This window comes from Petaurus breviceps, unplaced genomic scaffold (assembly GCF_028583685.1).
Source record: "Petaurus breviceps papuanus isolate PSGF00001 unplaced genomic scaffold, PetGlider_PUasm1.0 207, whole genome shotgun sequence".
In the NCBI taxonomy this organism is placed as follows: Eukaryota; Metazoa; Chordata; class Mammalia; order Diprotodontia; family Petauridae; genus Petaurus; species Petaurus breviceps.
Window position 1 is genome coordinate 9906240 of NW_027185850.1, and position 58479 is coordinate 9964718.

General features: G+C 40.7%; 1 protein-coding gene and 2 pseudogenes across 1 annotated transcript in view; 1 reads left to right on the forward strand and 2 right to left on the reverse strand.

Moving 5' to 3' along the window:
• Nucleotides 1-11958: 11958 nt before the first annotated feature.
• Nucleotides 11959-13078, reverse strand: LOC138164740 (adenosine 5'-monophosphoramidase HINT3 pseudogene; annotated as a pseudogene).
• A 4853-nt stretch (nt 13079-17931) lies between these two features.
• Nucleotides 17932-18431, forward strand: LOC138164784 (small ribosomal subunit protein uS17-like; annotated as a pseudogene).
• Nucleotides 18432-51177: 32746 nt separating this feature from the next.
• LOC138164741 (leptin receptor-like) overlaps nt 51178-58479 on the reverse strand; it is a 47672-nt gene continuing 40370 nt past the window's right edge. The window contains exon 13 of the mRNA XM_069092709.1: nt 51178-52574. Within this exon, the coding sequence (XP_068948810.1) occupies nt 51747-52574 (828 nt within the window). The 3' untranslated portion in view covers nt 51178-51746. The remainder of the gene's footprint in view (nt 52575-58479) is intronic.

Sequence of the window (58479 nt, forward strand, 5' to 3'; positions counted from 1 at the left end):
TATATATATATATATATATATATATATATATATATATATATAACCTAGTAAAGAACTGGAAACAAAGGAGGTGTCCATCAATTGAGCAATGGGTAAATATGTTATGGTGCATAAATAAAGTAGGATGCTATTATGCCATAAGAAATGATGAAAGGGACAGTTTTGAAGAAACATGGGGAGACGTATAAGCTGCTGGAGAGTTGAAGGGAGCAGAATCAGGAGAGCGATTGAACCATTTTGAAGGCAAAGCACAAATGACTTTAGAACTGTGATCAAGGCAATTGACCAAACATCATTTCCAGAAGAACAATGATGAAGCATTCTGCCCCCACCTGACAGAGAAGTAATGAGCTGAACGTGGAAAATGAGGCGTTTTTTTGGATGTGGCCAGTTTAGGGACTGTTTTCTTTAACTGTGCTTTTTTTCTTACTAGAGTTTTGCTTTGTTTTTAATTCTCCATTGGGGTTCGGGGGAGATGAGAGAAGAAACAAATATTTGCCAATTGAAAAAATATATATTTTAAAAATAATTGTGCTAGAGAAGAAACGTAAAAGTCTTTAAGAAGATATGAATGGAAAAGAAGGTGGGCCAGTCATGTAGCCAAAGTAAGGGATAAATGATAGAAGCCCCTTATGTTCCATTACAATCCACACAATGTTAATAAATCTAGAAGATTCCAGAATGTTGGGTGGAGTCTATGGAACACTTACAGGCAGACATGGACAAGTTACATTGGGCAAGAAGGAAGAATGAATCATGATTTTGTCATATAGGTAGCTCACTCAGATGAGAACACGGATTCATCAGCACCTTGTAGTCTAAGCAATATTAGTTTTTGCTTTGTTTTGGAGTAGGCTGATGCCTTTCTTGGTGGAAGAGATTCTTTACCAAGGGAGGTCATCCCCAATTCTGCACATTCAAGTCTTACAGAGCAGCCAAGGGTGGGATATTAGAAACCTAGAATTTTGCACACTCTCACTAGTTTTATCTTATCACCCCTTGTCAAGCTGGCATCACCTCCCATATCTATGGAGATTTATTGTTAATCAATTAGGATTCTATAGGTGGACAAGAAGATACTAATTCAATTCCATTTAATTTGATTCAATAAAGATTTAATAAAGATGTACCCTAGGTAGGCACTGTAGAAGATGCCAGGAGTAAAAAGACAAACATGAAACAACCTCCATTCTATTAAGAACCTATATATAGGTCAACAAACATAAGCTATAAAGACACCAAATAGAAAGGCATTGGGATGTAGGAGGGGAGAGGAAGGAAAAGCTGTTTGTGGGAGGTGACGCCGGATCTGAACTTGGAGAGGAAACTGGAATCTCATGAGGGGGTGAAAAGGAAGAGGAACGCTGCAGATAGCAGATGGGGGAGCAGAACAAACAAAGCTGTGGAGGGGCCACTGTGGGCAAAGTGAGGGAATCAAGAGTTCTGAACACCTGGATTCAAATCCTGCCTCGAGTGCTTTACTAGTTTTATGTCACTTGGCAAATAACTTGCCTGCTTCAGTTTCCTCATCTGTGAAATGGGAATAACAATAGCGCCTACCCCCCATGGTTGTTGTAAGGGTTGAATGAGCTGGTGTTCATAAAGTGCTTTGCAAACTTCAAAGCCCTACACAATGTCTGTTGTTATTAACATTATTATTACTTGGAACCATAAGTTGGCCAGTTTAAGTAATAATGTGGCTCCTGCTTATTTCTAATACTTCTATAGCACCTATTATGTGCTTGGCTCTAGTCTAAGCATTTCATAATAATTTCCTTATTTGATCCTCATGATAACGCTGGATGTAGGTGCTATTATTCTCTCCATTTGTCAAGTGACCTGCCTAGGGTCACACAGCTAGTAAGTATCTGAGTCTTGAGTTCAAATATGAACTCAGGTCTTCATAATTCCATACCAACACTATCCACTGTTCCATCTATGCTGCTGGAGGGCTGCAGTATACACCTCACCTTCTATAACCAGAATAATCTAAATAATAGGATGACTCCATTTGCATAAGCTTCTGTCTTGAGGAACAGGAGTTGGTTGGGCACCGTCATCCTTACCCCCATCCTGAGTTTTCACAGCATTACTAGACAGCCAGGTATATGTCATAGATGTTGATCTGGAAGGGAACTTGGAGGCTTTCCAATCTGACCTTTTCATTTTACAGATGAGGAAAATGAGACCCAAAGGGACTGGGGGAAGCTTGTGGTTTGTTAGCAAGATGGAAGAAGTTGGTTAAAAACTTGGGTTTTGAAAAATTCAATTATAACTTGTTAGAAACACCAGCTAGATGTTTGACCCCAGGCTTGTTAGTTGCAATCCTGTCAAGCTACTTCCTGGTTCCTCTAATATTTCTACGAAGGCAAAGACAAATTCCTTAATTGGTGGAGAGACAGCAGACTCGGCAGGCTTAGTGGAGAAAACCCCTTCCATGAACGGCTTTGCAATGGAGTTCTTTGGGGGCAGAAAACGTCTGTTTTACTCGCTAATTAATTGGCAGCACGAGTATTTGGATAAGAGGTATAAAGCCCTGAATACACGTTTTAATGCCTCAAATCCCATACTAAACACTGAATATTTTATGTGATAAATGCTTATTGCCATGGAGATGGCTATGATATCATTATCTATGGAGATGGATTACACTGACTATGAATCCATTTACAGAGAGAGAGAGAGAGAGAGAGAGAGAGAGAGAGCCCCTGCCAGCAGGATGGAATTAAGGGTCAAGGATGTCTAGATGTGGAAGGGGTGCTGGAAACCATCTAATCTAATGCCCTTCTTTTACAGATGAGGAGACTAAGGCCCAGAGAGGGGGAAATTACTTTACGAAGGTCCCACAGGTAGAAAGTGGAGTTTGAACTCGGGTTCTGTGACTCCAAATTTGACAGCTCATACTGTTCAGTGATATTCTGACATCAATAGGCCATTCATAGATGATTTCAAATCAAACTGAATATTTGGGAGTTGTCTTAACCACGATTCAAAAGAAAGTTACTTTTAGAATGCAGAAAAGGTGAATTAAAAAATATAGCCTCCATCAATTTAGTGGAACAGGTAGACAACACCTTCCAGGGAACTCTTTCTGGGGTTTATAGATTACCAATGATTAGAAAAATATTTTCTCTCAGGCCCTTAACCCAGTAAATGTCAGAGAAAATTTACTCCAACCCTGCTCACCACATCCCTCCCCTCCAAACTGGCCTCTTTGGCACAGACTGTAGCAGACTTAGGAAGGCTGAACACACTCATAGTTTAATAGCAGAAAACAGCTGAGGGGAAGGTCATAACATCAGTCATAACTATACCACAAGTAAGGATTGCTAGGTACTTTCCCAACCAGGTAGGGGGTGCTTGTATTGATGGTTGGGGTTTTGGAGGGCAATGAATGTAGGGAAGATGGGAGGAAGATGAATCTGTGATTTTATCACACTGGGGAATTTCCATTGAGGGAACATTCCCTACCCGTGAAGATCGATGCCAGTTCTTCAACTCAGGGACTCAGAGGATGATCAGTATCATTGTACTCACGTAACAGATGAGGACAGTGACAGTGAAGGGCAGTGTCATGTAGGGAATAGATGAGGGGATTTAGGGTGAGGGCGCCTTAGTTCTCATCCTGCCTATGCCTACCTTTGGGATTTTAGGAAAATTTCTCTCTATGCCTCAGTTTCTTCCTATGTACCTCTGTGACTACAAGTTTCAGAATATGCATTGATATATACATTGGTAGAAGGGATTATTTCATTTAGAATACCAATAAAATTACAGGTCTAGCACACCCATGGTATCTCTCCCACTACTGCTGCCCCAAAATCCACAAGACTCACTCAAAACAGGAATAAAGTTGAGGAGCTGACCTCTAAGTACCCTTATAGATCTTAAGCCCATGGTCCTATGTGACTTCTCATCGAAGCCAATCAGCATTCATTAAGTATTTGCTATGTACCATTCATTCACTGGGGTATGAACTGTACTTGTAAAGGCAAAGTGTAAAAATTAGTTAGCCCATGCCCAGAAAGTCCTCTGTCTTCATCTCTTCTAACTCTTAGAATTTCTAGTTGGCTTCATAGTTCAGCTCAATGCTACCTACATGAAAGCTTCTTCTGATCTCTCCAGCTGCTAATTAATGCTTCCCCCTTTCCCGCTACCTTATATGGGGTGTCCTAAAAGTCGTAGGGAAAGTCAACGATTCATGTTTAAACTTGCACTATGGTTTTGGGGACACCCTGTATTTAATTTGCATTTGCTTATATGTGGACATTTTGTTTCTTCCGATAGATTTCAACATTTTGAAGGTCCAGGACTGTTTTGATTTTTGTTCTTATACCCTCAGCTTACAGCACAGCCTGAGCAATCAGCAATTTATAACTAACAAGAACAGTTACAACCAGCTGGAGGTTGTCATAAACATCACAACATGAGGTAGTTTGTCGAATACATATTCCATATTTTACCTCGTCCCTGTCCAAACAACTCCAAGTGCCCATTTTCTGCCAATAGTCTTTTTTTTTTAAGAAACTCAACCTGCTCTCAATCACCTCCACCAATGGACCAGATGGACCTCTGAATGTCTTGAATTCACAAGGTCACCTCCAAGTCTGAAAATGTCCATTGTCAGACTAGTGCTCACTCACCTATGAAGGAAAGGAAATACAGCAAACAGGGCAGCTAAGATCCGAGATACAAGCCCAAATAGTTAAGTGAATGGTCCCTGTGGGAGCATCCATAGAAGGGAAAGAAAGAACATAGTGGATCCCCCAACCCCTCCAGAGAAGTCTAGTGGCAGAACAACAAAGGAAGAGCAATTAGGGTACAGTCACCCTCATTTAACAGGCCACTGAACCATTCATTGGTTTTTACTGCTCTGTAACTATGAGGGGTTAGAATGCTGCATTATTCCAAAACTCACAGAAGTGCTCATTCCCTCATGACTGAAAGGAAGTAGCCAGGGAGTTCCTCAGACCATGCAAATGCTGAGCTAGTCTACCTGATCCACTGGGATTAGGGAAGGTAACTTTATGAATGCCTTTTTCAAACCCCATTTCTGCTATACTTCTGAATGTGGGATTGGGGGGCAACACAAATATTAAGTTAGATCTCTGAAGGGAATATAAACTAATAATAATCTGAATTGAACCTTAGGAGATGTGTCTATATTCCAAACAAGTTACAGATATGAATGATTCAGACAATTGGCAAATAAGACTGTCACCTCTTAGCTCTTTTTGTCAATAAAGAGTTAGCAGGAAAGGTCTTGGCTCTCTTGTGATCCAGAGAAAAGGTTGAGTATATAAGTGATGAGAAATTCTTGAGTTAAATATCCCTAGTTCCTGTAGAAGATGTCTCTAATCAATCTAGAATGTGTTGGGGTAGGGGTATGCATTGACTGGAGAATAAATAATGGACATTAACAAAGTTATTCAGATTTGGCACATGCTCTGGTTACTGCTGACTGTCCCTTTCAGATATCTAATGACCTTTTATCAATGGTAAAAGAAATAGAAGAGATCATGAGAAGGGAAGATGTAAGGTGAGGTGGGCAAGAACCATGACCACTTTATTCCAAGATGTCAATTTGTCGTTGTATTATCTTTCCTCTGACCCTTTAGCAAAAGAGCTCTAATGATTTTCCATTTATTCCCACAAACATTTTTTCTCATTCATGGCTTATGGCATAAAAATAAAGGGAATATGTTGCTAGTTTGAGAAGCATAACAGATTTGGGCCATCTCTCTCATCACTGGCCTCCAACCTGAATAGAGAGTCAACCTCTCCATCATCCAGAATTGAGATGACCTCCTTATTAACGTGCAGATAATGGTCTCCTTTGGATGTGAGAGACAGTGCATCCTCTAAAATTGGTTGTCTCTTCATCAACTGAAACAACATATTTGTACCCTAGATAAAGAGGTTGAAATGTGGGTCATTTAAAAAATGTAATTGAACCCAAATTAATTGGAGCTACTGCAAACCTTGCCTTAATTTGATGGTGCTTTGTCCTTCCTTCTGGTCAGGGAAGGATGTGATTTTGTCTAGTAGGAAAAATATACACCCAGAGAGAACAAATGTTCCCAAGCTAAGAAACAAAAGAATAAAGCCAAGCTATAGTATTTAGTGGGAATGATCAGATGTGCAGAAGGACCAGTCTAACTGAAAAGAACACATCTTTCACTGGTTCAACCAAAGGTCTCCTTCAGGATTAGCTTCCTTTCGGGTCCCTACAAGTAGCTCCATACGCGTTTTTGAAGAAATGAAGGACTAGATGAGCAAGCTAATTAGCTGATTGTTCTATTAATTTAATCCAGTAAGCATTTCTTAAACACAATGAACAAGGCACCCTACTTAATAGAGAGGGTAGACAAATATATCTTTGATTTCATGTATTTTTCTAACAATGAAGATTGTAATCCATTCATGTTTTCTCGTTCTGTCAACTATAGATATAGATGTATATGTTTTGTATATATTACGTATGCATGTGGTGTAAATATAGATCAAGGATTGCCTATGCATATATATATATATACGTTATATATGTATGTCTTCATCTAATGTAATATACATCAGTATAACATACACAGCAAGTGGTCATGTAGTCTCTTCTTAAAGGTCTCCAGAAGAAGAGAAACATTCCCGCCTCTCAAGGCAGCCCAGTCTACTCGACCAACAAAGGGATCCTACTTAGGCACGGGTCTGGCCTATGTCACCACTCCACCCCACCCCCTCTCAGCTCCCTATTACCTCCAGGAACAATTATAGAATTCTCTACTTGGCTTTTAAAGTCTTTCGTCAACCTGTCCCTTTCTCACCTTTTCCAGGCTGCTGAAACCTTCCCACATATACTCTGTGATTCAGTCATACTGGTCTCTTGCTATTCCTAGTACCCTCCATCTCCTGACTCCAGGTATTTTCCCTGACTGTGCCCCATGCCTGAAATTCTCTTCCTCCTCATCTATTCCTCCTGGCTTCCTTAAAGTCTCAGCTAAACTGCCATCTTCTGCACCAAGCACTGCTAGTTCTAGACCTCTTTAATGCTAGAACCTTCCCTCTGGGATTCTCTCCATTTATCCTTCCTAGATCTCCACTGCACATCATCTCCCCCTTAAACTATTAGTTCCTTGATAGCAGGGCCTGGCCAGCCTTTCTTTGAATGCCCACTGCTCAGCAAGTTGTCTGGCTCACAGTAGGCATTCTATAAATGCTTGTTGATTAATCAACTCCCATTGGGGTAGCTCTAACTTTCAGGAGGTTTTGTGGGGGTTTTCCCCTTGATGACAAGTTTGAATTGGCCTGTTTGCATTATTCACATGCTATCTGGAACTAATCACATAAAGTCTGATTCCTCCTCCATATGACAGCCCTTCAGATACTTGAAAAATGCTTTTCTGTCTGCCAAGTAACCTCTTCCCCAGCTAAATATGCCCAGTTCTTTCAACCATCTTCATGTAAACAGACTCAAGGCCCTTCCCTACCATGGCTGACTCCCTCTGGACACTGTAGTTGATCAATGTTCTTCCTAAATGATGAGACCCAGAACTACCCAGAAGAGGTCCAAAAAGAGCTCAGCAAAGGGGAGCTATCCCTTCAGACCTGAAGGGCCTTAGTCATCCCTTAATCCAATACTCAAATATTACATATAAGGAAATTGAGGCAGTTAGGTGGTGCAGTGAACAGAGCACCAGTCCTAGAGTGAGGACCTGAGATCAAATCCGGCCTCAGATACTTAACACTTACAAGCTGTGTGACCTTGGGCAAGTCACTTAACCCCAAATTGGCCTGCCTTCCCTCCTCCAAAAAGACAAAAAAAAAGAGGTAAAATGATTTGTGAAAGTTTACCCAGGGTCCCAATTCAAAGACAGATTCTCTGACTTCATATGTGATACTCTTTCCCAATCTTCTCGCTTGTACCAGGGAGACTCAAAACCTGTATAAGTGAGCAAAAGAGGGACTCAGTTATTTCCACCATGATGGCCCCCATTCTATTTTCTGGACATTTTTCACTTTCTGACTTTCCCTACAACCTTGAAGATCTTTACTTTAGTAGCCATACATTAAGTTCCCAAGTTCCCCATTCTCATTGGGAGTTATAGTAGACAGCACCAGCAAGACTATGTTGACTGTAAATCTAAAACAGTGCCCCTTTGTGTCCAGAGACTGCAGATACAATTCACCACTCTTCTAATTCAATCCCTCGCAAGGCAGGGTTTTGTTTTTGTTTTGTTTTTCCTTCTTCTCCAGGGGGATGCCTAATATCATCCTGGTATTGAAGAGTAGAGTTTGAATAGAAATTTCCACCAGAAGCAACCTTTCTCCCTTCACATGATAACTACATATTGAATCTCCTTTCTTCCTTGGGCTAAGTATCAAAAGGACTTAGGAAATGAGCATGTTCTGTCCCTGCAGATAACAGCTTGGTTTTCCTACAGTTTCTCTCATAGTCTGTCTTATTTTGAGGGAAATCACAGTTTGTTTGTTTGTTTTTTCATGTGGATTTTGAGATGGGGGAGAGGGGCAAGCTGTGGGGGAGAAGATGAGGAAAAAGAGGTGGAGCTCTATCACTTCTGGCCAGCGATGCCCTGTCTGTCCTTGTCTCGTTACAGTTCATACATGGCTATAATAACTACATTAATTTTTTTCTAGTATAGCAACAAAGGCTAGAGTCTAAAGAAAACAAAATCATAAAGCTTTATTTGAAAATATAAACAGCATTCTTATCTCCCAGGCCATACAAAACCAGGTGACAAGCTGGATTTGCCCCAAGGTCACTTTGTCACCCCCTCTCTAGGCTGAGTCTCCCAATACACACATGCACCCACACAATCAGGTCAGGGTCTCAAAGGACAGCTAGTTATACCTCCTCTCTGGGTTCTAGGAATAGTCCTTGAGGGGCAATAGGGTTCTTCTAATACTATTGACTACAGCCTCTGGCTTTAGCATCCCCCACCCATATCATTGTCCATGCCAGTAATATGTCCTCAGTATCAACCGATTAATGTCAAATTAGCTTTGACAAAGATTCCTGTGGAGTAGATAGAGCACTGGGCCTGGAGCCAGGGAGACCCATCTTCATGAGTTCAAATCTGGCCTCAGACACTTACCAGCTGTGTGACCCTGGGCACATCATTTAAGTCTATTTGCCCTATTTTTTCTCATCTGTAAAATCAGCTGGCCAAGGAAATAGCAAACCCTTCCAGTATCTTTGCAAATAAAACCCCAAATGGGGTCACAAAGAGTGAGACAATTGAGAAAACTGAAGAAAGCTTTGAGAAAGGAATATATTTGCTAAAAGCATAGAGCAAAAATCAAAATCCAAAGGCATGGCCCTGAACTAGGGCACGCTCTCCCATCTACCACCTCCATTCGAAAGGAGAATTACCTCAAACCAAACACGGCATCTGTGAATGTTTATCCACCAGCTTCATTGCAGGGATGGCTTCATTGCTGGACAAGTCACTCACTTGTTGAAAGACAAGGGATCTCACCCATCCAGTCTTTACTCCTGGTGTGACAAGGGAACTGCATTCTGCATTCCTCATGGGCCTTGGCTGCCGTCAGACTCTGGTACAGACTCACTCCTGGCACACACAAACTTAGAGCATAGCTTCTCTCTTTTTGCCGCCAGGAAAAAAACGAGCTTGATTTGCCAATGAGTGCCATTTGTATGCCCTAGCTCAGCAGCCAATCAAAAGCCTTTCTTCCCATCCAGGAGGCAGACAGGCAATAATCACAGAATCTGTGACTTCTGCATGAACACAGCCATGCGGCTCTTCTTTTTGGACACAAAGTATTTTTAATTTTTACTTAGTTTTGCTCTTTTTAGGTGGCTCCTTACTAAAAACCTAGAATATCTCACAGTTCAGTCGTTACTAAGTACCACAGTATTCATAAGTAAATCTTCAATACTACCATAGCACTTTTGCAAAATCTTATAATTTATTATTAGTATTATTTTGCTTGCCAAATCTCAGAGATAGCTAGTGAGCTCCCTTCAATCTATTTGATTGAAAAGGCCATGTGAAAAGTGTAGTAAACTGAAAAGGATTAGCTTCTGGCAGCAAACATGATGGGCTTCCAATTAAAATGGTTTCCTCATTTTCCTTGGGGTTTTCAATTGGGAGAGGGAGAAAAAAATTATCTGATAGTTTATTATACCTACACACACACACACACACATATACACACGCACACACATTCACACACGCACATACACACACACACACACACACACACACACACACCAATAGACCATTTAGGAGATCTTATACTACCTGGAAAAAAAATCTATGAAACTGCGTAACAGCACCTGACCACTGTCAGTTAAATCTGTATATCTAGCTAAGACCATGGAAGTCCATTAAATCACTTTAATTTAAAGAACCTGGCAAAGTGTCAAAAAAGGGGGTGGGGAGTGAGAACAAAGCTCCTTTCCTGTCAAGTGGCTTGTAAAGACAAAGACACTGACCGTGCTTTCACTAGCAACGCAGGTTTACTATGAGCTCTCTCCAGAAAGCCGGGCCAAAACATACGTCCTATTGAACCCCGTTTGCTGTTTTGAGCTCCAGGCCTCCCAACTCAGCAAGAGGAGACCTTGGATGACACAGTTTCTAGTTCTTCTGCCATTATACATCTTGCTGTGTGACCTTGAGCAGGTCAATTAACTGACCTGGGCCTGAGTTTCCATAGAAAGAGGGGGGTGAATCAGATGATATCTAAAATCTCTTCAAACTCAAACATTCTTTAAGTTTATGGTGTACAATCCTTGAGGCTACTCCCAAGTCTCCAAAATCTGGCAATTAATATTAAATCTTGAAGCTCATTTTACTCTTGAAGTAATAATAATGGAAAATAGAACTCAAATGGATGAAATCCTTCACTAAGTTTTCTTCATTAAATGTCAGGTTTGTTTGGTAGGAATATTCTGTTAATGTTTCTTCAGTAACAAGTCGACAAGCATCAATAGCTAAGACTGAACACCATTCCATTCCAATGTAGAAGCCCTAGTACTTACACAGGCATTCAGATTCATCATATAACACTATAATCCTTTTATAATATAAAAACGACATACTACTATTCACTCTTATTCACCTTTCTTAGTGTAAACTAGAAAGAGATATACTAAAATGGAATTGCACCAAGACAATAGCCCTTCATTCTTTTCAGCAATGTATCCAAAGAAATGAATTATCATTTATATGAACTGCATTTATTTCTGACCAGTCCTACGATTTCGTCAGTGGAGAGATCTGCTGGGGCAGAAACTCTGTCAATGTGATCACAAACACATCTCTAAATTTCATCTTAGAAAGTTGTACTAGGAACTCTCAGGGGATCATGAGAGTTTAAGTGACTTGTCCATGGTCACACAGCTGGCGTACATTAATAGGCAGGTCTGCATATTTCTGAGACCAGTCCACCATCTATTATGCCACTTTTCATCCCATTAATTTTGTAGGAATCAAACAAGATCCCCTGTTCTGCTTTACTATTTTTATAAATTCTAAGCATATTTTGGGGGAGAGGGTGGTAAGGGAGTTGGAAGAATTAGGATAGGAAAAACAAATTTATTCATTTTCGATTCAACTTCCTTCAGGTTGAAGAAAAAAAAATGTTTCATTAAAGAGTTCTTGCCACATTTTATACATTCATATCACCGATTTCTGTATTATAAAGATTTCTTCCCCAACCCATGCCCATACAGGCAAAATCTCATCCATTATAATAACTCTACTATCTAATTAAAAAATAAATAAATAAGTACATTGGTCACAGCCTTTAAGGATCTGAAGGTGAAGTATCTGGAGAAAAGCTGAATTTTAAAAAGTGGAAAGTGCTCCTATCCAGTAGGAAGGTAAAGGGTGTCAAACAGAAGCAACCCTTTCTAGTTCAAGTTACTGGAATCCTTAGGTAGCATTTCTGTCGATATACATGTACGTAAGATCATACTTAGGTGGGATGAGGTCAGAGGGGATGAGAAATAGTTACTGCTGAATTAGAAAACAGGTCTGGGAATAAATAACTTGGTTCAAATCTCCTTTCCTTTCCTCTCCTGTCATACACCAGCACATAACCAGGTGCTACTATCCCAGAAAGTAACCATTGCAAATATTTAATAAATAAGAAAAATGGATTTAAAAAGGACTTGACCAGAATTTCTCAGTAGCATGACCTTGTTTAGAAACATTCAAAAAGCAATGTTAGTTAGAAGCCATCCACTCAGATGTGAAATAACCTATTGCGTCCATGCCCATGCATCTATGCATAGAGAACCCTGCTTTCTAAGTCCCAGTGTGACTTTCACCTGCAGTCACTAAGTACGTACTTCTATGAGTTATCATCACCTGACGCGTTAAGATTCACACATGGGTCTCCATCCCTTTTCAGAGCAGGAGACACTACACAGTTTTCTCCGTCCCATCACCAAACACACCAAGCTGTGCAACGGCAGAGATTCCGAAGCACCTGAGTTTTTAATTGACCGTAAACCAAGATCAAGACGCATCTTCAACTCTAGCTGTTCCAGCCTGCAGTCATTCAATCATCTGGTCAGCCGTGGTGATCCAGTATGAAGGGAGTCTAGAAAGCAGGTTAGATCAGAAGCCCAGCTGACCGGCTGGGGCCAAGACATGAAGGTGCAAGTGGGCTGTGGAGCAGAATGGAGGCCCACAGAAAGCCGCTGTTACATCACTCAAGTCAGCAACATTTTTCTGCTGAAGAACAGTTTTTCCAACAGTAACCATTTTCTCCACTAAGGCTAAATCTTTCTTTGGGGTTCTGCAGTTTTCAATGTGCTTCTTTGCCATCACGAGATAATGGTATGGAGATGTCTTAGAAGCAAATGAGGTCTTCAGGCTTGCAGGGTAGCAGTTGACTGCCAGGGTCCTCCCTCCAAGTGATTCATCAGAACATGCACTTGGGGTCCCAGCCCTCACTGGCCAAACAGGCAGCCGCCCATTCCTCCATGCCAGGACCGCCTGCGGGTGGGTGGAGAAGGTGGCAGACAACTCTTAATAAAATAAAGCTTCACTCTAAAACTGGCCAGCACACAGCACTTTACACATATCCTCATGTACTTCTAGAAGGAGGCTCAGGAAAATCTCCAGAAGTAGGCACACCCTCCCCATGGACTGGCAAAGACTAGTGCACGCCCCAAGGACTGGGTCCTCAATAGTCAGGTTTTCCCCTCCCCCGACCCCCACCCCCTGCCCACTTTACTAGTGACAGCAAGCTTGGAAAGAGAATACTGTTACTGCAAGGAAATATTTTCCAATTGGAAGGGAATGGGATCGGGAAGTTATAGAATGAAGTTAGTACAACTTCAAAGTTTTCTTCCTGATTCAGTCTCTACTAGTCCAGTGCCCCTAAATTATTGGGGAAATAACCTTATGACTTCATTTTTAGCATTCTGTATGGAGCAGGAAAAAAGACAAATTATAACAGAATTTTATATTTTCATGCATAATCTTTTTTATATTTTTGCATATTGAAATATTAATGGTTTTATGATTATTAAGTTCCCAATAAAATTTATGCATAAAGTAAATGGATAATGTATTTTTTTTATTTACTAATACATTTAAACAGATATAAAATAAAGGCAGCTACTGGTGCCATAGCACATAGAGTACTGGGCCTAGAGTCAAGAAGTCTCTTCCTGAGTTCAAATCTGGCCTCAGACACTTAGTAGCTATGTGACCCTGGACAAGTCACTTAACTCATCTGTAAAATGAGCTAGAGAAGTAAATGCCAAACCACTCCAGTATCTTTTTTTTAAGCAATCGGGATTAGGTAACTTGCTCAAGGTTACACAGCCAGGTGTTTCTGGGTGGGTGCTAAGTGTCTGAGCCCGGGATTCGATCTCCAGGTCTTCTCAACACTGGAGCCGGTGCTCTTACTCGCTGTGCTACCTGGCTGCCCCCCACTCCAGTATCTTTGCCAAGAAAACCCCAAGAGGGGTCACAGAGAATTGGACACAACTGAAAACGACCAAACACCAAAATACATTTAAAATTTTGTTTTTTTTTTTTACCATTACCTTCATTTCCCAGTGTATCTCTTCCCTACTCCCATTCCCAGCAAGTCATCCCATGTAACAAATCTCTCTCTCTACTTTTGACACTAGTCCTAGCCAAGCTCCAAGAAAGGCCTCAATCCTTTCTGCCTCAGCTAGGTAGGGTAGAAGGAGCCCTGGTTCTGGAGGCCAGTGACATTGGCTTGAATCCTGCCTCTCCTCACTTCCTGTGTGATCTCAAACAAGGACCTTTGCTTTCCTAGATGGACATTTCCTCATCTTTCAACTGAGGCGGCTGGAGCAGAGAGCACCTGACATCTCTCTGACCCTTCTTTTTATATCTATCAATGGACCTCAGCCAGACGCAGAACCTTTCAAAAAGAATTGGCTAGCCTCTAAGGAAAAGAAGCTCAAATAAAATCTTAGAAAAAGGAGCTAAATTCAAAGAATGAGAAGAAGGAATTGATGAATGAAAGAATATAGGTTCCAACCCTAAAATACTCTTTATCCAGTAAAGAGTAAGTGGTCCCAGGGTCTCAAGTCAGCCACATCAAGTGGCCAACTACCATGAAGACTTGGGGGAGCCCTCCCAGCCTGAGTGCCTACATCTGCAACCCCACAGTGGGTTGTCTACAATGTTAACTTGGAGTCCCTTCTGATTCCTCCCTTCTACTAGGAGTATGCCTGATTTCTAGTAGGGGCTTAACAAATGCCTGTTGACTGTGATTGATTGATCCAAGCTTCAGGACTTAAAGGAGTCATTACTGTTCTGCCTATCCAAGACTGTGGATTCTTGATCTGGAAAGGAGAGCACTTATTTGGGGGGACTGATCTTTCTTCACGTATTTGAAGGGCCAACACACACAAGACGGACTAGACTTTTTCTTTGTCCCCAGAGGCTAGAAGTAGCAGCAGTAAGTGGAAATTGCAGATACAGGTTATGGGCTGATGTAAGGGACAAACTTCCTGCCAACGAATCCTTTCTAACAGTAAAGTGGATTGACTTGGGACATAGTGGGTTCTCTCTCACTGGACGTCAAGTTGGATGACCGTTTATAGAGGAAATGTTTGGTTAGCAATGAGTTGGACTAGATGCAATTCAATTCAACAAGTACATGAACAACCTACTGTGTGTAAGACATTACTCTTTGTATTGGAGACACCAAAAAAAAAAAACCAACCATTCTTTCCTTAAATAGTTTACCCCCCACTGAAGAGGGCATAGTATATATGTGAAGCATGGTGCAATGAAAGGATCTTTGGATGTACAGTCAGAGGGAGTACCTGGGTTCTAATCCTCTCTCTGCTGCTCAATAACTGTGACTGTGAGTCACTCACTTAACCTTTCCTGACTTCATTTTCTCATTTTTCACAGTAAAGTGAGGGGATTGGACTAGCTGTCCTCCAAGGCATTGTCCAGCTCTAGACCTATGACCAGAATTATAATCCCAGCTCCACATCTATGTTCCTATGATCCTAACCACCCTTGATAAGTAATTAAAGGTCAGTGGGTCAAGGGATTGTTTTCTATTGGGAACATACAGAAGGCTGGCCTGACTGACCCAGCCTTCCCCAGAATCAGGAGAATGTTCTTCCAAAGCCATTTGCAACATTCCAGGATCACCCATCTATTCCAGAATACTGAGAACACTGTGTGACCCAGAGCAAGTTTGCTTACCTCTCAGTTTTTGAGGCAACTCTAAGGCTATGTCAGTCAGTGAGTCATAAACATGTAACAGGAGCTTACTGCGTGCTAGGCTAGATGCTATGTGCAATTCAAGCATTAGTGGCCAATAAGGTGCTGACCCACAATGGTAGAGGAAATTTGCAAATGTGAGAGCTCCCTGTACTCACAAAATTAAAGATGAGTCGGAAAAAAAAGAACAAGAAACTTTGACCAACAGTAAGTGAAGAAATATTTGATCTTAGGACGCTCATATAGAAGCATAGACATACAAATACCATCACACACACCACACACACATAAACACACACACACATACACACACAGACACACACTCACACACATACACACACACACAGACACACACTCACACACATACACACACTCCACACACACTCACACACACACTCAAACCTTTATACTATTTTTTGTACCCTGTGAGAAACCTTACCCATAAAACTAATTGAAAGAGACGCTTTTCCTTCGAGTCCCTAATGAGGTCTTCCTCGCCACCAAGGCCCCTTTCAGGAGCAAGTGCCATGGTTTTCAGTGCCCCCAGCTGGCTTTTGGTTTCCCAGGATGCAATGAAGCTGGTATTAGGGTTTGGGGAGATGAAACATAGGCAAGGGGCTTCATCTCAACCCCTGATGGGGAACCCTCTCCAGCAGCAGCTGAAGCCTCTAGTCTGGCAGCTTGCCTTGCCCTCCCTCTGCTGCTGAGGTGAAACAGATGGCTTTAATGAGAAAAAGACAGAGAGGAAGCCTGTTCCTCATCCTTCCTGAGGCAGCCACTCACCGCTGCTTCCTGTCCTTGGTTCTTTCTATATCTGTCTCTTTGGATTTTTTTTTCTCTCTGAGCTGTTCCAGGATTAGATCTTTGACATGATAAGACTTGTGTCTGAGGCATCTTTCAATGCTACCCATATGTAAAATGGTTGGAGAGGGAGAAACAGAGACCAACAGGAAAAAAAAAGAGAGAGGGGGACAGAGAGATACAGAGAGGGTCTCAGAGAGACAGAAACGAGGACAGAGACCGATACAGACATGATAGAGGCAGAGAGATGAAGTGAGAGGCAACAAGGCAAAAAGGTACAGAGAGAATTGGGGTCTTGGATTCAGGAAAGACAGGCTAAAGCTCCTCTCCTCTACTTCCCAACTGTGTGACCATAAACAACTCCATCCTTTAGCCTTCCTGGGTCTCAGTTTCCTCATCTATAAAATGTGGGTTATAATGTTTATGCTGCTTCCCACTCAGGGTTGTTTAGGGGACGGATGAGACAACACAAGGAAACATATAACACAACATGGAAAGCACTCTACCAATATAGGCTATAATGTATCATCATAAGATTTGGAGTTGGAAGGGTTCTTAGAAATCATCTAGCTCAATCTCCTAATTACAGCTGAGGAAATTAAGAGTTGTTAAGATGTGCTTACAGCTTTTATTCTCACTTTCCTTATGGTCACTATCAACAACCCTAAGAGTGCCTGCAACACAAAAAACACTGTACTAGGTACTGGTTACATGAGCGTTTGATAGAGCTTTTATCGTCAAAGGCCTTACGATTGAGTTAGAGGTAGGGCATTTACAGAAAAGAATGAGAACTGCAGAATTATCAGTTGGAAAGACCTACAAGACCATCCAGTTCAATAATTCAAGGTAGAGTTGTGTGGTTGTTTGTCGTGCTTGCTGTTGTGTCATTTTTCTGTTGTGTCTGATTCCTCATGACCACATATAGGGTTTTCTTGGCAAAGAAACTAGAGTGGTTTGTCATTTCCTTCTCCATGTCATCCCATAAATGAGGCAAATAGTGTTACATGACTTGCCCAGGGTCACGTGGCTAGTATGTGTCCGAGGCTAGATTTTAACTTAGGCCTTCCTGCCTTCAGGACCAGCACTCTATGAACTATGCCACCCGGCTGCCTTAAATTATTATTTGTTAATAATTCATACTGCTATCTTAATAAATAATTATATTTTATAAAATATTGACTGCATTATATGCTAATGTTCCTAGACTGAATTACACCAAGTCAGTTGACCCCTGTTGCTGCTGCTTGAGACACCACTGTTTATCTGGGGGCCACTATCTAATGCTGATGCAAAACCTATGGGCTATTATACAACCTCTGGGGGGCTAGTCTTTCCAATCTGAAATTTCAAAATTATTATTCTTTCCATCCATTCGTCCAAGAGAAGAGGAGCCAGAGGCGAGTGAAAGGGCGACATGGTGGACATTCAGATGGAGCACACCTACCAGAAGCAGCTGACCATCTTCTAGAACAAGAAGCAGGTGCTGCTGGAGGACACGTCCAAGGAGAAGCTGCCCCGATACTACAAGAACATTGGGCTGGGCTTCAAGACCCCCAAGGAGCCCATCGAGGGAACCTACATGGACAAGAAGTGCCCCTTCATGGGCACAGTCTCCATCAGAGGCAGGATCATGTCTAGTGTGGTGACCAAGAGGACCATCGTCATCTGTCATAACTACCTGTATTACATCCGCAAATACAACTGCTTTGAGAAGCGCCACAAGAACACCCCTGTGCACCTGTCGACCTGCTTCCGAGACGTCCCGATTGGAGACACTGTGACAGTGGGTGAGTGCAGGCTCCTCAGCAAGACTGTGAGCTTCAATGTGCTGAAGGTCACCAAGGCAGCCAACACCAAGAAGTAGTTCCAAAAGTTCTGAGCCCCCCTCCATGCCAGTGGGGGGAGGGTATGGGTGCTGGCGCTGGCATTTCTGACAAGGCCAGGCCAGGTCGCTATGCTAATAAAGGCATCCTTCCCCCCCCAAAAAAAATAAAATAAAATTCTAAATCATTGTACGACAGCATATATCACTTTATCAAATTGTACCACCAGGAGGCCGTGTTTGTTCCCTGCTCAGATCACAGGTGATGATGAGGATTCTGTCTGTTGTGGGGCTAGTTCTAGGGTCCATCCCCCTGTCTCCTCAGTGGCCACACCAAACCACGGAAGTGTATTACCGCAAAGATCATTAAAGAAAGTTTCACTGAACTGCACTAGCGTCCCACTATAGAGCAGCATGTAAGCTACCTCAGAGTAACAGTTAAGTTTTATAATTCTCTTTAATTCCTGAGAAATCAGACTAAACCATGACCTCCTGCACCTATAAGATGTAGCTCTAAAGAGCTCTTCTTTGTTTTTTTTTTGCTGTCTACAGCACAGTAAAAATTTTATTCAATAAAGAGTTTTGAAGAAAGAACTAAAACTAGTTGGAGACTAAATAGTTTAACCAAAAGAAATTGGTGGGTCAAAGAAAAAATATCATAGAAATAAGAAATAATCTCATCAAAGAAAATGACAACAATAAGACAAAATACCAAAACTCTTCAGATACAAATAAAGAATTCCTTAGGTAGTGGCTAGGTTGTGCAGTGAATAGAGCACTGGCCCTGGACTCAGGAGGACCTGAGTTCAAATCCAACCTCAGACACTTGACACAAAAACTAGCCATGTGACCTTGGGCAAGTCACTTAACCACAATTGCCCTCCAAAAAGCAAAAAAAAAAAAAGAATTCCTTAGAGGACAACTTATATTGCTGGATACTTTCATCAGGTTGTATTTGTCCTTTGTTCTCAAAGAGGACCATGACATCAGGGAAATGATGACCTTACTTGCAGTTGACGTGGATTTGACTGAGGCAAGGCTGTGCAAGGTCACCAGTCTCACTTTCTCCTCCAGAATCATATGGTTCCAGAGGCCAGATATTTATCAAGATGACTGGAGATGACCCAGGATGCATTGGGAGAGGTGAGGTGACCTCCCTTCTCATGCTTCTCTTGCTTCTTGTATCTGAATGTCAAATTTTCTATTCAACTCTGGTTTTTTTTTTTTTTCATCAAGAATGCTTGAAAGTTCTCTATTTCATTGAACGACCATATTTTCCCCTGAAACATGATAGTCAGTTTTGCTGGGTAGGTGATTCTTGCTTTTAATCCCAGCTCCTTTGACCTCTGGAATATCATATTCCAGGCCCTTTGATCCCTCCATGCAGAAGCTGCCGAATCCTGTGTTCTCCTGAATGTGTTTACACAATATTCAAATTGTTTCTCCCTGGCTGCTTGTAACATTTTCTCCTTGATCTGGGAACTCTGGAACCTGGCTATAATATTCCTAGGAGATTTCTTTTTGAGATCTTTTTCAGGAGGTGATAGGTGGATTCTTTCAACATCTATTTTGCCCTCTGATTCTAAAACATCAGGGCAATTTTCCTTGAGAATTTCTTGAAGGATAATGTCTAGGTTGTTTGTTTGATCATGGCTTTCAGGTAGTCCAATAATTTTAAAATTATCTCTCCTGGATCTATTTTCCAGGTCTGTGGTTTTTCCAATGAGATATTTCACATTACCTTCTATTTTTTTTCATTTGTTTGGATCTGTTTAATAGTATCTTGATTTCTCATAAAGTCACTAGCTTCCATTTCCTCCAATCTAATTCTGAAGGAATGATTCTTTTCAGTGAGCTTTTGAGATTATTTTTCCATCTGGCAAATTTGGCTTTTTAAGGCATTCTTCTCCTCATTGGATTTTTGAGCCTCTTTTGCCATTTGAGTTAGTCTAGTTTTTAAGGTGTTATTCTCTTCAGTCAGGTTGTTGACTCCTTTTTCATGATTTTCTTGCATCATTATCATTTCTCTTCCCAATTTTTCCTTCACTTATCTTATTTGGTTTTCAAAATCTTTCTTAAGCTCCTCTATGGCCTATAACCAGTTCATATTTTTCTTGGAAACTTTTGCTGCAGAAGTTCTGACTTCATTGTTTTCCTCCTGTTCTATGCTTTGATCCTTTCTGTCCCCCAAAAAGGAATATACAATCGGTTGCTGTACTTGCTTTGCTTCCTTTGCTTGCTCATGCTGCAACTCAATTACTTGACTTTTGAGCTTTTTGACACAATAGAACTCTGTTTCCATGGAGGAGAGCTTTGTCCCAAATTGCTGGGTTTTCTCAGCTGCCAGACCTATTAATTGGCTGCCCTCTCTGAAACTTCCACATGCTCTGGTACCTGGTCACACACCCCAGGACCACCACCCAAGACAGCAATCCAGATCCAAGAAGATAAAACAAGAGCCATTATCCCTCAGGATGGTCACTTGGTCCCCCTACAATGTGCAGGCCAGGAGCTCTGAAATAACCGAACAGTGGCCACCATGGCACCTCAGCTGCTTCTCCCTCCAGAGTTAGATGCTGGACTGCATTCCTGGACCCCCTGTTCCCACAAAGTCCACACTAACCTCTCACCTTGTCTTTGGCATTTATGGGTCTCTAATTCTGGAAACCACCACAGCTGCTGGTGATCTACTTTCCCGAAGTCCCTCCAGCAGGGGCTGGTTGGGGAGCCCTGGGGCTAAAACCATGGGGTCACATGGGGCTGGATGATTCTCCCAGTGTGCTGTGATGGACCCTTCCTGCTATCCTTCCAAGCTACCTTCAGAGGGAGATTTTTTCCTCTCTGTAACTTTATGTGTTCTGTAGCCCTAAACTTTGTTTAGAGTCATTTTTATAGGTGTTTGAGGTGTTTATGGGGGGAGCACAGGGAGTTTTCCTGCTTCTTTGCTGCCATCTTGGCTCCACCCAAAGAGCTCTTCTTTTAGAAGGGGCATTTTCCCATCCTTACTTCATGATCCTTCAGTAGTTGCAGAAAATAAGCAGAAGAAACTTTTCAGAGATTTTGCTGTTGATATGATAGACTTGGAAAATCGCAAAGACACCCAAAACATTAGTTGAAACAATTTTAGCAAAGCAGGAAGATATAAAGTAAATCCTCACACATCATCACCATACCTATATATCTCTAACAAAATCCTATAAGAAGAGAAAGTAAAAGCTATCCCACGTAAAATAACTCTAAATTGCATAAAATACCTGGGAGTACACCTGTCAAAACAAATCCAGGAACTATATAAACAAAATTATAAAGAAGTTTTCATACAAGTAAAATCAAATTTAAGTCATTGGAGAAGTATTAATTGTCCATGGATATGTAGGGTTAATATACTAAAAATGACAATTTTGCCTAAACCAATTTATATACTCAATGTCATTCCAATTAAATTACCAAAAATTATTTTACTAAATTAGAAAAAAAAAATTAGCCAAGTTCATTTGGGAGAACAAAACGCCAAGAATATCAAAGAAAATGGTAAAAATGTAAAGCAAGGCAGTTAGGTGGTACCAGGTCTTAAACCATATTATAAGGTTATACTTATCAAAATTATCTGGTACTGGCTAAAAACAGAAAGGTAGACATACGTGGTGGGCCAAGGCATGGAACCATGCCTTCTATGGCAGAGTTGAGAGAATGTGGGGAGCCCTGCCGTCCTACAGCTGGGCTGAGAATTGGGAGTTCTGCTATCCCCTAGCAGGACTGAGAGTGCTGTGTACCCAGAAACTGGGAGTTAAAAGAGAGACAGGGCTCCAAGAGTGGTGGAAAATAGAATCTTCTTTATTGTTCTAAGTGCAAGTCTTTTATAGGATGCTTCCTAATGGCTTTCCCCTGTGGACATTGAGCACTACGGTGTTCTTAGGCCAAGGGCAAAAGTGCAACGCTAATCTGGAGGATCCAACCCTCACACCTGCATGCTTGAACTCTTTTTGGGGGGATTGGGAACTGATCCAGGCCTGGCAGCAAGCCCTTTACCTGAGGGGGCTTATTCAGCCATCAGGGTTAGAGTCTCACTGGCCCATGGTACTCAGCAGACATATAATTTATAGCAGCAAATACATACACATACACCTTGTATTTGACAAGTGTAAAGATACTAAATTTTGGGATAAGAATTCACTATTTGGTAAAACTGAAAATCAGTCTGGCAGAAATTGGGCATAGACTATTATTTAATCTCACACCTGTATCCAGGATTTTTAGAACTCCTTGAGGATGCTCAGGTTGCTTGGTTTGAAAGGAAATGTCCAGAGGCTAAAAACACACATGACAGATCCCAGAGATAATCTGGATGTTTGGGAGCACATGTTTATGTGATTGCCACTCACTACCTTAGAGATCTGGGGTTGGATCTCCTCTGCTGAGACACAGCAGCAGAAGAAGCAGCTCTGATCTCTAAGATGTCCTTTCTGGGACATATCTAACTGACTCAACCACATTACAAAGGCAGAGGAACTCTATAAAGTCAGTATTTTTAGCATTATATTATGCATGCTGCTATTTTAATAAAGAATTATATTTTTAAAGGAAAAAATATAAACTTTACTTTTACATGAATTTTGGTTAGCCATGACAGGGAAAGCCTAGTGTCTAGTCACTTCTCCTATGTCACCATAACTCAAATATTTCCTCTGTCCTTCTGTCTGACAGAGGAGGAGAAGGAAGGAGGAGATTCAAGGAGAATCTTTGCATCCTTTTGCCTCCTGAAATACCTTCTCATTCAATGCAATAAACATTTGTGTGCATTTTGGTTGTTAGGTTGTTTCTGATTCTTTGTGACCCCATTTGAGATTTTCTTGGCAGAGATATTGAAGTGATTCACCATTTCCTTTTCCCATTTTACAGAGGAGGAAACTGAGGCACACAGTGTTAAATGAATTGCCCAGGGTCACACAGCTAGAAAGTGTCTGAGACTCAGATCTTCCTGACTCCAAATCTGGTGTTCTCATGCCAGGCACAGTGCTAAGCACTAAGAATATAATTAATAAAATTAATAAAAAGATCATCCCTGTCCTTAAGGAGCTTACAATCTAATAGGAGTGGCCAGGAATAGGGCGGGGGAGTGGGGATGAGGGAGAACATCACACAAAAGGATGTAGGAGAGCAGGTTGGGAAGAGATCAAAAGGTCCCTGGTCCAGAAGCATCTTGTTCCATGGAGCTGTAACCAGGCAGAGGAGCAGGTACAGAGAAGAGTGAGCTAAAGTCCAGTTTTGGCCTCTAGAAAAGAAGGCATTGGGAGCAGTGTGGAGCTCTGCCTTCTAGCTCTCCATTCAGAGACTAGAGGTTGAAGGAGATGGTCTCAATCAAAGCTTGAGTCACCAGCTTGGTGAGAGTAGCAGTGATGAGCTTAACTGGAGAGGGGTTATCTTCTGCTAAGTTGAAACAAGCACATGGCGGCATTTAAAGATGTTCATTGACTTAGAAGTGAAGAAGGCGTGGCCTGAAGAAGAACGGAACAATGATTACAACAACGAAAATAAAATGATGCCAAAATACAAAAACCTCTGCACAGCAAGGCACAACATTGATGCCAAGTGTTTAAAGTTTAAATTCATTTTCCTCTTCATTGTTACCAATATATAAATACAAAAATGGGAAATGACCATGAACTACAAATGCTGCAGTCTCTGTTAGATGATTTTGTTTGACTATTTTTAGAGAGTACTTTTGTGGGTAGAGGTGGTGCTTATTGGGAAAGGTCTATTGTGTGTAAATAATGTGTATCTTTGGAAAATATATTTTTGAATGTTTGTTGAATTTTGTTGAAGGCATAAAAGTAAAAATAATATATTAAAAAAAAAACCTTTCTACCTCCAAGGAAAGGGTTTTTTGTTTGTTTGTTTGTTTTATATCTATGGCAGGGAAGAATTGAATAGTCAGTTTACTAATTAGGATTCTGTATTTATTTCTATCAAGATTCAGTATTGATTGTTTTAACTAATTTATTCATCTTACTTAAACTTAATAGTACACATTAGTGGGAGATTGGGAGTTACCTTAGAGAGCTGGATTTGGATCCAGCTGTTCCTAATATTTGATAGCCTAGTGACATTGGGCAAGTAGCTTGATTTCTCTCAGCTTCCTCATGTGGAAAATGAAGACAATAATAGTTCACTGGTAGTTGTGAGGAAAGCATATCATAGGTCTAGAGTTGAAAGGGTTCTCTGAGGCTATCTAGTCCAATACTGCCATTTGATGTTTAAAGAAACTGAGGTTTCTGCCTTCTATAGGTTAAGTTGCAGTGACTTACCTAAAGACATACAATTATTAAGAATGAAGGTTTGAATCCAAATCCCAATTCTAAATTCAGTACTCACTCTACTATACCTCCCTTAAATATCTGCTATTATTATTGTAGTTGATAACATATTCCATCCCCCAATTAGTTTCTACTTGAAAATGGGTGAAAGGTTGTTAATTTGCCTATGAATGTGTGATCTGGATGGTTGTTCTTCCTACTCAGTTGGCTCCAAATATAGCAAAAAGTAGACACAGGGACAGTGTTGAACAAGATTTATTCATGCTTCTATTGCTTCAGATGATGACCAAGGGGCAGAAGCATATGCCAAGGAAGGCAGAAGGTGCTAGAATTTTGACTGTTTCTATGGAGATCACTGACCCTAGGGATATCATGGCACTGTCGTCCATTCATATGTGTGTAGTGTACCTCCTGCCTCTCTCTTACCTTCACCAAGTCATTGAGGACTAAGGACAAGAAAGAGGAATGTCCCTCATTACTGAGCCTCTCATAGAATACAAAGTTCAATCCTACCCAGCCTCTCGACTCTCTTCTCCTACTAATATTTCACCCCATCTCTCAATCACATCCTTTGCACCAATGGGACATGAAGCAAAACAGGTCACTGTTTTACCCCCATTAGCAAATGGGCAAATGTTTTTTGTTTGTTTCAAGGAAAGAATTTCACCTTATAAATGACAATATATTTTGATTTCTTTATGTCTTATATTTCATAGCAGGGACCTAGAATCAGTCAATATCCATGGACTGGGTGGAACCTAAAATGAATCCAATTATGTCCCTAGCACCTACCTTGGGCTTACTTCTGGGTCTTGAGAATAAAAAAAAAATTGACATGGCAAGGTATTAAGTTATATTAACATACTTTACAGTAGATAATGAAGGCAACCTGGGGTGAAAAGACTGTGGTATGCTAGATAAAACACCAGATTTAGAGTCTAAGAAAAGGAAATCTCTTCTCTATTTTGCTACTCATAATAAAAACTAAATTTTATTTATTATTTTGTCCTTGCACCTTCAGCCCCTAGGAAAATATCTGGGGTGTACAAAATTAATAGATATTTTTTGAATAAATAAGTCATTTTATGTCTCTCATCTTCGAAATGTGAGGGCTGGGGCAGCCAGGTGGTGCAGTGGATAAAGTGCCAGACCTGAATTCAAATCCGGACTTAGATACTTAATAGCTGTGTGATACTCAGCAAGACACTTAACCATGTTTTGACTTGGTTTTCTCATCTGCAAAATGAGGATAATACGGCATCTACCTCTTATGGTTGTCGTAAGGATCAAATGAGATAATATCCATAAAGCATTTAGGACAGTGCCTGGCATACAGCTAGCTCTTATTAGAGGTGACTCTCAGGTCTTTCTCCTCCTTGAAGTTATCATCTGAACAGGCTACCAGATAAGGAAATTTCTAACTTGTCCTAATGCCAGATCCTTGACCACAACAGATGCAATGTAAAACTGAGTGGCTTTCAAAGGGGAGAAATAGGAATTCTAAGACAAGATGGGGCAAAAGAGAGAAAAGCCATTGGCTCCTTTGTGATCGAGCCAGCAAACCTTGGATCAGATTCAGAAGAGGTGTTTGATCTTCCTCCGAAAACTAGGAGAACAAAGTCCCAGCTAACTTCGTGAGTCTTCACTCTGCCTTATCAGTTTCCTGGTGACAACTCCCCTCAGGAGACATTATTCCTGTTACACAATAAATTAATTTATGTCTCACACCAGTTAGTCCCTGTTGGTGCCTTGTATGGCATCCGCTAACTCTAGTTCATTTTCCTCTCCCTGGTTGATGATGCAACAGCTGAGTATGTGTGTTACAGTGACTTGTTGCCTTCACCACTGGACACAATTTGGCATGAAATGAGTCTGGCTTATTCTTCCATTAGTGACAGAGCATGAATACTTTAGAGACTGACTGTAGGAGAGATATAGAATGATATCTCTGAATTCATGGATTCTTATAGCTAGCAGTGAGAAATAGCTGTGAAAAAAACTATCATTCTTATCACCTGTTTCTGAAATTATCCAAGTTCATATCAATAACCCATTGTCTTGCTTACTCAAATTATCCCCAATAAAATCATGCAAACACTGAAATTTAACTCCTCTGGGAAATATAGACCAAAATAATAATAATAGTAATAATCAACTTAGATAATCCTTAAAGCTCCTCTCTCCTATTTACATTTTAAAAAAAATCAATTTTCTAATTCTGTAGCCAAAGCATTTGTGATGTTTGGTTTAATGCAAATACAGTTTGCATACCAGTCTAACCCAGCATGTACTACCCAAGAATAAATCATGCCTAACAGACCTCATTTCCTTTATTTTTCGACAAGTTATTAGACTGATTATTGATGAAACTGAATTTTTTTTAAATAAAAATGAAATTGACTAAATGTCTTAACAGGCATTTAAAAAATGACTGGTTGTTGAGATTTGAAATCAGCTATCTGTATGCAGTCAAGTTATTTACTTTTCTAGCAAAGATCAAAATTAACCCCAAATTAGAAGGAAGACTAATGATAAGAAGAATATGCATTATACAATTAGAAAAGCTCAAAGTTGACCTATTTAGGCAATTTACCAATACTTAAAAAATGAGAAGGGACAAAGGAAACAACCTCAACAAAGGAAACCACCAGTTTCTACAGAACTTAAACTGGCAAATATTTGCCACAATGAAGAGGTCAAAAGAGCCCAGAAACTACCTTAACCCAAAAATGTTTAATCTGCTTGCAAAGTGTAGAATCACAGCAGCCAAGCAAAGCAGTACATGGAGGCTACATTCAATTGCAAAACCTTGGAAAGGAAAGTGATAGAAGATAATGTACAGTTTTTCCTCATAGATCAGTAGAAAGAAGGAAAGGGAAACACAAGTGTAAGTAAGGTGGATTTTGGTGTATGTGAGAGGTGGATTTTTGTTATTCTTTCTTAGAGTTTAGTTTCCCAGGATCCATGGCCATAACAATCTCTATTTCCCAGGTTCATGACTTGTAAACATCTCTACCATGCTTGAGCAGCATTACATAATGCTAAGTAATATAAACATCTGTGCTAAAGTTGTAAATATCCACTGCATCTCCACAGTGGATATACCAGTAAGGTAATATAAACTTGTGAGGCTATTGCTGGCAATATGCCTTCTTTGTTGCCCTATAAAACAAGTGGGCACGGTCAGTGAGTGGGGTTGAATGAACAAGCTGGAATGCTGTGTGTGCCTTGATCAACCCCCAACACGGCTTGGGGGGAATCTGTATTTGATTCTACTGGCCATCATTGAGGCCTGAGGGGATTTAGGGGAATTCACAAGCTGTGCCTTTCTTGACTGACCCCATCGAGACATAGGATTAGTTTTCCCCACTTCTTGCCAGCTCCTGCAAGAGAGCTGATTAGGGAATTCTGTAGGAGTTGGTTCTCCCATTACCAGCAAACCCTCTTGTGAGAAGACTAAACTAGAATAAAGTAAGATTATTAACCCCTCCAAAGTTGTCTTCCTCTCTGATCAAGAGTGAACCTGTACTAGAAGTCCTCCCATGGCTATTGTTACCTGTCTTACAATAAATTAGTAAAAAGCTCTTTTTCATGGAGAGAACACTAAATGGTCTAAGAACCAATTAAACCATATCAAAAAGTAAAAAGACAGAAAATGGGAGATTTGTAAGCATTTTTATTGGAAACCATTTTCTTCATCAATGATATAGTGAAACCAGCACATTTGGATTTTAAAGTTCAATCCCCAATGCAATACATGCCAACGTACCTAAAAAGTGTCCACTAGTTTTGGTTTGAAGGTATCCACTGAGGCACAACCTGCCAGTCCTCACAGCAACCTGCTTTTGGACAGCTCTAAGTGCTACAAAAGGTTTTCCTTACATCATGTCTGAATGTATGTCTTTGACACCTGCACCCTTTGCCTTTACTTCTGCCTACTGAAGGCAGGCAGACCAATAACACTTGCATTGCCTGCTTCATGGGACTGTCATAAAGACCACATCAGCAAATCCAAAGCCTTATATATTCATAAACTGGTATCACTATGCTTGCCATAAACTCTTATGTCAGCCAACTCTAGTCATGTTCTTAATCAAATGTTGTGGTCAATCCTAGACTACACAATTTAGAAGGAGGAGCAAACAGAATTGAGAAAGTCACCAAATGAATTATTAAGCTGGAAAATGTGGTTTATAAGAAAGGATTGAGGAAGCTGGGAGCTGAGGCCAAGGAGAATCCATAACCTTTACGCACATGAAAGGTTATTTCACAGAGGGCAATGACCAGCTGATTTCATCTCTACTAAGCAATGAATAAACAAAAATCAGAAAATATGCATCAGCCTAAGAGATTTAGTTTAACACTATCATCATGGCTATTAATATTACTAATACCATATCCATTATTATTATAACAAATAATAACATTTACCTTAACACTTGAAAGATTTGTAATGTCATTAATAGGGGCAATCTTTCCATTGAAGCAGATTATAAGTACTCCATGCCTTAAAAAATGAAAAAAAAATCACAGACTTAGAGATAAAAGGAAACTAAAATCATTTAGCCCAGCTCCATCATTTTTCAAGGAAAGAAACTGATGGTAAGATTTTAGGGAAATGACTTGTCCAAGATCACACAGCAGGTGTTGGAAATGAGATTTAAATTCTTTGCTTCCTAAATGTGAAGCCAACACTCTCTCCGCTATCTCACATTGCCTCTCTAATTCAACCCTCTGGGATGAAGCAGAGTAAGTCTATGCTGTCTTCTCTATGGAAAACTCCCAGTGCTGAAGCCATTTCCATGTCTTCATTGAGACTTCTCTCCAGCAGGTTAAATAAACATTCTCAATTCAATCCACCTGTAATGGGAATGTAAATTTTTAAGATCTTCCCTTCTCCTAGGGTGAAGTACTCCTGGAGCCTGTGGTGGGAGGTTTGTTTTTCAGGAGATACTTTGTGATTGGGCAGTGGGTCAAGGAGGTTGTTACATTCTCTGAGCCAGGAGAAGGCTATATAAGCCCTGAGGGAAGGCTTTGCTTTGGGGCTCACTTTGAGAAGTGTTTTGTGATTTGACCAGATGAGATTCTGGGCAGCCATTGAGAGTCCCCTGGCTTTGAAAAACCCAGATGTTGATGCTTCCCTCTCTGGTAACTGTGATTTGGTATGGATGTAATTGTTAGACAGTTTGGAAGCCTGTTTGCTTGATATGTTTTTCTGTTTTCTTGTAACTCCTGTCTGTATACTCTGAAGTAGGGGTGATGACTTTCCCCTGAACTAGGTAAATGATATATGTTTGATTGAAATAAGCTTGTTAACCCATTTTGAGTTGCTTTCCTTTAGCAAAGCAGATCTAAGAACCTGTGTTGGCAGCCACCCTGGGGATGCTGGGGTGCTTGCTGCTACACTACCTTGGTTGTTCCTAACGACCCTGCTTCAGGTCTTCAGTGCCTCTTGACTAAACTACTACAGTAACCTCCTAATCGACCTCCATTCCTCTAGTGTCCTCCTTCTCTTCAATCCACACTCCATAAACTGACAAATTGATATTCCTAAAGCATAAGACCAACCATGTCACTCTCTTGATCAATACGTCTTAGTGACCCCCTTTTGCTTCAAAGGTCAAATGCAAACTCCTTTTTTGGTATTTAAAGATCCTCACAATCTGAGTCCAAGTTGTTTTTCCATCTAACTCTGGTAGGATATGACATATTCTAAACTGATTTATGTACTATTCCCCACACACAACATTCCCTCTCTGGTTTCCATCCTTCATACAGGCTGCCCTCCATTAATAGAATGCATTCGTTCCCAATTTTTACCCTGTAAAATTCTTCAATTTACTTCAAATAAATTCAAGTACCACCACTTAACAGATACCTAACCTCATCTCCCTATGTATTATTATCTTTACCTCAACCAAATTATTCTTTCATACTTTGTACATAATTTATATATACTCCTTTGTGTGTATATGGTTTTCTCCTAGAAATATATGTTGTTGTTGTTGTTTTTTGCCTTTGTGTAGAATCCGCTCTTCGTTCTTCCCCTAACTTGCATACACACACACCTTCAAGTCAAATCCCAGGGGAATGGGAGTGATGCTGACTAAAGACTCCTTGTGGTTCTACAATCATAACTTGTTTTTCATAAGCCCCCAATGCGTGTGTTCATCATTAACTCAGTAGGCAATATTTAGCTCTCAGCAAAACATTTGCTAATATGGCATAGTAAAAACAGTAGGTATAAAATATCCCCCCCATAAACCTGAGGCATACTCTCACAAATGCACATTCATCATGAGAAGCGGGCTCAAACTTACAGGGCAATGTTGAGGCCCATACACTGGCCACACCTGGGACAAAAGTAACTCAGCTTTGGGTTCTGCCGAGCTTAGAAGTCCTTTCTTTCTATAGAATCTAACTGCTGCTCTCCTTGGGAGCAGTAATGATGTGGGGTGGAACTTTTTAGCCAGGTTACCAGGTTTGTTCCTTTCCCTAGTTCAGCTCCTTCTCTGCTGTCAAGGTCTGAAATCCTTAAAGCTGCTTCCTTTCTCAGGTGACTGACTAGCTCTCTATATCCATGTGTCTCTGCTTCTTGATGGAAGTAGTGTTTCCTATGGATGTATATCAATCTCTTTAGAAAATATTTCCTTCATTTTTATTCTTATGAGGATTGCTTCTCACTGTTTCTTCAGAATTCTATACGCAAAAGTTTTTTATTCCCCTTAACCCAACTTCCTCTCTAGAATTTTAGGTTACAGGATCTCATCTCTCCTTTTTCTGAATCTTTCAAAATGTATTCTCCCAAAACTGGAGGTGTATCTCAGATTTTGTCTGGTTGTTCTATCCTTCACTGTATCAAATTCTAAGGTGGAATTGTTATTCCCCTTCACAGTTCCCATCACATCCAATCCTAACACCCTTTTATTTGTGAGAATAAGATCTAATATAGACATTCCTCTGATTGGTTCCTCTTCTTTTTGACAGATACAAGCATAATTGATTATTACCCACTCTAGTTGAGGGTAAGTGAAAGCTCTGGTAGAAATTCAGATAATTAAATTCAATGATAAGTTAATATGCCTCTGGGTAAGACTTTTGGTGCTTCCTGAACTTACCAAATTCCTCCTTCTGTCCAGGTGGTCAACAGAATATTTAGTCAGTCAGTCAACAAACATTTATTTAACACCTACAATGTGCCAGGCACTGTTCCAAGCACTGGTGGGAGACACAAATACAAACAAAAAGAAAGTTCCTGCCCCTAAGGAGCTCACAACTCACAATGGAATGGGGACAACGTGCAAACAGCTATGAAAAAGCAGAACATATTCCAAAGATAATGGCAGTTTGTTTCTGCCTCCACTGATCTTTACCCAAATGTTCTCCACAACATTTCTCTCCTTTGGTTTTCTTGAATTTCCTAATAATATCATATTAATCACATAGAGCTACTCTTCCCCACCTACACTGACTTATCCTGCTCCTTTTGAATAAAGCCTACCCTTCTTAATCTCTATTCTTATCATTGGTTTTATTCCACCAAGTGTTAGTAAGACTATTTTATGGAGAACTCACACAAGGCAAACTTTCACATGGTGGTCAGAAGAAGCAATACAAAGACACTCTCAAGGTCTCTCTTAAGAACTTTGTAATTGATTGTGCCAGGAGAGACGATGGCACAGGACCAGCCAGTATGTTGTGTCCTCATCAGAGAAGGTGCTGTGCTATATGAGATAAGCAGAATTGAAGTAGCTCAAAAGAAACACAAACTGTGCAAATTTAGAGAATCCACTACACATATTCACATGGAATATTTGTGCCTGACCCATGGTAAACTCTTCCAACTGTGTATTGGTCTGATCAACCACAGTCGGATGCACTGTAACTGGACTCTACTATAGTGATATCATTTTGGTCCTCTTTGAGAACAAAGGACAACAATCACCATTTATTTTGGTGTTAGAAACCCTCTGTGGTTCAGTGGATACAGCACTCAGCCTCTAGATAGGAAGACTTGAGTTCAAATTCCACCTCAGACTTTGTGTGACCTTGGGCACATCACTAAAAAAAAAATCTATTTGCCTCAGTTTCTTAAAATGTTAAATGGGGAAGATAATAGAGTCATATCTGTTACCTTTTACTTCACAAATCCACCAGTGTTATTGTGAGGATCAAGTAAAATGTTTGTAAAACACTTCACATAGTGACATAGTGGATAGTATACAAATGCTTGCTAATTATGGTGATGATGATGTCCAGTACGCCTTGCCTGGTATCTCTATTTCATGGTAAACTGTGTACATGTTTTAAGGTGTCAATGGGACATCCAGGCATATATAACAGGTGAGAAGTTGGAGGCATAGGAGTGTAGTTCAGGGAGAGATTCAGACTGGCTATATGTAGACTTATGGGGCCACTAGGTGGCGCCATAGTGCACAAAGTGCCAGGCCCAGAGTCAGGAAGACTCATCTTCCTAAGCTGATTCTGGCCTCAGATAGTTACTAACCATGGGACCCTGGGCAAGTCATTTCACCCTGTTTGTCTCTGTTTTCTTATCTCTAAAACGAGCTGGGGAAAGCAAACCACTCCAGAATCTGCCAAGAAAACCCCAAAATGGGGTCATGAAGAGTCAAATGCAACTGAAATGACTGAACAATAATATCGACTGAGAATTTCCCTGAATAGAGCCAATAACTGAGCCTATGGCAATGATGGAAACCGCCAAAAGAGATGATGTATATGGCGGAAAAAATAAATCCCATGATGGCAGGTTCTGAAACAAACCACGCATAGAAGAGAGAGGACACAGGAAGGTCCAGGAAAAGAAAATGAGAAGGAAAAACCAAGCAGAGAAAAGGAAAAGCAAATGAGAACAGAATAGGGAAACAGAGAGGAGAAAGTGGTAAGTAGGGAAGAAAAGTCAGCGTTAGCAATAACTGGAGAGAGGCTTAGGGTCACAAGGACTGAGAAAAGATCCAGTTGATTTAAAAGTCAGATAGTTTGTGTAAAGGCTATTTTGAGTGATGAAGACGATATAAAACAAAATCTATCAATGAAATGTAAATTTAAGATATCTCATTGGCAAGTTTTAGAAGAGCAATTGAAGTTGAGTTTTAGGACAGAGAGTCAGATTTCTTTTTTAATTATTTACTTATAACATTCACTCTTTAAATTTTTGAGTCCCAAATTCCTCTCTTTGGCCCCTTCCTCACCCACTGAGAGTCAAGCAATAGTATATCAGTTATACTTGTAAAGTTCTACAAAATACATCTCCATATTAGATGTCTCTCAAAAAAAGAAATAAAATAATATTTAAAAACATGCTGCCTTCACAGTTCGTCAGTTCGACCTCTGAAGGTGCGTAGTGTGTTTCATCCTGAGTTCTTTGACATTGTCTTGGATCGCTGTGTTGATTAGTGTAGCAAGGCCTTTCAGAAGTGACCGCTGTTACAATAGTGCAGTTACTGTCTATAGTGTTGTCCTGGTTCTGCTCCCTTCACTTTCCATCAGTTCATATAAACCTTTTCATGTCTTTCTAAAACTATTTCTTATACACCAATAGTATTCCATCCCAATCATATTCCACAACTTGTTCAGCTGTTTCCCCATTGATGGGAATGCCTTCAATTTCCAATTCTCTGCCACCACAAAAAGAGCCGCCATAAATACTTTTGTACATATAGGTCCCTTTTGCTTTCTTTGATCTCTTTCGGATACATACCTGGTAGTGACATTGCTGAGTCAAGGATATACAGGATTTTATAGTCCTTTGGGCATAGTTCTAAATTGTTCTCCAGAATTATTGGACTATTTTCAACTCTACCAATAGGGTATTAGAGTGCCTATTTTTTTTTGCATCCTCTGCAAGATTTATCATTTTCCTCTTCTGAGATGTTAGTCTGTCTGATAGGTGAGGAGGTGAGGTTGATTCAATTTGCAGTTCTCTAATCAATATTTAGAGAGCCAAATTTCAATGGTTTGAAGAATGAATAAGTGTTGATAATGGTAGAGACAGTGAGAGTTGACTGTTGTTTCTAGGATCTAAAAAGTGAATGGAAGGAAAGATATCAGATGATGGTTGTAGTCAATGGAAAACAGATCAAGAGATTTTTATAAACATAAAAGATACAAATATGGGAAAAAGGAAAGGACACAGAAAATAAAGAGAAACTGAAGATAAGAGAGGGAATGTTCAATGAGATGTGTTTCTCAAGAAGATGGGAGAGGATTGAATCAAATCCATGAATTGAGGGGCTAATCTTCACATGAAGGATCATTTCATCTGTGTAATATCTGGTAAATCAGAGGAAAGAGCAAATCTATATTCAGAGAGGCCAGGTTCAAACAACACCCCTGCTATTTTCAACCCCAAGGCATGGCTAGATAGGAATTGTTCTGAAAAGCTTCTAGGAGATTTAATGGATGAACTGCAAGCTTAATATTGATGATCAGTGTAATATGGCAGTCAAAAATCCAATACAATCTTAGGTTACTTGGAAGAATACAGCTTCCAGGATTAAAGAACGGATAGTGCTATTTTATTCTGCCTCTGTCTGACTTCATCTCATGCATTGTGTTCAGTTTTGGCATCATGTTTTTATAAGTATAATTTTAAGCTGGTGATGGTGAATATCATGTGAAGCCTGGGCACATTTATTCTGGAGAAAATAAACCTGAGGAGGAGGGGGGATATTTGTGTTCAAGTGTTTGATGAGTTATCAGGTGAAAGGAGGATTTCACTGGTACTGCTTGGCCCCAGAGGGCAGAATCAGGAACAATCAGGGAAAGTTACAAAGAAGATGATTTAGGCTTGATAGCACGAAAGACTCCCTGATGATTAAAGTTGGCCAAAGGCAGAGTGTCTGCCCTTGATAGGTGAGAGATCCCCCTTCTTTGTTATTGCTGCTGCTGCTGCTACTGTTGTTGGTGTTGTTCAGTCCCCATTTGGGGTTTTCTTGGCAAAGATATCCTTCTCTAGTTCATGTATGCATGTATATATTAATACAGATAGAATGTGCATATGTACTCTATGCATGCATGTGTGGGCATGCGCATGTATCATATGTGCTTGTGTGGCAACCTGTTTGCACATGCATATGCATTGTATGTGCACATGTCTGTGTTTCTATGTGTTCTATATTATGTATATATGTACATGCACATGCATACACAGACCCATTCAGATACATGCATGACTATATTGCCGTGTATTGTAATGTGTATTGAATATACACTACTGTGTATGTCTGTATAGCATTTTGTACTGTATGCACACATATATATTCACATATATGTTCATATATTTTACATACATACAGAGTAAAATAAGGCACAATTAAGTACAGTAACCCAAAATCTCTTTCCTTACCCCATGCTACAGGAGATGAGGGAAGGGAGAGCAGTAACCTTGTACATAGAGTTCTTTCCTTAGGTGAGTGCAACTAAAACTCAAAGGTTGTGAGTCGCCTAACAACCCCCACCTTGGCTTAGGAGAAGGATCTATGGGGGGAGGAGAGGAGAGCCAGTTCCAGCCCTTGAACTCAGAGCCCTTGGGATCCTTGGGGGCTGCAGATTATCCCAGGAGGTGGGCTGTCAGGCAGGAGAGGGGGCTGCTCACAGAAAAGCCACAGAGAGTGGAAGAAAGATGGACAAGTGAGCGGTGAGTAGGGCTTTCAATGAACAGACCCACCCTCTGGGGAGATGCCTCTCACAACAAAATGGGACCTCGGCTGCAAATGCATTACTGAGTCCCAGGCTGCCCCACGGCCTGGAGGAAAAGTGCCACCAGGTGGCAGCAGAGGATAGAACAACCCTGAGGCTCAGCCTGCAGAAGCTAGGTTAGAGGAGAACTCGACTGGCCCATCAAACTCTCTTTACCAATACTGGGACACGTCCTGGTTGGTGTAGGATGCTTTCACGTCCTCAGTGGGTGCCTAGAGGAGGCACCAGATAGGTTCTGCTTGGCCCCAGAAGGCAGAACTAAGAATGATTTGTGCAAATTATAGAAAAGCTCGTTTAGCCTGGAGCAACTTTCTATCGATTACTCCTATCTAGGAGTGTGCTCCTAAATGTTTAACAACCAGCTCTCCAAAAAAAAAAAAAAAAAAAAACCGACTGCATTCCACACTTTTTATTTTAATCTGCCTGCATCATTAGCATTTTCTCCTTAACTTTCTTAAGTATAGACAATCAATAAGACAATAAATAAATCCTGATTTGGGGCATTAGCAGATTTCCTAGAAATAAATGTTTCTACTGAAAATTTCCCACTAGGCTCTCTCAATCTGGTTCTATGCAGAGGTGAGGGGAGAGTAAAGGGGCAATGGGGACTGGCCTGACAGTGGCAATATTCAGTTATATCCAAAGAGGACGTCTTGTTCAGGGATAGGTCCCTCATGGCTGTGGCGTCAGGAGATTCTGAAATTTGGAGATTCTAGGATTTTAGCTAGCATTCTGAGATTCAGGGCTCTTGGCAAAGCTTGTGCACCTTTCAGACTTTGGCAAATTTGCAGGTTGTAAGGAGGAGGTAATAGAGACAATGAGAAATAAGGGTATCTTACATGCTGACTGTATTTGATCCTTGTAAAGGGTGAGCCCTTCTGAGATTTCATTGGGTTGTTCTGAGAGTTCTCCCAACTGAATCCTTGAGAGCCTAAGAATCTCACCTACCATTAGGTTCCCAATAATGTTATTTCAGCTATGTCTGACTCTTCATAACCCAATTTCAGGATAGGGAGGGGGGTATCTTGGCAAAGATACTGGAGTGTCTTGTCATTTCCTTTCCCAAATCACTTAACAGATGAGGACCTGAGGCAAAGAGGGTTAAGTGACTTGCCCAGGGTCACACAGTTAGTAAGTGTCTGAGGCCAGATCTGAACTAAGAAAGATGAGTCTTCCTGACTCCAGATCCAGCTTTCTATGCACTGTGCTAGTTGTCTGCCCTTCAGGTCCCTAACACTAGGGGTCAAATAGAGTAAGGAGCCAAAGTGAAAGGGAAAAAAAAATATTAGCACACTAAAGATATTGCTTGGGCTAGTATCAGCTTTAACTTCTTGGACATGGGTGAAAGTTCATAGCTTTTAAGGCTCACTTAGAATTCACAACCAATTAGCAGCACACTCCATGGGAAAAGGAAGAAAGAAAATGAGTGAAATTCTGAAAGCCTCAGAGACACAGAGGTTGATGAATATAAGGTTTATTTCAGTGGGAAAAGTGCATTTCTCTGTGGTTAGTAACCTCTAAGATGGTGGATTTCTCCTTAAAGATAGAATCAGTCTTGTTTGTCCCATTGTTGCCAATAAGGAGGGAAATAAAATATGGCTTGAGGGTCTCTCCTGACACAAGCCCTCAGCTCTGTTTCTTTGGCTTTGAAGATGTCTGTATCTAGGGAAAAAAGGTTTTCCCCAAACTCAATATTTGTCACATTTGTCCTCTTCTCCACAAGATCAGTATGTACCATGTAAAAGGTATGAAACCAAGCAGGGAACCCTGAACGCCAGGGTTCTTTGGTGATCATGACACAAATGGCCTTTTCCTATTTTTCACCTAGTTTGCAAGGAGGAAGATTTGGGATAGTCCTAACCCCTAGTTGGGGCGGCTAGGTGGTACTGCAATGGATAGGACATTGGGCCTGGATTGAGGAAAACTCATTTCCTTGAGTTCAAATCTGACCTCAGACACTTACTACCTGTGTGACCCCAGGTAAGTCACTTAACCTTGTTTCCCTCCGTTTCCTCATCTGTAAACCAAAATGGAAAAGAAAATGGCAAACCATTCCAGTATCTTTGCCAGGAAGATCCCAAATGGGGTCACAAAGAGTTGGAAATGACTGAAACTACTCAATAACAGCTACCAAAGAGGAGTAATACCTTGGAATTCAGAGATAGTGAAATTTTTGGATTCTGGGATTTTTTTCCCATGTGGGAGAATGAAATGAATCACAACTCAACTATTATATTTACCTAGTGAGATTTACTCCTTGTATTCACAGCCACTATTCACTCCATTGTAACTTCCCATCTATTACTAACAATAATTGTATTTGTGTACATTCCCAAATATAATTTAATTTGACCTTTACATCAAACCTAGGAGGTATGTAGGCCAGTAATCAGGAATAGTAAAAGATTATAAAGAAAAATGAAAAGAAATATAAAAAAGGAATGTTAAATAGTAAAAATAAAATTAAAATACTCTAAATTTTTCAAATTACTTATACGTATTGTCACAAACATGCTGTGAGGTACCCACTATAGACATCATGACCCCCATTTTATAGGTAATGAAACTGAAGATCAGACATGCCTTGCTTAAAGTCACATACTGTGAAGGGCCAGATAAACGATTTGAATTTGGGTTTCCTTCACTAAAATCAAGTACTCTATATGCTACAGCACCTGTTTTTCTTGCCTCCTAGCACATAGTAGGATCAGGACAGGATTGGGAGTCAAAAGAATTGAGTTCAAACATACAACTCTGAAATTTAATAAGCAGCTTTATGACCCTGACAAAATTGCTTCAACTTTCTGATCCCTTCTTCTGTCTTTTGTGGGGCTAAAAATTCTAGCTATTTCCCAGGGTTCTTGCGAGGAAAGCATATTAGAGATAGGGAGGATGCCTATGATTCTTACTTCACTAATTACAAAATAGAGGAGGAAGACGGGCTGCATTTCCTAGCCAAGGCCTCACAGCTTGTTACAGTTAGATGCCCCCGACACAATCAGGACTGAAACCCACCTCATCAGATGCCAAGGTCAAAGCTCTTTTTATAAACTTGTAGTGTTTAGTGGAGACCTAGTGGGAACAACCATCTCTGCCATCCCCCAGACCTCGCTACAAGGCACAAAATGCAGTAGGGCATAATGGACAAACCTGGACAAAAGGCTCATTGGGGAAGGTCTCCATATATTCTTCTTTTATTTTTGGAAGGGGGAAAGGCAAAGCAATTTGGGATTGTGACTTGCCCAAGGTCACACAGCTCATGAGTGTCAAGTGTCTGAGGCTGGACTTGAACTCAGGTCCTCCTGATTCCAGAGCTTGTGCTCAATTCACTCTGTGTATTTTTGTCTTCTTTTTCCTTTTCCTTCTTTCTTTCTTTCCTTTTTTTTATTTTTATTTTTTTGCTTTTTTGGAGAGGGGAGGTCAGGGCAATTGGGGTTAAGTGGCTTGCCCAAGGTCACATGGCTAGTACGTGTTAAGTGTCTGAGGCTGGATTTAGCTCAGGTCCTTCTGACTACAAGGCCAGTTCTCTATTCACTTTGACACCTAGCTGCCCCAATTCCATGTATTCTTTTATTTATTTAATTTTTAGTTTTCAACATTCATCTCCACAAGATTTTGAGTTACACATTCTCTCCCCATCGCTCCCCTAGTCACACCCCAATATAACGAACATACTGAATACACCTTCTCCAGTCTGCTCCCTCTTATATCCACCCCAAACCCTCCCCACACACTTTCTAGTAGGGCAAGATGGATTTCTACACCCCAGTGCCTGTATATCTTATATCCCAGTTGCATGTGAAAAAAAATAACATTTATTTTTAAAACTTTGATTTCCAGATTATTTTCCTTCTTCCCTCCTCACCCACCCCCACTAAGAAGACAAGCAATTCAATACAGGTTGTACATGTGTAGTTACACAAGATATTTTCATAGTAGTTATATTCTGAAAAACTAACTTTATTTCCCTCCATCCTATCCTACCCCCCACTTGTTCCAGTTTCTACTTTGACCCTGTCCCTTTTGAAAAGTGTTTGCTTCTAACTACCCTCTCCCCCAATCTGCCCTCCCTTCTATTATTCCCCCCTCTTACTCTTATCCCCTTTCTCCATACTTTCCTGTAGGGTAAGACAGCCAATTGAGTGTGTACGTTATTCCCTCCTTAATTCAATGAAAGTAAGGTTGACCCATTCCCTTTCACCTTCCTGCTCTTCCCCTCCATTGTAACAGTTTTCTCTTGCCTCTTTTATATGAGATAATTTACCCTATTCCATTTCTCCCTTTCTCCTACCAATATATTTCTCTCTTACTTCTTAATTTTATATTTAGATATCATCCCTTCATATTCAACTCATCCTGTGCCTTCTATGTATATATATACACACATTCACATATATTTATATACACATACACTCTTCTCTACATATATATATATATGTATAAATATACATGAATATATGTTCCCTTCAACTATCCTCATACTGAGAAAAAGTCTCATGAGTTATAATTATCATTTTTCCATGTAGATAGTTCAACTTTAATAAGTTCGTTATGAGGGGCAGCTAGGTGGTGCAGTGAATAGAGCACTGGCCCTGGAGTCAGGAGGACCTGAGTTCAAATCCAGCATCAGACATTTAACATACAAATTAGCCATGTGACCTTGGGCAAGTCACTTAACCCCAATTGCCCTCCAAAAAGCAAAAAAAAATTAAGTTCCTTATGATTTTTTTTCCCCTGTTCATGCTTGTCTTTCTTCTTGTACTTGAAAGTCAAATTTTCTATTCAACTATGGCTTTTTCATCAAGAATGCTTGAAAATACACCCGGCTGTGTAACCTTGAGCAAGTCACTTAACCCCAATTGCTTAGGGGCGGCCAGGTGGCTCAGTGAGTAAGAACACCGGCTCCAGTGTTGGGATGATCTAGGGATCAAATCCGGGCTCAGATACTCAGCACCACACCCAGAAATAACTGGCCGTATAACCTTGAGCAAGTTACTTAACCCCAATTGCGAAAGAAAGAAAGAAAGAAAGAAAGAAAGAAAGAAAGAAAGAAAGAAAGAAAGAAAGAAAGAAAGAAAGAAAGAAAGAAAGAAAGAAAGAAAGAAAGAAAGAAAGAAAGAAAGAAAGAAAGAAAGAAAGAAAGAAAGAAAGAGGGTTGAGGAAGGCTTCCTATGGAAGATAAGATTTTCATTGAGACTTAAAGGAAGCCCAGTGAGGTCAGTAGGTAGAGTGGAGGAGGGAGAACATTCCAGGAAGGGGGGACAGCCAGAGAAAATGCCCAGAACAGAGAGGATTATCTTTCTCATAAATCAGCAAAGGAGCCAGTGTCACTGGATCAGAGTCTGTGATGGAGAGTAAAATGGAAAAAAGACTAGAAATGCAGGCGGGGACTAGACAATGAATTGAATGCCAAGCTTCTGACCTCACCATTCTACTGAAACTGCTATCTCCAGAGATACCAATGATCTCTTCGTTGACAAATCTAATGAGCTTTTCCTCAATCTTTATCCTTTCTGTAACTGTAACACTATTGATTACTTTCTCCTCCTTGAGATGCCTTTCTAGATTTTATGCCCTTGCATTCCCCTGATTTCCTCCTACCTGTTTAACTGTTCCTTCTCAATTTCTTTTCTTGGATTTTCATTCATTCCAAGCCCAATAACCATATGTGTGCCCCCCCCCCCAGGGCTCTTTCCTGGGCCCCTTTCTTTTTTCTAGAATTCTATTTCCAATGATTAGGAATTTGAATACCAAGCAGAGGATTTTATATAGAGCTACTGGAGTTCGAGTTGGGGGAAGGGAGGTGACAGTCAACTGTGCTTTAGGAAAATCATTTTGATGGCTAAACAGAGAATGGATTTGAGTGGGGAGAGACTTGGGGCAGGCAGACACCCTACAGGTTACAGCAACAGTGCAGACATGAGGTCATGAGGGCCAACACCAGAGGGATGGTGGCAATGTCAGAGCAGAGAAAGGAAGCACATTCAACAGATTTTGCAAAAGTAGAGTTAACGGACCTTGGTAATAGATTGGTATTACCTTTTAGAGCAATATGGAAGTTGGGGAGTGGGATGGTTTATGGGGCAAGACGAGTTCAGTTTTGGACATGTTGAGTTTAAAATGTCTCCTGGAGATTCCGTTAAAACATCTAAAAAGCAGTTGGAGATAAGAGATTGGAGGTCAGCAAAGAGGTTGGCACAGGATAAGCAAATTTGAGAATCATCAGCATAGGAATAGTAATTAACTCCATGGGAGTCCTGAGGAATAACTAAGATTAGAGGACTTTGTCTGGAGGAGGATAGAAGAGTGATCAGAAAGTTAGAAGGAATATCAAGGGGAGAGGTATGTCCTGAAAACTTAGAGAAGGAAAAGATAGCAGTGCGAATATGAGCACATACAGATTATGTTAAAAACAAATCCAAGGTGCTGTTGAGGAGGAGCAGTTAGGAGACCAGGAATGGCTCAGTGACTGGGAGAATGGCAGCGCCCTTGACAGCAATAATGACGAGGGGAGGATTGGGAGAGGGGAAGATAGTGACTTCGGATTTGGACATGTTGTATTTGAGATGCCATAGAACATCCAGCTTGAGATGTCCAAAGGTCGCGATTGATGTGGAATTGGATCCATCCCAAGTGGACTCTCTCCCAAGGAAAGAAACTGTCTAGATATATAGATCTAACATTCTTCTGCATAGGAATGGTAATTAAACTGAGGGGAGATGATGAGATCACAAGTATAGAGGGACAAAAGAAGGGAGCCCATGAAATAGCCTTAGGGGACATCCATAATTGTTAAGCATAAAATGAATGAAGACCCAGCCAAAGAAATTGAGAATGAACAGTTAAACAGGTAGAACGAAAACCAGGAGAGAACAAGGGCATAAAAACCTAGATATGCATCTCAAGGAGGAGAGAGTAATCAATAGTGTTACAGTTACAGAAAGGATAAAGATTGAGGAAAAGGTCATTAGATTTGTCAACGAAGAGATCATTGGTATCTCTGGAGAGAGCAGTTTCAGTAGAATGATGAGGTCAGAAGCCAGATTTGCAGAAGGATCAGAAATTATTGAGCAGAGAGGAAGTGAAATCACGTGCTTTCCTCAAGAAGTTTAGCTGAGAGGGGGAGAAGAAAGAGAATTATAGCCAACTGGGATAGGGGGAACTCAGAACTGTTTGTAGACAGCAGGGAAGGAACCAGTAGATGGGGACTGACTGAAGATGAAAGTGAATGGGGATAATAGAATATAACCTAGAAATACAATCAAGGATGTACATAGGAGTTGGCCTTGGCAAGAAAGGCACCCCTTTCATGCCAGACAGGGCTGAAGAAGGAGGGAGCGGGGGAGATGTCTGAGTGTTCTAAGAAGAGCTGCCAATCGGCAGTCTTGTTTCACACCTGAGTTTATTGAGAAGGCCTGTAGGTTATCCCCATTACAAATAATGCTCATTGATGGTTTTACCAATAATATTGTCTTAAGAACAACTCTGAGTGAATAAGTTATTTTATCTATTATAAACACCCAATTTAAGTACAAAGGACATTGGAAGAAAAATACTATCTGTATCTAGAGAAATAACTGATAAATAGATGTATAGGATAATTTTACGTACACATAAACATACACACACGCACACACACACACATACACACCTATTTGTGTTTAATGGCGGCCATCTCTGGGGGCAGGGGGAGGGAAGAAAAGAAAAAAAACATCCATGATAATTTTGCTGCATATTTAAAATGAATAGCAATTTGTGCATAGTATATTTGCAGTTTCATGTGCATCATCATTTTTATTGTACTATGTTATGGAAATTCTCGTTTTATTCCATTTTTTTTAAAGTGTTGCCTAGAGCACTAAGAAGGGAAGTGACTTGTGTAGGGTGGCCCAGGCAGTACATGTCAGAGGCAAGATCTGAACCCAGGTCTTTCTGGCTCTCAGGCTCCCTCTCTATCCATCATGGAACATCTACTATGTGTTCTCAAACAAATACATGAATTTCTTTCCTGCCCTTTTAAATGCTCCCTTTAAAAACTGCATAGGTCGGGGCGGCCAGGTAGCACAGCGAGTAAGAGCACCGGCTCCAGTGTCAGAACGACCTGGAGATCGAATCCCAGGCTCAGACACTTAGCACCCACCCAGAAACACCTGGCCGTGTAACCTTGAGCAAGTTACTTAACCCCAATTGCTTTAAAAAAAAAAAAAACAACTGCATAGGCACTGACATCTCCCTCCCCAGTGTAGGCCAGTCCTGATTCAGATAACAGAGAGAGAACATGAATATAGTACAGGCAATAAATATTCTAGCCACATAACTGCAGGAAGAGGGAGGTGGGGCTCCATTTATCATCATGAAGCATAGTTCAGGAATTGATAAGTGAGCATTGGACAGGAGGCCCCGGGAGGCTGAGTGCTCTCCCAAACCACAGCAACCAACTGGTCTTCACACACAAAGCTGATAGGTGTTTGGGGGACCCCAATGACCACAGTCCCTTGGTGGGCAGTCTGGAATGAATTCACAGGCTCAAGCAGTCTGAGTCAAGTTGGTAAAAGTTTACTGTTATGCTATTATATAGTGGGCAGGAGGTCTTAGGGAGCCCGCAACCTTAATGGGGTAGAATTAAAGTTTTTATAGAATAATCCATAGTATAACCAGTGCCAGTTATGCTAACTAGGTGAGTAAAGGTGGGATTAGGGAGGAGTTAAGGAGTGGTCAGTTCTTAAAGGAACATGTGCTTTTAATATCGACTGTGCAGGTGTATTGCCCATAGTTCACTGGGAAATAGCCCAAGGCGAGGCTACCTGGAGGTGTGGTTTTAGGCTTGAAACATCACTAAGTCAGCTGTAGGTCAGGACTGACTGAGAAATGCCTGGTCTGCCACCCATCAGTGTCATGTTTGATAAGATGGATGTTGGGAACCAAAGCTAACAGGGATTCAGGATGTGCCTAATTGGCTGAGGAGTTAACTTGCAGATAGTGCATTGAAAGATTCATAGGTGCAGCTGGTCACTATACTAGGGGGAGATAAATAGTTCATGAATTGTTGCTGGGCAGAGTGTTGGCAGGGGGGAGGGGCTGAGTTAATGCTCTGAGGCTGGGGAGATTTGAGGCTAGGAAGAAATGTGATTTTACAAACTGGGGTTCAAGTACCCAAGCACCCCATCACCACCAGAGACCCTGCCCTTTCCTTGACCTTTGTTGTTGTTGGGTTGGGTTCGGCAGCGTCTGACTCTCCATGACCCCAGGTGGGGTTTTCTTGGCAAAGATAGTGGAGTGGTTTGCCATTTCCTTCTCCAGCTCTTTTTACAGATGAGGAACCTGAGGCAAACAAGGTTCTGTAATTGGCATGGGTTCACACAGCTAATAAGTGTCTGAGGCTGGATTGGAACTGTGGAAAATAAGCCTTCCTGACTCCAGTTCTGACACTCGAACAACTTCACTACCCTAGATGACAGCTCCCGGGGACCTAGTGATAGTTAATCCACTCACTTTGGGGACTTATCTGAGGGAGTGCTGCCTGTATTGAAGGATAAAGGCATCAGACTTCACCTTAGCCACCTTTCCAACCACAGCCCTCCAAACAATGCTCCTTCCCATCCTGCCGTCTGCTAGGACACCAGAACCTAGCAAGTGCCAGCACGTTACCTTCTGCCCTGCATCAACCCTTCTTTCCTCTCTTTCCCTCTACCTTCTGCTTTTTATCTCTTGCTCAGGGAATAATAATCCATTCAGTAATAATCCATTGCTACTAGGAAGATTGTGACCACCAACTATCCTTGGGCTCTATATCCCATCCCCTTGACTGCCTCTGACTAAAGCTTCTTGTCCTGATCACCTTTTCCTAAACTGCTTTGTATGTCCTTATCAGAATCTCAATTCCTTGTGGGCAGATGTTGTACTTTTTATATTTGTGTTCCCATTGCTTGGCTCATAGAAAGGGCTTACTCAATGCCTGTTGATTATAACACTGAGGTCAAACTCAGAAACATGGGCTAGAATAAGAGAACCAGCCAGTCAGGAGGGTCGATGATAAAGGTTACGAAAGACTAATAGGTTTAGCTGACTTCTAGTCTAGGCTCTTTCACTAAATGAATGTATGACTGTGAGCAAATCAGTTCACCTCTCTGAGCCTCAGTTGCCTTACTGGTAAAAGTAAAGGGTTGAAAAAATTAATCTGTAAGGTTTTAGCTCCAAGTGTCTGTGATTGGCTGAAGTGTCCTGAGCAGGGCTGACACATGGTTCTTGAAAAGTCTGAATCATAGAATCTCAAGGTTAGAAGGAATCTTGGACTAGAAACCCATCTGGGGCCCCCCATCTGACAATGAATGTACACCATACCTGAACGTAGTCATCCCAATTCTGCCAAAAGACCTCTATTAAGAGGGATAGAAGCTTACAAGTTATTTCATCCTACTTTCCTCATTTATAGATAAAGGAACTGAGGCCCAAAGGGATCTAATCAAATTTCTCAAGATTATACATGGTACAGAAGTACTAGAGGTGATATCTGAACCCAGGTCCACTCAGCTGATGCCAATGCTTATTCTATTAGCATAGTCCTCAGCACATTGTAGGCACTCAATAAATGTTTACTGATTGATGAGTTGTCCACTAGCCACTTCCTGACTTGTTTATCTTCTCTTGCCTCAGGGCCCTTTTGTTCTTGGTCCTCCGAGGGGTAGATGCCCTCCCTGAGCACCAAAGGGTAGTGGAAAGGGCAGTAAAGTTGAATTGAGAGAACCAGGATGGAGATTCCAAATCTTGTCTACTCCTTCTGGGATTTTGGGTAAGAAATTGCAGGTCTTAACTGAACCTCAGTTCCCTTATCTACCAAACAGGAGCATTGAACCAGACGATCACTACCGCCCCTTCTTGTTCAATGTTCTATCATCCAGGATTTCTATTTGTTGAAATCCCTCCTTCCCTGAAGACTCGGCTCAGGCACCACATCTTCCATGCCCCCCCATCTCCAATCTCTCATTCCTCTCTACTGACTCCTAGGGGAATCACAGAGGAGAGTGTCAAACTTGGAGTCATGAAGACCTATGTTGAAATCCTGCCTCCAGCACTTCCTAGCTCTGTGACCCTAAGAAATCCACTGGACCTCTGCTGCCTCAGTTTCCTGATATGCAAAATGGAGATAATAAAAACACCTCCCACCCAGAGGTGTTGTGAGGATCACATCTGTAAAGTGCTTTACTAACCTTAATGTCTATAAATACTCACTCTTATTATTACGATGCCTTTATTATTTCTTCTCTTGTCATTTGTGTATGGGTCTAAACCTCCTACTATATAGTTATTTTCTTAGGACTGTGATATTTCTCATCTTTGTATCTTTTGCACTAGCTGCAAGTTAAGTGACTGTGGAATTAAACTTATCATTGAAGCATCAGTAGCTAATGCTAAAACCACAGAACTGAAGCTCATGCTGCTTTCACATAGGTACAAGTGTATTTTTGCTTCATCCAGGCATTGAATGCCAGGGTCAGGAGAGGATCTTTTATTTTGTAGGTGGGGAGGGCCACTGAAGGTTTCTGGGTAAAGAAATGACAATACAAGTTTAGTGCCTTAGGAATATTCCTTGTGTGGAGGATGGGTCAGACTGGATTGAGGAAGACCTGTTGGGAAGCTGTCAGCTTGGTCTAAAATAGAGAGACTGAACCACAGTGTATGTAATCAGAATGGAAAGGAAGGAACATAATAGAAGATCATGCATTTAGAGGTGTAAGTGATCTTGGAGGCTACTTTGTCCAACCCTGTCATTTCACAGATGGAGAAACTGAGGCAGAGACACACGATTAATAAGTGTCTGAGACTAGACTTGAATTCAGTTCTTCTTGACTAAGCCAGCCCCTTACCCACCGTCATGTCATGTTGCCTATAATCTACGGGAGTCATTGGCTGAGAAGGTTCAACAGGATTTGGCAGCTAGTTGAACGACTCAGCCTTTTCTTGGTGTTCCTGGTTCTGGTTGAATTGGCTGTTTCTTGAGCTTGGCATCTATCTCTGTGCCTTCACTGGGATGCACACGCCCTCCTCCCCTGAATATAGCCCATGCCTTCCTCACCTCTGCCTCTCACATTCCTGAGCCTCCTTCAAGCCTCACCTCATGTCCCTCCATACCCAGAGGTTTTCCTGATCCTCCAGTTGTTAATGCCTCCTCCTTTCTAATTACCTCCAACTGATCTGTCACATCCCACCCAGCAGAATGTAAATAAGCTCCATAAAGGCATGGATTCCATGGCCATCACTGGTTGTGACACAAAGCAAACATAATGAATATTTGTTGAATGTTGGGAATAACGCATAGAAGGGGGACCTCTGTGTAGATGTGTCCTTGTAGGTCTTTCCACTGCATCTCTCCCACTCCAGTCCACCCACCATTCAACTGTTGAGATTATCTTCCTAAAGCTCAGGTCTGACCTGCTCATCCCCTTATTTAATAAATCTCAGTGGCTCCCTATTACCTCAAAGATCTAATATGAATCCCTCTTTGACTTTTAAAGCCCTTCACAATCTGATCCCTTTCTACCTCTTCATTCTTCTTATACTTTATTCCTTCCCACGTACTCTTTGAGGCAGTGACACTGGTCTCCTTGTCTTTGTTGGAACAAGACACTCCCTCTCCTGACTCTGGGCATCTTCCCTGGCCACCCCCCCCCCATGCTAAGAAATCCCTCATTCTTCATTTCCACCTCCAGGAGTCTCTGGTTTCCTTCAAGTCTCCACTAAAGTCCTATCTTCTAGAGAAAAAAATCTGTGTGTGCCTTCCACCTGCTGTTTATCACCAATGTGTCCTTTCTATAGCTTGTTTATGCATAGTTGTTGGCTCAATCCCTAGATTGTGAGCTCCTTGAAAAGAACTATTCTTTCCACCTTTCACATGGCAGGCATTTAATAAATGCTTGTTGACTTTTCACCATGTCACTTGGTTGAATTGGAACAATGTAGGATCTCTCCAGAAAAGGCCCTCTGGGATTTCCTTAACCCAGAAGAACCTCCCTCTCCCATCCTCAGGCTCTGACCATCCAATGGCAAGTCACCTCAGAGTGACTGTAAGTCTCAGAAGAGCCCCACACCAAGCCTGTCCATGATGGGGCACAAGTGGTACCAGGATTATCCTGGTGATATCACAGAAGGTCACCTGTATTAGGCCCAAGTGAAAGAAGTTTTATTCCCATACCCTGGCTCAGTCATTGATAGGGTCCTTGGAAGCCTCCACCAGGAATTTATTTCTGGTCTTCTGGGTCCCGAATTTAAGGAGAAAGTGGTTGTGGCCTTATTTATCCTGAATTATACTTTCCTATATGTGCTGTGTGTATGTATATGACAGCAATACAAAATTTGGGGAATAGCAAAGACCTCTGAGGACATTTAGTCTCTTCCGTTCCTGAATTAGCATCCCTTTTGCAGCATATACAATGAGTACTCCTCTGGCCCAGGCCTCCAGTGAGGGTAAGCCCACCACAAAATACCTAGAGGCACCACAGGGCAGTGGAAACAACACTGGACCTGCAATTTGAACCCAGGTCCTCTGACTTCCAACAGCAGATCAGGTGCCACAGAAAACACAAAGACCAAACCGCACCTTGGAGTCTTTTTTGTTGAATTCATCCTTTTGCCCATTTGTGGAAACAGTTGTATTGGACCAACGGGAGAGTTTTCCTTTCCTTTCAGCAAGAAAGTAAACATGGCCTGTTCATAAGAATATAAATTTCCATGTCTTTGGGGCCAAAGAGAGATGATATATGATTTCTCAGCTGTTAACAAAGTTTGTGAATTTATACACTAAGGGGAGTTTTGTTTACTGATTCTTACTAGATATCTTAAAAATACAAGCACAATTGAATGATCCATCATTTAAAAGTTGCAGGAGAAATCACCTGATTTCCTGTTTCTTTCATATTCTTGACTATGTGCCTCTATTCTAAACAGGTATTTTGAATGGAATGATCATTGATTAATGGAAACACTCAAAGAAGGGATGCATGCCTGTTTGCATGTCACAGAAAGGGGAAAAATGGCAGCACAAAATCTTCTTTGATGTCTCTTCCTATGGCCAGTGCCCTAAACCACTGCACCCTGAGCAGCAGGAGCATGTTAAGTGGGCAGGGTCAATGTGGCCTCCTTCAGAATCTCACTCTTGCAGGCAGTGACAATGGTTGATCAAGTCTGGGAAATCCTCATCCATGTTCCCAACAAATGCTATGATGGGAACGTCCCACAGATCATAGACTTCAGGCTAAAAAGGACCTTGACACTTCACCTGGTCTCATCCCCAGGTTTTACAGGTGTGGAAACTAAGGACCATGGAGCAGAAAGAGTTTGCCAAAGGCCACATAGGCAAGTGCTAGCAGAGCAGGGATTCAAGCCTAGGTCCCCTGACTCTGAATCCACACTCACACACACACACACACACACACACGCACACACTTGCATGTGCACATAAGCACACATGCGTGCACACAGGCACACACACATCTTGAACCTTTTTCCAGAAGGAGCAGGGCTCGCAGGGTTACTGGCATCAGTATTTGTGAATTGCGTCATGACAACACTTGTAATAGAGTATAACTTTGTACATTTTCTCTTCTCCCTTTCATTGTAAGAAGTCTTTATAAAATCATGGATTTTGAGATGTAAGGGCAGTCAGAAACAATCTGATCAAACCCCATTTACAGATGAGGAAACTGAAGACCAAGGATATTAAATGACTTGCCCAAGACCCCACAGATTGTTAAGATCATAGGCAGGATTTGAACCCAGGGCCTCTGATTCCAGAGTCCTTTTTCAACTCTACTGTACTTTTTATTTAGTACCTTCCAGTTCAGACATTTCATTTATTGGGGAAATATTTTCAAGTGTAGAAAATTTTGAGTTCTTCTTTCTTCCTCTTCTCAAAAGATCCTGGAGCTGGTTACATTTTTTGTTTTTGAATCTGAGAACACTAAAATCTCCAAAGTGTCAAAGTTGTAGATGACCCAAAAAGCAGTGAAGGGTATGGGTGTGAGTACACTGCAGAATTTATCTGCATGCAAGAAGGCACATAGAAGAACGCATGCAGGAAATGCATATTTAGAACATGAGGTGGAGCAACCACATAGTGAGAGCAAGGGAAGAGGGCTGCACTGGTGGCCATGGAATGTCCATGGGTCAGAAGGATGCCCCCGGCATGTTGAGGAGATCCTCTAGGGAGAAGGCATAGGAGAACATTGAAAACAATCCCACAGATGACAGAGTGGAATGGCCTGGGCTTCACAAGGGTAAATGGTGTCCCCACAATGATGAAGTCACTGAGCTGGTGAAGCCAACATCTTTGGAGAAACCATTATAGCAGCAAGCAGCATGGGCTCAAGGATCATGATGTTACGCAGTTAGGTCACACATCATGTTGTCTGCTATCTTCTGCATTTTGGCAGAACAGGACTGAAATTGTGGCATGTAAGAAATGAATGTCTTCCTAATAGAGGTCCCCATGTTGAGGTTAGTTTCTACAAAGGGATGTAAGCCTGAACAACTGTCCTGAAGCACCCCTACATCTGGGAATAAGCTGTGGGTGGGGAGAGGACACATCACTCCTGAGGTTTCAGTCAAAAAAATGTCCTTTTCTTTCTTGGTTGTTGAAGTGATCCCTAAGTAATAAGCAGGTCTTTGGGCACTGTTCTCTTCAGGAAAGTTTTTATCTTGATTTGAGAGTTCAGAAAAACCATTTGAGAATGGAAAATGGGAAGGACTTGTGCTTGGATGCTGATCTGATAATATCAAAATGGCCTGGGTCTCTATCTCCCATGAACTACTGGAGAAAGAGCCTTTTAACAGGGAATTTTTTATAGATAAACAACTGCCAAAGGAGCTGTTTAGACTCTTTTGCTGGCTCTCTAGTGTGCCTGACTTAGAGTTATTCATAAGTATAGCGTATTTCACGGATTGTTGGCTCTGCTCACAAACTGTTCGGTGGCCACTACTCTGTGCGAGATCAGTGCTGGTGATATGGTCACCAGGACAAGCAGAGTCCTCCTCAGGCTCTGGGTCACAAAAGGAGAGTTCAATAGCTGGGAGTATGTCCCTCTCTTCTCCACTCTTCCATTCTCTTTCCACAGTGAGATCTTCTGAAACGGGCTCAGGCTCCAGAAGAAAAGGACCAAATGCAACTGCTCGTGTGCACTTGATAAAAAGGTGTTCAAAAGTTTCAGGCTAAAAGAAAAGACATATTTTTATGGTCATCGATGATTTTGGATTTTTTTAAATTCTTATTTAAGATGGACAGATGTAAGGATTGATGAGGAAGAAAAGGGGGGGGGGTTCAAATTTACCAGGACAGTAGTAAGGTGGGACATACCAGAAACACCTAACATGAAAATGTATTCTGTTGTGTGGAATTACTAGGATTTACTAGAGTGTATTGGATTATCCCTAAAACTAATTGTGTGAAACCTAAAAACTAAGAAATTTCCAATGTAACCTAGGGCCAATACAGATTAACAATGGAAAGCAACATTTTACAAGAAATGAGGAAAAACAAAGGGTAAAGAAAAGTATGTAGAAGACCTAATCTGTCCCATCTGACACTACTCACTTTGTTTTTGCAGGCCCAGCACATAGGATATTACCTCACACATAAAGAAACTTAATAAATGCCTACGGGATTAGATTGGGTTGGGCTGGGCTGTACTAAAATGGCTTCTATTGTGTTGTGGTGAATTAGATTGGGTTGGGTTGATCTGGGTTCAGTTAGCTTGAGTTGAAGAGCACAGCATAATGTCCAAAAGGGAAATTAACATGGTTTTCAGTGAAGATGATATTGGTGAGATAGAAAGACACAGATGTGTAAATAAGAGATTTCTGATTTCCTTGTGAAAAACTTGGTTTACAAATATGTACTAGGTAGCATGTGGAATGAAGACAAATAAAACACAAGACATCAAGCACAACAAATGGATTTTGTTTATCACAGCAAATCAAATGGATGTTACATCACAACAGAAATCCTGCTAAAGGAGCGGAAAATCAGAAATCTGTATAAAAGGCTCATTTTGCTGGCCACTGGGAATTGCTATATGTTTTAAAAGTTAGTGCAAACTAGAAAGCATCGTGAATACATCGCAATTAAAAAAAAAACATAACACCGGTTGCTGACATGGCATAGAAAATACATGCAATGTCACAATGACACACTATAGCAATGGACATGGCAACTTTCCGATTTACTTTTCCCTGTGAATTTACATTCAAATGTCTGGTCGAATGACCGACACATCAACCACCTTAAGTGACATAAGATACATTATATATACATTTTAAAATCCATCTGACTATTAAGCCAAAGAAATCACTGCTTTAAAAATAAAATGAATACACTGGGTATATATTCTGCTTGTAGAGATATGATTAAAATAAGCTAAGAACATCCCTGTGAACACATTTTTTCCTATTACCCTACAGACATGACATACACAGAGAGAAATTTATCACTAAGCTTCTTGTCTTCCTGGCAGACACTTGTGATAGTTTGTGAAATATTCAGGGCCTTCATTTGTTCACTGGGTTGTCTGGTCTGCTTCTTCCAAAGATTTCTGCTTTCATGCAGAAAATTGTCTTAAGATTAACATGCAGATAGGAATGAGGCCCCTAAAATGACTGGAATGTGCATGCCCATTAATATTCAAGTGGTATTTGTGTTCCATTCTTGCAAAGAGATAATTTATTCATGAAGGAAGCCCATAAGTTGCTTGCTGATGCCTGTTGCCATATAAAATATTGAGAAATTCATCTACGTTTTGCCAAAAGTTTAATACACTGTTTCATTCCTTTTCAAAGTTTTTAACTAATGATTAGAGTAGTATTAGAGTAGACTCAGTATTCTCTAACAGTCTTTAAATATGCCAACAGTACTCACTTAAAAATGTTATGATCTTTTGTTTTTCCCATTAAAAAAATAATAGAATGTAAGCCTCTTGAGGCCTGGGTCTACTTTGGTTTTGAATTTGTATCCCCAGTGAATGGGTCAATGCCTGTAAAATAGTAGGTGCTTAATAACTGCTTCTTGAATTAATGCATTTAATAATGTTTATTAGTATTCTATGTACATGTGAGCCCTCTACACTACACCAAGCACTTAGTCATTGGTTTGGTTTGGGCAATTTAGACCATTTAGATAAATAGACCCATGATATTTCAAAATAGTTTTAGTCCATTTTTCCCAGGATAATTTCTATACTCATTTCTCCACTGAGACTCTGGGTATTTGGTGTCCACGTTTCACTGGGTTCTCAGGAGCCTTCAAGGCCATCTAATTCAACCTTTTCATTTCATAGATGAAGAAATTGAGGCCCAGACAGATTGTGTCTCATGTAAGTGCATACAGCTGTTAAGTGACAGAGGTGGAATTGGAATCCTTGTCCAGTGGCTCCAAATATATCCCCCTGCTTTGGTGGAGGAGTTGAGAACCTCCAGGAAGGCTGTTACCATTCATTGAAGAAGAGACTATTGGCAGGAAGCTCAAGAAGCCAACTTTATGAAGTAGGCTCACTTTTTGTCTTGGTATTCCAGGGCCTAGCATGATGCTTGGCACACAGTAGGTAGTAATAAATGTAATAAATAAAAGTAATAAATGCTTGATGAATTGGTATGTTTCAAATTATAAAAGGGAAACATGGGTTAATCTGAGTTTTGCTTGGTTGGGACTAATATTGTGTGTGTGTGTGCTCATGTCTATGGGATTGTCAGTTCAGTGATCATTTTACTTTACTAAATAGAAGCTTCAATGAAAAAAAAAAGCTATTCACCATCTTGAACCATTCTAATATATTATACCTCACCTGCATCTCTGTCCAATCTCACTGAATTGCAAAAGTTTATATTCACAACGTCTGGCACAGAATAAGTGATTAATAATTGTCTGTGGATTGGTTTATGGATTGATTTATTCACTCAGTTGGGGGGGGGGAAGAAGGAGTTATGAGGATTTAAGAAGTGATAGTATGAAACAAAAAGACTAAACCTGAAACAAAAACTCTTTGGCTAGCTTGTGTCATTCATACATTTTGCTGTTAAATGGAATTTTAATCAGCATTTATTAAGCTTCTACTAAGTATTGAGCATTGTGTAAGGTTTCAGGGATTCAAAGACAAAAATAAAATAGTGCCTGCCCTCAAATGACTTACCTTCTATTGACTTTCACTAGAGTTAACCCTAATTTCTGCTTTCACTCTGAAGTCGAAGTTATATATTCAGTTAAGGATGCTAGAAATTCCATTTCCCAGTATAGCCTTGTGTAGACACAACCTGAAAGCCACATTTTGCTAAAAGAATCTGTTTTAAGATGGACCAATTTTCTTTCTGAGACTAAGCTAAGGATTCTCTGGGAATGGATACAAACATTTTCTTGCTATATTACAAAGACTCAGGAAAAATAATTTTGAGAGCAACTGAAATGTCTAGTTTCTTCTAACATTGTGCAATACACAAATAGGCTGTCCAGAATATTGGAGAGATATTTGACAATAACACTGATATGTGATGCCTTTCTAATTGGGACAGTCATTCAAATATAAAACCCATGCAGTTAAACCTAAGTTTGATTTAGCGGAGAATATGTTTGCTTCCTTCATACAAAGAAAACCCAACAAAACTCTGCCCGGATTTTATACTTCTACCTTCATTTATAATCCCCATATGCTTACATGATCACTTAATTTTGAACCATGCAGCACATGTATGATTTTTAAAAGTGAACTGGTTCCCTTCTTCTGAATGTCAATAACAAACATTTTCTAAGAGCTCTTTAAAGAAAGGCTGGGGAACTGGCCCATTGGGTTCAGCTGGTAGGGATCAAGATTAGACTTCAAAGAACGTCCACTCTCTGATAAAATAAAAAAAATGAAAAGAAAAAAAATCATTCAGATTAGAAATCAAAAGGCTGAAGCTTTCAAATACCTCTCCTGTTTAGCAGTTTTGACTTCAGGGAGGTATCTTCTAGTAGGATTCCAGCAGGTCCAGGGTCCCTCTTTTATAAGAAGGGAAAAGTATATTGAGATACAGGCAAGAAGGTCCCTCTTATTTAAATGGGCCCCTTAGCTCATCTAAGGGCAGAAGTGACCTAAACACTGTATGCCCCAATGAAGTCTGCCAACTCAAAAAATATATATATTAAGAAAAAATTTGTAAAGGATAAAGAGCAAAAATAGAAAAAGAAGGAGGAAATAGACAATAAAGGAGTAGAAAAAGAATCAATTATGAATTGCTAAAAAGCATTTGTTACGCATTAAATACACACCTGGAAGCGTAAAACAAATAGAAATAGCGCTGCTTCTTCCTGCTATTTCTGCTTTCATGCAGAAAATTATCTGAAGATTAACATGCACATAGGGATTATGGCCCTAAAATGGCTGCAATGTACATCCCCATTAAAGTTCAAGTGCTATTTATGTTCCATTCTTGCAAAGAAATAATTTATTCATATAAGAAGTCCGTGAGTACCTTACTTTCTAATATCTTCCATTTTACTAGTAAAATAAAGCCGAGAAAAAGTGAAGACTTAAAAGTATCATGAAGAAAGTGAGAAGGCATAAGATTAATAAATTCAGGTAGGGCTAATGAGTCTTTAAAGTTTCCCAAATGAATTGTTGCACATTGGATTTTCTTAAAATAAAGTGTACAAATAACTATTATTAAAACCACAACCCATGATCACCCACGATGGGCACTCTAAATCCTATTCCATCTTCTCTTCTTTCTTAATTATCCCTCTCATTTTCTGGCTAATAGCAGTAAATAGGAAAACATATGCTACTCAAGAGCAGGGAGTGATGATTGTTGAGTCTTTGCTAACGACTAGTGTGGTGACTGGAACACAGTAGGCATGGACTTATTAGCTTGCAGAGCTGAACTGTCATTCACTGTTACTTCCAGCCCAATGACTAAAGTCCTCTAAAGTAAGACTTGGAGAATTAAAGCAAGAATGGCATTCTAAACCAGTCTTCTCATTTTATAGATAGGAAACTGGGGGTCCAAGAAGTGTTTACCCAAAGTCACACTACTAGTAAGTAGCCAAAGTAGGATTTGAATTCAGATCTTCTTGCTCTACGTCCAATGCTCCAGTCACTCAGCTAGGCTACTACATCTCTCCATCTCTTGCCTCTCTGTATTTCCCTATACCCTTTCCCATATCTGGAGTGGACTACTTTCTCATTCCCAGTGCTCCACATCTTTGTCTTCTTTCCATGCTCTTCTCAGGAGATACTCCTTTCTTTATGAAACCTTCCTGGGCTCGCCCCACCTCATACTCTCTCCTTCTCAATTGTCCTCCATCTAAACGTGTTGGTATACAGATAGAGTGACCTCCCTGGTGGACTAGAAGCTCCTTGAGGGCAAGGTTTCCTTTTAAGTCTTTGGATTCCTTACACATAGCCCTTGAATAAAAATTTATTAATAGAATAAAATGACACAAATATGAAAATGAATGATTGCATGTGGTCATTCCCCTATAACATCGATTCACAAATGCCTGTAGAAAAGATTGCTCTAACTAGCAAATGCCCTGGCCTGGAAGGGTGGAAATTCATCTTTTCAGGAACTTAAAGTGGGGTAGAAACTGACAGGTCTTTTCCTGGAGATGATCAAATTTTACTGTATTTGGGAGATCACAAAATTAGATGAATGATATTACTATAAGATTGTAATAAAAGAAATGTGATTATTTTTAATAAACGGAGAAAGTTTGGTTTCATTAATTTTTCAATCTAGCTTGTTACTTGATCCACAATGCTCCCCATACCTACTCTCTCTCTCCCTCCACCCTTCCCTTCTCTCTCTTTCTCTGTGTTTCTGTCTCTCAGTCTCTCTCTGCCTCTCTCTGTCTCTGTCTCTGCCTCTCTGCCTCTCTCTGTCTCTGTCTCTCTGTCTCTGTCCCTCTCTGTCTCTCTGTCTCTGTCTCTCTCTGTCTCTCTCTCTGTCTCTCTGTCTCTGTCTCTCTCTGTCTCTCTGTGTCTCCCTCTCTCTGTCCCTCTCTCTCTCTCTCTCTCTGTCTCTCTCTCTCTGTCTCTGTCTGTCTGTCTGTCTGTCTGTCTCTGTCTCTCTGTCTCTGTCTCTCTGTCTCTCT